A 72089-nucleotide genomic window follows, 5' to 3' on the forward strand; every position below is an offset into this window, starting at 1 on the left:
TTCTCAGACTCACGTAAGCGTAATCCCAGAAAAATTTATCACATCACGATAAAAATGTTATTGTATATAATCATAATGGTTTATGTTAGTTTATGCCACCAATTTTAGGAAAATAATGCATCCAATAAATTTTCGTTCACATACTGTGAAAACTGATAAGTTGATATTAGAAACTTACTATTATAGCTGTTCTTAGAATCAACAAGTGCGCGGCGAGGCAGTGAGGCGGCGCGGTAGGCGCAAGAGTCAACATCGCTATAGACACAAGACTAATTAAACATTCTTTGTCTGTTACTCTGCTTGTGAACTGTCAACCGATAGAATAGTTCACACGCAGACGATACACGGCGTCGTTCTCAGATAAACGACCGCCGATCACTACGGATACGGAACACTATCGAATATTCTAGTGATGTTATCGTCCAATTAGCATTTCTCTGTCTTTCGCCACTGTAATTTGACCATTATCATAATTTCTGATATAAAATAACATGTATATTCTCAGTTTACTGTTCAATGCAGACGTTGAATGGCTTCTAAACTTTCCATTTTTAAGTTGTTTGTATCGCATTCCGTGTTTTTAGAAAATAATCGTTACTGTCAGATGATTTTCTAAAATTTAAATCAGCATGCATTGTAAAATTGCAAAGAATTTTATGTCAACATATATATACATATATATTTTCTAGTGTATATGTATATACTTGAGAAATTAAATAAATTATCATAATTATCAACTGATACAAACATTATTTTTAGCTACTACAAATAATATAAAGTCGATGTTTTAAAATTTTGAGTTAATAGTCTACCGGACTATGTACTTCCCAATATTTTTGTTAAATATTACAAAGGACACTCATTTTTCAAGATATTATATATGAAATGATACATTATTTGTATTATAGTTAAGGTACCTGGCACGTTTAGGGTTTTAGACAGTGTGACCTTAACATGTTGGCTATTTCAATCATATCACGTAGATAGAGACGAAGGTATGTAAGGTATTCACATAAAAAAAAAATATAGGTACTAGTTATTTTCAAAAAGTTCATATTTATGATCTCATTGTTAAAATTTCAAAATAAAAAATGCTCTACATTTCGTAAGCTTTAATCTATGGCACAATACAAACACGGCAGCTCAAAGACAAAGCAGTACGTTTGGTGCGAGCGGCGGCGACTGCGCGGGCGCAGCTTTGTTTGTATCGCGGCACACTGTTACCGGTAATGTGTACAGGAGCGGACACTATCTGGGAACAGATGACACCCGTTAATCAAGCGGACAAACGACAATGGGCGATATGTCAAAATAATCATACCAGCCAGACGCATCGGCACTCGTACCAATAATGTTCCAACTGTGTCAGGTTTACTTGACGCGTGTTTGTATTCTACGTCAATTGGTCACCATCAAACAGCTCCTCTATTTGATTATGACATAGCTATAGTTGTATATAGGTATAATAGTTTATATAGATAATGAATCCAGGACTCACGAGTAAAGTAACATTCTATTACTGATTTTATTCATATCGTCTTCGAATAGCAAACAAGTTTATAATCTTGAGGAAAGGTTGCAACTATCGTCTGTATTGTTCCGTGGGAAAGGAAGGAGTAGCCTATTCTATACCAGGACGGTACAGAATAGGCTACTACTTTCTCGTGGATTTTGTAAGGGAGGGCGAGGGATGGGGAGCAGCGTTCCTTTTAAAACATCTCCAAAGCCTAACTGCAGTTGACAATCCGCCTTCTAAGCGTGGCATCTACTGGAAAAACTCCCCTAGGGGAGGCTTATGTTCATCAGTGGATAGTTAAGGGAAAATAAGATGGCGACGATGATCGCCTGTAGACACGAATAGCACAATAGATGCTATAATAATAAAGTATATTGCCAACTCTGAGAAGTAAGAAGTTATGCCTTCAAATCCACTAATTTCACGGGCACCGCATCTAACTCTTGAAAACGAAACACAGTGATGTAAGAACAGCAGCTAGGTAGAAACAAGCTGAATTGTATTAGAACGATTCTTTAGAATTCTTGCATGGACCTATAAATGGCTGAAACCTTCTTCGCTTATTTCTAAAGCCTAAAAAAATATAAACTTATTGTGGACGACAAAGGAAATCAGGAATGGAATTTGGAAATTATTGTATATTGGCGAAAGGAACTCAGAAGACTAGGGACGTGAAAGGAAGCCAAAGGGAAACAATAGAGATGCGTCTCAATGTCGAATTTGGTAAATAGCAATATAATAAAACTAAAAATAATATATGTGGCCTGTACCAAATCTATATAAGACGAATCATTGCGTAATATGCCAAACAAAATTACTGGTTTGATGATGATAATATTTGAGCAGGATAAAATGGAACTACTCTTAGTTAAAGTGGCACATTCATAAATAGAATGTAAATATGATTAAGGGTACCCTCAGTTGCACATAAAATCGTTTTAACCTAAATTGATTAGAAGTGCGAATAACATGTTTAAATATTGTCACTGGATAAACTGAATTGTAGTAAGACGTACGAAAGGCAAACACTAGTATATCTTATATATCTAGTATACTATCGCTTCGAGAAAAATGTGCTATGTATTGTTGCTTCGGTATATCTTCATTATATCACTCTTTAACTGTCCATTGCTGAACATAAGCCTCCCCCTGGGGGAGGGGGGGTTTGCCAGGGGGGTTGCCAGTAGTAGCCACGCTTGACAGGCGGATTGAAAACCGCAGATAGGCTTTGTAGGGAATACACGGAAATATATATATTCATGTCATTGTCATTATTTACTAAATCGGTTCTTTTTTTGCAATTTAGAATGGCAGCTGTCGGTCAACTTGATAGAAAGTGGAAACCGTCGCCTATAGACATGAGCAGTACCATGGACATAACAGAGCATACTGTTTCGCTCATGATACCCCCCATGCGTTGCCATTCCTGAGGACTCAGGTGTTATTCCTCTGTACCCTGTAAATTCAATGCCATATCCCACTCTTCAAACCGAAACACAGCCATGCAAACATAACTGCTTCACGGTAGAAACATGAATGGGATAGAAGTGCCCAAGCAAACGACTTTTGTACAAAGTCTGGTTCTATTTTATTCGTTAACAAAAATATTCAAAAAGTTCTTAAATTGTTTAATTAGGCGTCGAAATATCTTTATAATTACAGCAAATTGTTAGTTTAAATAAAGAGAACCAGTTATCATTATGACTGTTATCAATAAATATGAACACGCCGACGTATTTTTTTCTTATAAAACAAAAGTGTTGCGACGTATGTCGACGTTTGTATGAATATTTTTGTTTTGTTTCGCCTCTCGTCGGGTTCGAGTTAGCCGCGGAGTTAATCTGATCGTTTCTTACATTCAATCATATTGTAGCTGGACTAATGTGGACATAACATTAAATACTATTTATATTTTCAATAATAAGACCAGAGGGAGACTTTGTACAAAAGTCGATTGCTTGGCTACCTCTTTCCCATTCGTGTTTCTACCGTGAAGCAGTTGCTATTGCATGGCTGTGTTTCAGTTTGAAGGGTGGGATATGGCGTGAACTTACTGGGTACAGAGGTATAACACCAAAGTCCTCAGGAATGGCAACGCATGGGGGGTATCATGGGCGAAACAGTACACTCTATTATGTCCATGGTACTGCTCATGTCTATAGGCGACGGTTACCACTTTCCATCAGGTGGGCCGTCAGCTTGTTTGCCATTCTAAGTTGTATAAAAAAAAGACATTAAATCATTATTATCGAAAATGTCTATTTCTGATTAATTACAGATTTGTGTCAAAAAACGTGAAAGCAATGATCTTCACTGGAAATTATTGTAGTTACTTTCTCGGCATGAGGGCTCAAGTAATTTTACTTCATTCTCGTCCTTTCATGATTCAGTGTATGATCAGCATTTTACCATTTTATTTTGATCCATGAATTTTTTTTTTAATTTTTATTGAGATTGACACCTGGATGACTATGCCAGCTACATAGGGAATGTCTGAATGTTAGGTTCGTTGTGTCAATTCGTCAGATACACCTTTACCTATAGATATAGGTGTTTGGCACTGAGACTGCCAAGTTGATTAAAGATTATATTAATACTATCATTATATGTACCTAGTCATACCTCTCAGAATTTTCTGTCTCAGGTTGCAATTCTGAGCACATTCCACCAGTAAATGTAAAAGGTCTTCTATTTTATTAATTGTAATCAATCAGCATCTTATGGGAGTAAAGTTGTTACCGAATTGTACATAATGTACAATTGGCTAACAGCTAACAGGTAACAGTACAATGGACTCCCATAAGATGATAAAAATTGTTAAATGGAACAGAATTTCGTGTGATGTCCATACTTATTCAACGTGCCACAGATTAACTCATGAAATCGGATAAAGGGTGCGTAATAACCACATAGTACGTGCGTCGCGATAAAGGATATTTATACGCCGCGGCACATCACTGCAGATGTGGACGATCCGAATTACGCGCGCGCTGGGCAATGGAAATACACGTCGCGTTTATTTTTTAGAAGAAAGTAAAATAAATATAACAGCTCTATCTAATTCCAAACTAACTACAGCTTGTAGTTTTAATGTTTAATGTGATCGAAAAATGCTCGACTAGTTTCGGAATCAATTCGTGATCCTTAGTCATGAGCGTCCGTGATACGAGTCGTGTTCGCATCACAGTCGCTCATGACTAAATATCTGTGTAAGGATGACAACTTCTGACTGCGTGCGTCGGCCCGCTGAACGCGAGTTGTAGGAGCTTGCGGTATCGTTACAGATAAGAAAGATGGCGTTCGGAACTCTTCGGGTATGTACAGATGGTCTCCGTAGTGTTCCTCTTCGTCTGGTGTGTTATTGCCGCTAGTTCTGTTGGTAAGCCGTCATGTATATACAGTGCTCAAAGTTTGTAATTTAATATTGGTGCTATACTTTGTACATTATAGCATGGTGACATAAGAGAAAAACTCTAGTGACACTGTCTATATATCATATCACTAAGCCATACTATTATATCACGTCGTCTCAAAACTCTTCCCCCTCTGGGACTTACTCTCATTGAAACTCACTCTCCACCGAAACTTCAACTCATATTAAGCCTCAACATATACCAAACCATCCCCTCCAACTTACCTATACGCTTTTGCATCTAATCATCACATAGCATCACATGCACCACCCAAACCCAGACCGCTACTTCCTCCTACTATCTCTTTTATCTCCAACTATTGTCTATTCTGATACGATATCCGCCTATTAATCCCCCACTACAATTCTTCGGGGGAAAGGGATTGTTAGCAATGGAGTTTGACAGCCTCATTGCTAACAATATGCCCTATTAGGTCGATCTACACGAGGGTCCTCCTGAAAACCAACGTTAACAATTCTTGTTGAATTCGTCACGATGGGCTAACTGATCTACTTCATCCTCACTTATCACCCATCACTGGGGTCACCACTCCATTACTCCAAAAAACAACTCTTCCTAAATCTTATCTCTAGCCGTGAACTAATCTCAGCTATGAACTAATTTACTATTTACCCCTCACCACTCGTTACCGTCGTCGAAGTACATCACCCATAGGTGATGTATCTCAACGACTGCGAGCGTATTTTATTAGCGCATCCCTTTCGTTTTTAGAAAACTCCAACTATCAAAAAAAGAAAAACTAGTAGAACGTAACGATTTTGATTTTACTCCGTATAATATGTAGTAATGTGTAACACTGCAGGCGTTGGTAGGCGGTTTGCCAACCGCAGGAGTTTGATGATGTTTTAAATGGGACGCTGCTGCCCATTCCTCGACCATAAATTCTCTTAGTCGCATCTTGTGACACCCACGGGAATGGACGGTGTGGCCCATTCTATACCGGGACCTACATATGGACAAAGTTGCGGGTATTTACTAGTATTGTTATAGTCATTAGCAATGATTAATCGTGTATCATCTATTTTTCGGTAGGGCTTATTTAGAAAAGGATTTTCCTTCAACAAGGACGTATACACTGCAAGTACGTCTCCGGCATTTCTGCACAAAGCCGAAAGCTCACATACAGAGTGGAGCATCGAATAATTCTAGGGTAGGCACGGCCCACCTGGCCTCCTCCATTAAGTCTATAGTTATAGAAGTGGAGAGCAGTTCGTTAAGGTATATTAGTTCAAACATACCAACATGATGGCAGCAAGTGACTTAGCAGAGAGCATTTCTCGCGGCGACCTTGTGTGCGCACTCGGACTGCGCCAATATTTGCGCACACGCGCATCCGTGTGCCGCTGGTCCGCGCCATTACTCGCTCTGTACACAAACATACAGGTGCAACGAACTACTTACTAGTACTATTAGACATATTCCATTATAAGAAGAAGCAAGAAAATTATATTAGTTTATTATTTTTTGGAGTGGATGAGTCAGAGGTTAGTACATCCGTTACAAGTGGCACAACAAAAAGGAGGCCTAAACCCGGCAGTGCGGTTTTTTTAATGGGTGATAATGGAATGATAATATCACCCGTGCTATCGGTATATACCGGCTTGGCACCAGTGAAGGATGATAGGTGAGGATAAAGCAGGTCAGTTAGCCCATCGTGAGGAATTTAACAAGAATTGTTCACGATGGTGTCTAGGGAGAACCACGTGGGGGTCGACCTGATAGGGTTATATTGCTAGCAATGGGGCTGTCAAACTCCATTACTAACAATCACTTTACCCCCAACAAAGTCCGGCAGTGGGTTGATATGGGCTAATTAGATAGATAGATATTTTATTTTTATTTTTAAAATTAGAATTAACTGACAGCTCATTGAATTAAAAGGGTAACATTGTCTATTGTAAACTTGAACTATATCATAGACTATTTAAAATATAATATGTCGCCAATAGCATTCCTTAAACAATCAATGTTGCCACAATTCATTAAATAAATTTCATATTTCGAACATAGTTTTTTTTAAGTAACTTTCAAGATTTCGAAATCAGTTTCTTCTGAAAAGAAATAATTGATGTAATATAATTATATATACATAGATATATATCTGTCACGTGTAATTATGTGCTCATGAAATAAAATTATTTTCTATCGGTTTTGAATTCTTTCTTCTATTCTTTATTTATTTTTTAAGAAAACAATGACATGACCATTAGCAACTATAAATCTTCTTATTATCAATATAACGTAATATCGTAACACTATAAAATAAAAATTAACGAAGTAAATAAATAGTATTAAATTATATACACTGATTTATGTCCATGGTACTGCTCATGTCTATAGGCAACGGTTACCACTTTCCATCAGGTGGGCCGTCAGCTTGTTTGCCATTCTAAGTTGTATATATATATATATATATATATATATATAAATGCAATAAATAAAGGTTTACGAGTGCAATCTAAAATGTAGTAAAAGTTGCGCCACGCGAACAAAACGTCCATTCAAACGACTATAATTATACTTACTAAGAAAATCGGATGAAAACAAATCGTTGTAATTTTGTGGGTAAATAAATTATGTTCATAGCCACATAATGTCCCCATAACGTGTCTCGGGAAAGATAATAAAACTCTCAAACAAGCAAGTTCACACAGTTGGTTATTTGAGTCCCGCCGAAACTAAGCTGAGACACAGGAAGGTGCGTAGGAGTGACAAGCCAACACTTTGTCTCGGCGACACGGGCTATATGAACAGCGGGCCATATCGCTATAGGATGCCGGAGAACGATGTCCCGTGTTCTCATGTCTTGTATTTTATGGGCACTGAAGTGGCTCTAGAGACAATATTCACAAAATTGAAATATTTACTTGTAAATAGTAACGACCACATTTGTATTTAAAAGTCCGATTCTGATATTGCGTCTGTAATACTTAATTTGTATGATGACGGAGTAAGAACACATGTTACCACGATTTTTCGTCCTTAATGTGTTATAAGAAGTGCTAAGAAAATAAATTGTAATACAAGTAAAACAAAGCAGCAAGAAAAAAAAATAGTATGTTTTTTTTTATACAACTTAGAATGGCAAACAAGCTGACGGCCCACCTGATGGAAAGTGGTAACCGTTGCCTATAGACATGAGCAGTACCATGGACATAACAGAGTATACCGTTTCGCCAATAATACCTCGCATGCGTTGCCATTCCTGAAGACTCCTGAGGCTATACCAAATAGCACAGCTAACGTAGTTTTCGTAGGCTAATATAATCACCACCGGAAAAAGTCCTTTGCTCGGCAGTGGTACGTAAATTAATATTTGTGGGTTAAGTAATTAAACACACTGATAATGTCAGAGAGTACATTTTTCGCACTGTCGGGTAAAAGGAGAGAAATGTGATGGTCAATGAAAGTAAAGCCACTCGAACGATACAACTGCAAAGTGCTCATGGACAAGTAGGCGACAGCGTTTATCTACAGCTTTACAAAACTGCCTGTCTGGACGTCTGCGATAGATTTTGATGTCTCCATTACCGTAGGGACTAATTGGATTTTATAGTTTAATATAAACAGTAGATAGAATAGTTAAATATTTTCACTTATTTATGGAACACAATTTACATCTCTTAATGATTTATACAAGACATGAAGGGCCTAAAATAAATGGTAAACGATTTCATTACTGTATTGCATTCATTGTATATGCTTCAGCATTAGCAAAATCAGACTAATAGATAAAATATTATTATATAAATTAACCTACAGCCAATATAAGACACTGCATGTGTTTTCTCGTACATTTACGATTGCTTCTGGTTAAAGTGAAAACGTATGTTCAGTTTGAATTACTTGCCATGATTATAGGCCGTCATTATAATGATGAGATGATTACAATAATAAAAGTTTTCGACTAGTTTGTTACTTTGAAAATTATTATATACTATTAAACTTAAATTCAATTAAAGTGAAACATGCTTTAAATTCAAAGTACCAAGTTGCACTTGCTCCGTTTAACACTCTTTCTATTTCATATCAAACGTTCGCATCGCACTAATTGATTTAATCTATTTAGATAGCATAAGTGCAGTAGCAAGCTGTGGACAGTTTCTCTGATATATCAGCAACTAGTTTTATGTATTTGAATGGCGGAACTGTAATGTTACGTGACGCTTGTATAATAAAGGGTTGACAATTTGTCGAAAACAATATTTCATCATCGTCATTCATCATATCAGCCTTTCACTGTCTACTGCTGAACATACGCTTCTCCCTTGGGAGGTTTTGCCAGTAGTTGCCACGCTTGGCAGGCGGATTGGCAACTGCAGTCAGGCTTTAGAGATGTTTTAAGAGGGACGCTTCCCTTGCCTATTCCTAGGCCTTCCTGAGTCAGCTTTTACAACACTCACGGGAAAGGAAGAGGTGGCCTATTCTATGCTGAAACCACATCACCAATCTAATATTTGTGACAAACTAAATAAACATTATAACTGTAAATTAGATTATAAACTGCAAAGTGATTAAGAATCTCGAATTTTTGTCCAAGATTGGAGAGCACAAAATTTAACGATTCAGTCTCTCTAGTATTTTATTGAACTAATGACTTTCAGACAATCGACGGCATAAATTAGCTGATCAAGTGATTGCGCTGTTAAAGGTACAACTAGTTCAAATAATAACGGTATCGGTACGTTATACTGAAGGTACGACGTGGCGACTCATGTTTTTGGCACAGGCTAAAAGAAAGTAAACTCAGTTTAAGTGGACAAACATCTCTGACAATACAATACTTGTTCAATACTTAAGTATAGTGAGCGATCGGTATGAGAGAGACACCTGTTTTGTATAGGAATGGCGTGGGTACTTACTGACTATGCTTGATAAGCGTAAAACACAATGAAATATTCTTAACATAAATAACATGTTTGATTTAATTGAATTTTCTATAATTATTATATAAAAAAGTTTTTAATTACTTTAGTTTATATAAGAAAGTACATAGAGTAGTTATTAAGTACATACCAGAGGGAGACTTTATACAAAAGTCGATTGCTTGGTTACCTCTGTCCCATTCGTGTTTCTACCGTAAAGCGGTTGTGTTTGCATGGCTGTGTTTCGGTTAGAAGGGTGGGATATGGCGTGAATTTACAGGGTACAGAGCAATAACACCTGAGTGTTTTTTTATACAATTTAGAATGGCAAACAAGCTGACGGCCTACCTGATGGAACGTGATTACGTTTGATCCATGCTTAAATCTTAAATATGATATATATATACATATATAATAGGTTATGCACACAAAATAATTCAGTCCATATACAAAGTAATAACTTGACAGTTTGGTGTCAGACAGATCAATCGATTTAAATCTAATTATTTCGCTATAATAAACAGCGTTAATTGGCAATCGATAAAACCGCACCCATCGAGTACTATAATATTCCTCTACGAAGTCGAGGGGAGACGTTTAGTTGTCGCTGACTAGACTTGATAGCACTGTCGTTCGAGTAGTGGCCGAGTAGGCGTGTGCCGATCGCTACCATGGATGGGATTATGCATAAATGCCACATGGTTACAGTGGAACTAATTTTTTTTAATGGATGATAATGAAATTGTAACTCTGCATGCTCTAACAGTATACGCTGGCGAGGCATCAATAACGAATGATAGTTGAGAATGAATAGACAGATCTGCTAGACGATCGTGATAAATTTCACAAGAATTAATTAAGATGGTTTCCAGGGGAAACTGCGTGGAGGTCGACTTGATAGGGTACATTGTCAGTATTGGAGCTAATAAATCCCCATTATTAACAATCCCTTTCCCCCACTAGGGGACAGTTTTAAACAGTCGTAATAGTAGAACTATTTAGTAATAGTTCCACTATTACGACTGTTTAAAAGCTGTTAGTTTTACAGATTAAATCGAGTTGCCCTGCAAACTGACACTAAAAGCATACACTAAATAGTCACATGACCTAAACTTGTTAGCTTTGGAAAAGCTTATAATAAGCCTCTAGATCTATAATATAATTTATCTACATGTTAACTTTAGATTGAGAAATAATTGTATAGGACAGATAAAGAAAAGAGTAGGTGTCGTGTTGTATAGGGAGGTAAAAGATATGGCCTGGAATAGAGCTGGTTAGAGGAGTATATCGGAATACGGTTACTTCGATAAGAGGAAATTCTTAAATAAACTAAAAAAATGTAAAAAAAATATATACCTTGGGTTTCATTATTGTAAACTTGGAGATCCATATTCTAATTTTCTTAATATTAATTTAAGCCTATATTAATAATGTAGCTTTTAATAGTTATTTATGTATTCTATAGAAATAATTTTTGAAAGAATTTGAGTAGTTTTTGAGTTTAGTCATTATAAATAAATAAATATACAAAAAATAAAAATTTTCCTTTGTTATAATATTAATATTGGTTACAGAATAATTTATTTTTGCTGGTTCAGTACTGCGTAACGCGCTATTGTCCGGTTGACACTAGGACCAGTATGACGAAACTGCGCGCGGGCATCTATACAGGTTTCTGTTTTTTCTTTACTTTATCTATAAGTAGTAGATATTTACTTGTTTGCGTCATGGCTAAAATTAAGTCGAGCTATCGTGTCCAATACTGTTATAACTTTAAGTAAATGACGGCATTGTTCCACATATAACAAGAATGAAATAAACTCTATCACCTATAAGAGGCATCAACAAAATTAATGTATAAATTAATATAATATATTATTATGTACACCTATCAACATATAAAATAATGCAAATTGAGAATTTTCGAAGTCCCTTTATGAAGTCGCTTCACAACTCGTCATTTAATAAATCTAACACTTAGATATTTTTGTTTTATTTAACATATAATTTCTTTTTGACAACAGAAAGTTAATTAATCATAAAAAAAATATACAATTCTGAGATTAAAAAAGTAAATTGTATAATTATTTATTGTAGGATTTATGTCGGTATGATTGATTAAAAGTGAATACGTAAAAATATGTAAAGATTAATGGAATCATTAATATTGAATTGATTATTTTATTGTATATTTTATTAATTATTCCTACATTTAAAAGACCCTAATTTAAAGGTTTTTTTTTAAAAAAAAAACATATTTTTTTTATATACAAGAGTACAACATATTATCACACGGTCCTGAACAATCAAAGGGAGTATAATCCATGAATGGGATCTACCGAAAATAGGATGCCCTACTTTCAAAGGTTGTCCGCACTATGCGGCTAACTAAATGCTTTTCACGCTACGTTTGAAGGATCCAAGGTTGAACTGAGGGAATATGCCACGGGACTGACCATTCCACATCGTCACGGTACGGCTCGTGTGGGTGTTCGTAAACTGATGTACGCGAGCATGGAAAGATTGCTTACTGAAGATACTGTTATATTTTTATTACATCAGCCGTTAACCGTCCACTGCTGAACATAAGCCTCCCCTATATGGATTTTGTCAGTAGTTGCCACGATTGGCAAGCGGGTTGGCAACCGAAGTTAGGCTTTGGTGATTTTTTTATACCATGTCGTGATGCTTTAAGAGGAACGTTGCTGCCCATCTCTCGACCATAAGATTCCCTTTAATCTTTTAGTCACCTCTTACGACACCCACGGGAATGGAAGGGGATACTGTTATTATTATCCAATGGTAAGCATATGATATAATTATTTGGTGCCTATAGAGTATCTTTCATTCTGTCTTGATTATTTCTTTCATCTAATAAATTTCTGTTTTAACACGTTCAAAATATAATCAAAGGCCAAATTTAAATTTCAATAATAAATGTTTATTTACCGAATTTATCATGGGGAGTGCTCTGAAGAATTGTTCGGATTGATACCTGCTGCTGATTTTCATCACCGTACAACCCGCCATAAACTAAAGTTTCATCCCAACCATCTGGACGAGTGGCGGTCCTCCACCGTGCGTTTTTCAAGACATTTTCTCCCACGAACAACCACTCTTTGGAATCAATTTCCAGCAGCAGTATTTCCGAACCGATACCACAACATAACCTTCAAGAAAAGAGCATATTCCTTTTTAAAAGGCCGGCAGCACACCTGCAATGCCGTAGGTGTTGTGAGTGACCATGGGCGGCGGTAGTCACTTACCATCAGGTGAGCCGCAAGCTCGTTTGCCACCTGGGTTGTAAAAAAAAAAATTTGTATTAAACAAATCAAATAAAAATACATCTTTAGTACGTAAGTACGTAGTAAATACAACTTTAGTACGACGATATAAAATTTGTTTCTTTTTTTTTTGTGAATTAGTATGAGTAGACCGATATAAAAATGATAATGAAATTGAAGGGCCATTCGTAAATTCCTTTACAGTCAGTTTAACAGTACTAATGCGAGTGAACGGTATATTTTATGGCGTGATGGTAGATACGTCACGGTAGTTGGCATTAGGCTGCCACTAACCCTTCAGTTTCCAATGGCCAACTGTGAATTGGAGTCGCGAGCAAGTTTCTTAGCTAGTTTGGCAACTGTGCACCTTAATTAGTACAATTACAACTAATTGAGCTAATTAACTAATTTAGAATTGAAACGTTACATGTTGTAAATATCATATTATTTCTCAGAATATAGCTTTAAAGCATGCGCGTTTATATATATATATATATATATATATATATATATATATATATATATCAAGTATATGGTATACATATTTAATAATAATGTATTTATAATTTACTTTATAAAAAATAGTGCATTCGTGATAAAATTTATGTAGGACCAGTATTGGAATAAACTCAGGTTGAATTGAAATCGTTTTGAAAGCACTTGAAAGTTTTTGAACTATATTTTAATGTAGTAATTAGTTTTTTTTTTTTTATACAACTTAGAATGGCAAACAAGCTGACGGCCCACCTGATGGAAAGTGGCAACCGTCGCCTATAGACATGAGCAGTACCATGGACATAACAGAGTATACTGTTTCGCCCATGATACCCCACATGCGTTGCCATTCCAGAGGACTCAGGTGTGATTCCTCTGTACCAAGTAAATTCACGCCATATCCCACCCTTCAAACCGAAACATAGCCATGCAAACACTGCTTCACGGTTGAAACACGAATGGGACAGAAGTACCCAAGCAATCGACTTTTGTACAAAGTCTCCCTCTGGTAAATTATTTAGTTTATTTAACAAGTTAGTTGTAATTAATTATACTCGTATATTATAAATGGACCAAATTTTGATTAGTTTAGATTTGATCAAAGCTGCCTTTAAAACAGACTGGTTATTTTGTACAAGACCCGTTATAAAAGTTCTTGTACAAGCAGATAGATATAGGACATTTATTCATAACATTCTGGATTTTTTTAATGTCTTTACGTTTTCATGTATAACCATTATTTAGTGTCTCTTCAAAATATTGTGTAAAAAGATGAATGACTGCAGTAAGTTTACTGTAATGTTTGGAGTAATAAATTATAATAATAGATTTTATAAAAAAGTTTCTATTTGCAAAATTTTATTCTGTACGATATAATAAATTGTTATTTCCAAATAATATGCATAATAGGAAGTAGAAGCAACTTAAAATAAGTAAGAATCCTCAAGGCTAGTGAATGTTCTACCATTAATAATAGCTGACAATTCGTTTATAATTAAAAAAAAAAAAACGAATAACGTCTGAAGACAAATTGAAGTGACACTTTCGATTTTTAAATTCGTATTATTTTATTTTTTGTGTCAATATTAACAGATTATCCTCGTCTTGCTTTTCTTTAGTCGTGATACAGAATGTTCTAAGCACCTTAATTGGAATTTGGCCTCCGTATACACGAGTGGGCACTCGACTTCCTTATGTACTTTTGTTTTTTTTCTCTGGCTTCCTTATTGTGTTAAGGCATGATATTTAAGAAGTTAGTACCGATTACATGAATCCATCACCTGTCATACTATTACAAGTTTGGGTATCTACTTAATTGACAATTGTATCTTTCAATTACAGTTATCAACGAGGTTAAACAACTTGCGGTCACGATTATTGAATTAGCTATATATTTTGTTTTGAATCAGTGATATCGATCAGTATAAAGAGGTATGTTGATCTGATCGGAATTAAGTGCTCGATTAAGTTCCTCGATACTTAAAACTGTTAGGGTATCTCTCTATAATTTAGGAATTTACCAGACTTTGTAGTCTTACCTGATTTTACCATTTTTGGCTGTAATTTTATGTAGAAGAAAGAAATGATATATTGATATTACCTTAATAAAGGATCTGAGAAACATCTTAACCAAAACGTGATCTCATATTTTCGAGTATCTTTTTTTTTTATACAACTCAGAATGGCAAACAAGCTGACGGTCCACCTGATGGAAAGTGGTAACCGTCGCCTATAGATATGAGCAGTACCATGGACATAACAGAGTATACTGTTTCGCTCATAATACCCCCATGCGTTGCCATTCCTGAGGACTCAGGTGTTATTCCTCTGTACCCTGTAAATTCACGCCAAAATTCTTCTGTAGAACTAGATTATATTATATATTTATATAAGAACAAAACATTTTGGATGCACTAGTTGAGTTTGTAAACTTTATAACTATAATGAAAGTAACAATTTAGTTTTTTACAAATTCAACTGAAGGTTTGGGTTCTTTCCTTTTTCGGTTTTCCAGTATAAATGCCTGTTCTGCAATTTCAACTTCGAAATCATCGTCGATGATTTTTATATTGTTTACATTACACTGATTAGTGAATTAGTGACATTTGTCTATGATTACTTTATAGTTGAGAAGTGTAATTAATTGAATGTCATACAGTGTATGGTAGATGGACGTAGAGTGTGCGGGGTCGGCGGCCGCTGTCCCACAGCGGCCGCGCGGCGCGGCGCTTCGCCCAAACTAGTGGGATGCGTACGCGCATGTTAGATCAAGATACGAGACGTTAATTACGTTTTCGCCTGTCACGGACACTGGCTTGCTTAATGTTCTTAACTTTATTATTAAAATAAAAAGTCCAGCCGCTACGTAGCGGCCTGTTGCGTATTTTTTCGACGGTGACTTTCTATTTGTTCGTATGTACTCATCTGTGTCTGCTTTGAAAGCAATGCAATATTCTATAGTTGCATTGCTGGTAGAAAACTTTTCATAGTATAAGATTGATACCGTTGTAATGACCAATTAATGCCTCTAAGCATAGGTCATCTTCATATTTATACAAACACTGCTACATACATTTTGTTTTTTTTATATGTTTTAAGTAGTAAGTAGAGGGAGACTTTGTACAAAAGTCGATTGCTTGGGTACCTCTGTCCCATTCGTGTTTCTACCGTGAAGCAGTTGTGTTTGCATGGCTATGTTTCGGTTTGAAGGGTGGGATATGGCGTGAATTTACTGGGTACACCTGAGTCCTCAGGAATGGCAACGCATGTGGGGTATCATGGGCGAAACAATACACTCTGTTATGTCCATGGTACTGCATCATTTCTATAGGCGACGGTTACCATTTTCCATCAGGTGGACCGTCAGCTTGTTTGCCATTCTAAGTTGTATAAAAAAAGTACACTTTTACTTCAAAGATTTTTATTTATTATGATTTGACTGGTTTTGCTGCCTCAGACCATCATTGTGGGGGGACAGGGATTGTTAGTAATGAGATCCAACAGACCTATTATTAGTAATATACCCTAACACGTTGACCGCTACGCGGTTCCCTTTGGAAACCATCGATGGGCCAACTGACCTGCTTCATCTTCACCTATCATCTCTTACTGGTGCCCCGCCAGTGTATCCCAATAGCGCAGACGGGATTACCATTCCATCCAAAAAAAACAATCATTGTACCTTTACAGTCCTAAATTAACTTGAACTTGTTGTAATGATGACATTATAGGAGACTGTAAATCCCAAGAAATAATCTCCAAACAAAATAGCTCAACACATTTCAGTGTTGCCAGTCAATTGCGTCGGCACGTCGCATGCGCATGCATTTGTGTGCACCTACCTTAAGCGGTAGTCTTGCCTGAGGCAAAATTAATTAGAGGTATCACGCACAGACCGCGTAAACTCATAACATATTTTACCAACTGACGCGACGAAGTAAATGGCTGCCCCGTAGGATTGATGGCAATCGCGCGACGGATTTAGAAGCCTGCTCGCTCGTGTAACTGGTTCTATATAGCAATGTAATGATTATGTAATAGGTGTATATTATCGGTTTATGGCTGAGATGAACGCGAGGGTTGCTAGCATTGATAAATGAATTATAATTATTATTGTAAATTACTCTATTTTTCGTTGAGCGTGTTTGAATTCGACACAGCAGACTTATGTTTTACAGATTAATTTAGTTTATTTTAATTTACATTATTGGGGAATTTTTGGTAAATTCAAATTGGTTTTTAGTATTTTTTGTATCTGTCGGATGCAAATTAATTACCTTTGTGGTTTATTAAGTGGGACATAAGGCTTCTATTAATTATCTAATTTATAAAATAGTAATAATACACAGTAGATATATAGTTGTCTTTTTATTTTAATTTTAATGTTGCCATAGACAAAATCAAGTTGAATGATGTATTGGTATTTACTATCCAACCAGTCGCTAGTCTGCCAGTACACAGGGTCCATTTGATACTAATACCCTCTAAGAGTACCACGTTTTGTTAATCAATCTTATCATAATTCTAGTCACGAGCTACAAAAAACAGCAATGTAACTGAACAGTTCAATCCACAGATATCATTTTAAATAGTTTTTTTTTTATACAACTTAGAATGGCAAACTAGCTGACGGCCCACCTGACGGAAAGTGGTAACCGTCGCCTACAGACTTGAGCAGTACCATGGACATAACAGAGTATACAGTTTCGCCCATGATACCCCCCCATGCGTTGCCATTCCTGAGGACTCAGGTGTTATTCCTCTGTACCCTGTAAATTCACGCCATATACCATCCTTCAAACCGAAACACAGCTATGTAAACACAATTGCTTCACGGTTGAAACACGAATGGGACAGAGGTACCCAAGCAATCGACTTTTGTACAAAGTCTCCCTCTGGTGATGGATATCGCGTAATAGATGTCGCATTTATCTGTAATTTGTGTATCAAAATTTGGGATTTTGAGCCTACTTGAATTGTAGGTAAAATTACATCGAAACAATTTAGAGGTTTGATAGGAAATGGAAATATTCATTTTGTTATATTTTTTTACATGGTTTTGGTCGTATTTATGTGCAAATATTAGTATTTTGAGGCCTCAGCTTATTATTTTCTGAGATAGAAAAAAATGCAGGCGTTCATTGGCTTTGATATAACCTCATTAGTGATATAAAAAAATAATTGAAAGGAAAAACTTAGAATGAAATTTGCAATTGACAAATATATTTTGTTACATTACGGCAAGTAATGTAGTAATTAATGATACACTTAGTTTTCATACAGATCGATGTAATTTTTTTTATGTAACTTAGAATGGCAAGTAAGCTCACAGCCCACCCGATGGAAAGTGGTAAAAGTCGTTTATAGAATTATATATAATTACGTTATCCGTATTTATCTATGCCCGTGGTTTAATCATGGTGCAGTGAAACCATATTCGACATGTATAAATCTCGGATAGTTACTCGGTCAAAATTAATTGGGCGTCGCACTCGACCGCAATAAACTCTCTTGAGCGTATCGGGTCTCCAAAACGGTCGTTTCTTCTTCGTTCACGATAAAAAACACCGTGTCCCACGGTGTCTGATACACACCACAGCTCTAATTGACGATTGTCGGACCAACTCGCCGTGTGCGCAGTAGAAAAACGCCAGACACAAACTTTTGACTTTGAGAAATTAATTGGCGTAACGGCGAGTTCTTTAATTACCCGCGTTTCAGTCCAAATGTACTGAGGAACCGGTATACCCTGGTAAATGTTAGAACTGGTAGTTTTTGTGGTTAAACATTGCGGAGGTGCAGGCACTGTTGTTTGCTAGAGCTAGTGGAATCTATTTACCGAAGGAAAGCTAAGGGACGGAGTTGTTGTATTATTTTTAAACGACTTTCAAACCAAGGAGTTATTTAATTTTTTGGAGCTATGTCACTCCATCTATTTCATTACCAAATCTGGAATGAGTTTGATAATCTATTTTAGAGTCGATAGGAATTTCTCTTATGTTGGTTTCATTTTCAATTTGTAATTTTTTTTTGTTCTTTTTTTTTTTATAGAGCAAGGAATTGCTTCTTGCGAAGTCTTCTTGTAGATACACAATTTCTTGTTCTTAATTCGAATATTTTCAATGTAAGATGTCTATTAATATCAATATCATAAATTCATCAGTGTGTGTGTGTGTGTGTACGTGTTTGTAATTGACGTTGTTGTTGTTTGTGAAGCAAAATTCACTTTTTTACTTCAAGCATTGATTTTTTATTTCAAACTAGCGATAAAAGTTAAAGGTACTCTATTATCTATGAAGTCTGTTATCAGAGTTTTATACTGAATCATAAATTGAATATTGAAATTAATATTTTTATACCACATTGATATAATACAAGCTTATGCCATGTTTAATTGCGTAGTCACTGTAAACCAGTGATTGTTGCCGTCTAAAATACATAATAATACGACGAACTGTATTGTTACGTAAATCTTGTCCCATGCGATATCTAAATACTAATAAAAAATAATGATCGAAATTCTTAAACTAGTTCGGTGACATTACTTTTTTTATTAGATTAATATGTAAACAACTTTCAAAAGAAGGGAAAGGAGATAGGTTGGTGAGATTCAAGTACTGATTATTTAACATTCTGCAAATTTAAAATAAGTAATTTGTTTAATTTTTCAAACTCTTTTTTAATTTATTTTCAAAGGAACTCTCGTCTTCGAGGTCTTTCGATTCCAATGGGATGTGATGACGTTGAAATTGAAGAGCGAGATCGTGAATACATGGAGGAAGCCTATCTAAGTCTAGATTATATTTGTAATAATTTTTACCATGTAATAAAAAAAAAATGTGATTCGATTTAAAGAGAAATTACAAGGCATGAAACGTAGTATAGCACTTCAGCATGGTGGCCATGCACGATACAGTATGAAGTTTATGGTGCTCTTCATGCTTATAAGCTATGGTTACCTTTTTCTTAAGTGGACCATCAGCTTGTTTGTCATTTTGAGTTACATAAAAAGATAATAAATTCTACAAAAATAGACATAAATACGTGGAATTATTTGTGATTTTTTATAAAATTTGAATTTGTAATTAATGAATAAATAAAATATTATACACAGGCGATACCTGGACTAATAATTAGTGATTTACACATTTGAGAGATTTTTGTATGAATTATTGGTATTTATAAACGTATTTGTAAATTATCTGATTGTATAAACTCATTTGTTAATTTACGTGTGTCTTAAATGGCTCAAATAGAGTGTTTATCTATCTATCTATCTATGTTATTAAATTTATAATGGAAGAGATTTCTAACGAAGTTACGTGGCAGCCTTTATCATGTCAGAGTAAGGTAGAAGGCTAGCAAGCTAATAAACATACCGCACTGTTTACCATCTGCGACACGTGTGCCATTGTGTACATACTTTATTGTGGCAATTTACATAGCTAAATGACTCCGGAGTCGCAGTGGAACTATTTTTGCGGAAATCCTTTAGTATATTGCTCCTAGTATAGAGTAATATTAATATAGCACGAATCTAATAGTACTTAATCATTAAAATGGATTAATTTTATAAATACAGAGTAAAATAAAAAATAAGAAAAGTATTCAAAGTAATTTAAAGTAGTAATACGTAATAATTAAAATTAATTCATTTTATATTTTAAGACAAAAAATAAATAAAATAAAAAATGAGAATAGTAAATATATTAATCTAGCATTTATCATGTCAGTCAATTATAAAATATAACTGTAAATAAATAAATAAAGCATTTTAAAATTAGAAGAATACTTACTTAAATTTGGCCTTTATAATTTTTAACTACATTAAATTTAATATTTTTATTTTAATAATAATTAGTTTAGTTTATTATTTGTATTGTAATTTTGTGTGTGTACATTTGTATCGTTTTATTTTTATTTTTAAATAAAATAAAATATAATAAATATCTAAATATAAAATTGTTTTATTTATTTAATGTAAACTGCGAATCATTCATGTCGTCCCGTCTGATTCAGGTATCAAGAATTACGCAGTTTGCGTCACGTTTCATCATACTGTGAGATAATCATGATTGTGCTATAAATATTAAAGTTGCACTTGTAAATTATGTATGATTGCTATTAAATGTATATGAGATAGGCGCCGGTGGTCGGTGTTCAGTCACCGAGTCACACGAGGACTTAACTCTGCTGAGTCGAGAACTTGTGCGTTCCTGGATTTGGACGATTAGGCAATCTTCTTGTTTAATATACAACCTCGCCATTCGAGCTTATGGGTATTTAGGAGGTGAGACGTAAATATTATCTAATCCAATTCTGTGTTCACTTTTTTTATGTAAGTAATAAACAATTGACCTTGCTGATTTAGTGATTCAACACATCGCTTTTTCTTCCAATAATCGCGGGTTCCTACCCCGTGTAGTACAAACATTTACATTCATGGATATGTCTTGTATTAGTCTGAGTGTTTACTATGTTTATATGTAAAAAAAATGTCTCTATAGTACAAGTTCTGCTTACTTTAAGATTAGATGATGCTGTCCAGTTTAAATACAATATATTAACTCTGATTTTTCCCCATCTATATGAAGCACTACTAACAACAGTATGTAACACTCTAGACGAGTACCAATTGCGCATTACTAGTCGAGCTATGCTGGTGTTAGGCATGTGGCACGTGGCTACACAGCCACATACAACGTCCTCATACAAGGACACCTACGTCTACGCCCATAGGAAATGTCAAGCTCGAGCCGATAGGTGACAACATTAGAACCGAATCTGATCGCTCAATCGACGATAGAAAAAATACAGATAAAAACGAGCGACACCCGCCAACGGCGATGACTGTTACAATTATAGTTGGCAAGGTATATGCCGTTAATGAATCATATTGAATTGTTGTTAATAAAAAATAAAAAAAAAAAAATTGTAAAATAAGGTAATTAGTTGTAATGGTACGGAACAAGCTTATGTTAATCACATCTTTATCTTACCCTGTGTTCACTAGAATCTATGTCTAGATAAAATGATAGTGTAACTTGTATTAACATATATATGCATATATATGTTGTTGTAACATATATATGCATAGCTATTTGTATTGAAATATTATAATTGTTACTGAAAGAAGAATTACGAAAGAGATTTATCGAGCAAGAATGAATGGAGATGTCGGCAGGGGCCACTCTAGACGGACGTCTACCAAATAGGTTGAAGTAGGGCCAAATTAAAAGGACCCGTAACCGGCGAGCGTGTAAAAGATTGATGAATGTCGAAGAAGCGAAAGAGATTTGTTTGAATCGAAGCATTTGGCGTTCCATTGTTTCTGCCTACCCTAATGGTAGACAGGCGTGACAGATATGTAATAATGTATGTATAATTGTTATTATATATAGACCTTTACTGAATATAGGTTTCCATTATATTTCACTATAAAATAATTTTATTTTGTTTTAAACGCTTTTGATATCGTTACTTTCACACCATTTTGTGGGGTATGTTCCCACACTTACATTGCCTACAAGGAAACGCCATTCTAGAACCTTTCCTCTCCATTGGTTATCAGCAGCTAGAGACATGAGGCCGGTTTATTATCAGCTTCCAGACATTTCATAAGAATCATTCAACATTTGGATTGCAAGATTTGACCTAGTACAATACTAATAAAGACACCATAAAAACTCATAAAATGATAATAATTTTCTTATTCACGAATATGTTATTAATACAAACTCGGCCATTTTTAAAACAAACGAATATTACGTTCATATATAATTAAATTATAAATTCATTCAATAACATTAAACGGATTCACCACAGATTTGCATTTCAAACTATGACGCGCGCGCAGACGCACGCGCCGTCTTCTTTCCGGGTGTACGATATTTTTTTCTGTGTACGCAGTCTCGAGCACGAATTAGTATTGTAATATATGTAAATTTTTGCTAAAGATCTGCCGAGGTTTTTGCTCTCGACTTAATTCTAGGGCAACAGTACTCGGAGCAATGCAATCGAATTATCATAATGGAGAAAAAGTTAAATAATATTCATGACATGTTAATTTGGAGGTTCATAAGTGTTAAAGATATATAATTGAACGTTGTCCACGCCCAAGCGTGGCTGCGTTTGTAGTTTTACTTTTTACGATTGTGTTATGTTTGCTTTTTTGATTACGACGTGTGTACTTTTGGTTTGCGACTGTCTGATTGTTTAATGATGCCAGAGTTTTCTTTACTTATTATCTGGTCATGTCATACTTTAGATTTTGTTGATATAATGTTATGATATAAAAATCACAACTTGAAAAGTCTAATTGGTACATTCTAATATATGTTACTTGTTTAGGCAACTCAAGATATCAAACTAACATATTGCATTTATTTACGATCAGACACTTGACAATTAGTCAATTGTAAGAACTGTATTCAAATATTCTACTTTGGATACTCCCAATTTCTACAGCATACCGGGGTTTTAGGGAAAAAATCATTTGACGCCTATGTTCCTTTCTTCCTTTTATTTACTTGTTCAACGAATGCAGGTGGCTCAAAATTGCTCCCTGTGGTACTCTATGAGATTAGACAATGTACACCAATGGTTTAAAATAATGGTGAAAATATCAGTGATAATATAATAATATTTAAAATTTACATATGGTTATAAAAAATGAATAAACTTTTATCGAGAAATCGGATACTTGTACATAATAGCTAGATAAGAAAGAAGAAAAATGAGGTGCCAAAAGCAGCTCGACAAAAGTAGGCCTAACTACTACAACTAGAAGCTCCTAATGCGTTAACATTCGTGTACCAATTTATTACTGTTACCTATTTCGCTGTAACATACCAATCTCAATAAGGACATACAATTAATTCCACACAGAATTTATTGTCGAGATCTTAGATACAGGTGCTTGGCGAATTCCACCGGCCGTGGGAGGTCGGTTGCTTTGAATGAACGTGTCTATTGATCATGGCTCGCTGCTGACACCTAAAGGGACATTGAGAAATCTTCTGGCCGTATGGCTTGATATCTTTACTATCGCAGTTGAAATAAAATATTAATTATTGCACCATTACGCTATTATATTTCATGCTGATATTAAAAAATGGAATTAACATTAAAAAGATTATAATTATGCCATGTTTCATATCTTCGATTTCATCTCGTACTAACTAATGTATGACTTTTCAAGTAACGAGTGCATAATATTTAATAGCTATAAAAGCTACTATACTTATTTTAATATAATGAAATTCAAATACTGTTAACACATAATTCAAGATGAAGTCTAAGAGCCTTGGTTTATTTACTGTATTGATGACGTATACCAAAGCTAACTGCATATTGTTTTTAGATCCTGTAAATTATTGTGATCACAAATTCGTTTATCACAATTTCTTAATTTTATCTACCTCTGTCCCATTCGTGTTTCTACCGTGAAGTAGTTGTGTTTGCACGGCTGTGTTTCGGTTTGAAGGGTGGGATATGGCGTGAATTTACTGGGTACAGAGGAATAACACCTGAGTCCTCAGGAATGGCAACGCATGGGGGGTATCATGGGCGAAACAGTATACTCTGTTATGTCCACGGTACTGCTCATGTCTATAGGCGACGGTTACCACTTTCCATCAGGTGGACCGTCTGCTCGTTTGCCATTCTAAGTTGTATAAAAAAAAATATCTAGCCGTGACTGCAGTCGACAACACGTCTCTGTCAGTCTCATTTGTCATAACAATCATAAGTATATTTATTTTCTAAAACCACTTCAACCTAGTGATAACTAATGTGAAGGTAATCCTTATTAGTTTTCAAATGTATGCAATTACGAATAAAGTAATTAATACGAAACACGTGATAGTGTTATATATTTTTAATAATTTTATCCCGGGAGATCTTTATACTTTCATCTATGTAAGAACTAGTATTATCTATACAATAAGTTTAGATCTGGTCCGGTGCTGCCGACTCGCTGCAGGGCATGCGATAAAGGCTTCGTGTGCTCCCGAGTTACGTACGGTAATGGTCCCACTTCTAGTAATTTCCACTTCGTTCCAGGCTATTTTATTTATATCGATTATAAGTAGGATTGCCAGCTTTAATGTATTGATTAGGACAGATGATTTTAATTTGTTTGTATTATAGAAATAATTTATGTCAAATCTTTTGCTTCTTGTTATTGTTTGAGTTTGGGGTATCTTTAATTTCATGTACCTTGTCTATTTTAATTTATTTATATCCTAGTTTGGTAGAAATTTTGGTTCTATAATTTTAATCTATTTTTTTTCTTTATTGGGGTGAAGAAATAACATATAAATACGTAATTTTCACACTAATAATAAACTTAAGGACTAAATATATCACATTGTACAAAAAACAGTCTACATGCTTTTGCCTTGAAAACGATTATGATGTTTTGGAAAAATTGACATTAGTAATGATTTACATATCGTAGCTATCTATATTATAGTAAAAGAGGAAATTGAACTGTTCATATGTAATTGTCATATATTGGCTAAAATAAGCAGAAGAAGTCATGTTATGCGCTTGTTTTATTTTCTATTTCCAGGTACTATTTAGCTTTTTTTTATACAACTTAGAATGGCAAACAAGCTGACGGCCCACCTGATGGAAAGTGGTAACCGTCGCCTATAGATATGAGCAGTAGCATGGACATAACAGAGTATACTGTTTCGCCCATGATACCCCCCCATGCGTTGCCATTCCTGAGGACTCAGGTGTTATTCCTCTGTACCCAGTAAATTCACGCCAGCAAATTTATTTCGGTTAACCAATTTTGTGGTCTAAAAATCTACCATTATCTACCGATAAGTTTTTTTTTTACATTAGATTATAAGAGAAAGATCCTGCGCCATTTACAACCATTTATTAACGAGGATTATGAGGTATCAAATTGAAAATATACTATGCATAGCCAACTTTGTGTAGAATAGCGGATACTGCATAATTCAGTTATAAATAGCTGCGTTGGTCACACACCCGCACATGGGGGTCACAGACAGAATGCTAGTTTAAGCATAGTTATGAGCAATAAAAAATAATCAACGATCGCTAAACATTTTTTAATAAGAAATTCATTTATTTAAAATGGAAAACATCAACAGCGTCATAAACAAATATTAACAACAAATTTTTAGTGTGAATCTTAACGGTATCGTATATGTTACAAGAAGTTAGTAATAATGACGCATTTTAATGTACAAATGTTTTTGATGTTTAAATCTATTAATTTTTTTTATACCACTGAGGTGGCAAGCAAGCATACGACCCATCTGATGGTAAGCGGTTACCGTAACTTTTGAACGCCTGCAATACCAGGGATATTACGCACGCATTGCCGACCCTGAACAAACCTCTTCGACTCTTTTTTGAAGAATGCTGCTCATGCTGTAGTCTTATGGAAAAATCTTAACAAGGGAGCTCGTTCCATAAACGTTCGTGAGAGAAAACATTTCAGAGATGTTTTCTCTGCGTTGTACGCGATTATCTAGGCTATAAGGTATGAGGGTGAACTCCCTGTCGATGGCAAACTGTACAATGATAAAAAGTGACTGTGGGTATCATATTGAACAATTGTTCTAAGCACAGTCCTTTGCACAAATATGTAAATATTATACATATTCTTTATTGCACTTGTAAGTTACATATAAAATAATCTATTTATAAATGTTGTGAGCAAGGGTGGACTTATCTCTGACAGAGATCTCTTCCAGTCAACCCAGTACAATAAGAAAGCATTTCGTTAGCGGGCAGGTGAAGTGCTACAACTATTAATACATAAACAAATATACAGTTAAATAAAATATTAAGATACATAATAAAATATTACATAAATACATACACTATAAATACATATAATACCTACCTATTTATATAATAAATGTTAAAATAAATGAATATACTACTTACATTAGAAATATCGTTTAATGATTTTAAGATTTGACAGATCAATTAGAAAAATACAAAATTTAGAGAAAAAAAAAAATGGAATATCCACAAAAACTGTATTGTGTGGCAACACTATTCGTACGCTTAGGCAAGGGCACTGGCTGTGTTGAGTACCGTTTTGTTTCGATATAATATGTGTAATGGACGGTGTGTCTGTCTAGCAGTCACTCTTGCTCAGGATTAAATGTTGATCCGACGTTAGTTCGACACGTGTTAGACCAGTTAGCATGTTTAGATCACTGTTTCGTCGCATACTACTTTTATATCATTTATATTATTATTACTGATATTTCTATACTACTGGCAGGATATAAGGGAGGTTCCGCCAGTAGTTGCCAGTCTTGGCAGGCAAGTTGGCAATCGTAGTTTGGCTTTGATGATGTTTTAAAAGGGATGCTGCTGCCCATTTCTCCACCATAAGCTTCCTTAGTCGCTTATTTTTTTTAATGGATGATAATGGAATGGTAACCCTACCCGCGCTATCGATATATACCAGCGGGGCACCAGTGAAGGATGATACGTGAGGATGAAGAAGGTCAGTTAGCCCATCGTGACGAATTCAACAAGAATTGTTCATGATAGTTTTCAGGGAGAACCACGTGGAGGTCGACCTAATAAGGCATTTTGTTAGCAATGAGGCTGTCAAACTCCATTGCTAACAATTCCTTTCCCCCCATAGTCGCTTATTTGACATCCATGGGAAAGGATGGGTGACCTATTACTATTATTAATATGAAATGCAGGGGGGAAAGGGATTGTTAGTAATGGAGACTGAGAATCCCATTGCTAGCAATATACCCAACCAGGTCGATCTCCTCGCGGTTCTTCCTGGAAACTATCATGGTTAATTCCTGATGAATTCATCATGATGGGCTAACTGGCCTGTTTTCATTCTCATCTATCACCCTTCACTGGTACTCCGGCAGCGTATCCCGTTAGCGCAGGCGGGGCTACCATACCATTTTCACCCAGCAAAAAAAAATATAAAATGCAAAAGTAAGTTTATTTGTTTATTACCTCCTTGTCACTTCTTTAATGACTTAATCAATTGTCATGACATTAAATTACATGTAATATTTAAGAATGATGAAAGAACATTTTTGTTCTGGTTAATCATATTAAGGTGACATATTAAGGTTAATATTAAGGTGACGCGGATGAAGGTGCGGTCACATCTCATTATTTTATTACTTTAGATTCTCTTTATTGCCATTAAAGTTGGAACAGCCACAATTTACTGCCACAACATAACATTTTAAATGGCGTAACACGAATCAAATGTTGAATGTTATAGGTTACTAATTTACATTTTTAACTTCCTCGGCGAAAAATCAATTTCTACGCATCTATCGCGAATTGGCGTTTACGGAGATCCAAGGTCGAGTTTATTCTCGTCCAAATGTCAACTGATATCGTAAGAATTGTGGTTATTGTGGAACCTCATTTGAGATTTAATTTAGATTTTTAACAAAAATATTATCTTATTGCTAATAACCAGAATAACCAGCTAATTTACCTCTGTCCCACTCGTGTTTCAATCTTGAAGCAGTTGTGTTTGCATGGCTGTGTTTCGGTTTGAAGGGTGGGATATGGCGTGAATTTACTGGGTACAGAGGAATAACACCTGAGTCCTAAGGAATGGCAACACATGGGGGATATCATGGGCGAAACAGTATACTCTGTTATGTCCATGATATTGCTCATGTGTATAGGCGACAGTTACCACTTTCCATCAGGTGGACCGTCAGCTTATTTGCCATTCTAAATTGTATAAAAAAAATCTTCTGTCTCTCTTTTCCCATGGGTGCTGTAAGCGGCGACTAAGGGAATTTATTAGTTGAGTGAATTGCATTTGCCAACCTATCTGCCAAAAGTGATAACTATTGGTAACCTCCCCCCCCCCCAAGTAACGCCTATATTCAGTAGTGGACAATTCGGCTGATGCGATGGTTTTGCCTCTCTAGTATCTAGATCATATTTCTATTTTTTGCTCACCTGAATGAATGGGTATGAATGAATTTACAGGGTACAGAGGAATAACGCCTGAGTCCTAAGGAATGGCAACGCATGGGGGGTATCATGGGCGAAACAGTATACTCTGTTATGTCCATGGCACTGCTCATGTCTATAGGCGACGGTTACCACTTTCCATCAGGTGGGCCGTCAGCCCGTTTGCCATACTAAGTTGCGTAAAAAAAAATAAGAAATTGAGATAATTACATAGCAAGGTACTAGCATGAGATTAAGTACGATTTCAATTATACATTATTATAAATTTATGATAGCACTTTATTTAATGCGATCTCCGTAATTAAACATGGGTTACAAGCTGCCTCACACCTCTAATTGCGTCCTATATAAATGTTAATGGTGGACTGTTTTAAAGTTAGTATGCCAGTGTCCTGTGCTATGTCTACTTCGCAGCTGGGCGGCTAGGCCCCCAGGGTTCCTAAAGGCTCCAACCGGGTATATAATAAAAATAATTGTCGGCCATTTTCATTTAGCAACTTTTTTTTGCGGTCGCCATTAACACGGGCGCGTCTCGGTCGGCGGCGCGGGCGCACCTCGGGCTAAATAATTTATTGCCGATTTGAAGGAAAATTGGTGTTGTGTGATAAAATATAATACTCCCGTGTATAGCTTTTAATTTGAAAGAATTTCTGCGTCAATTGCAAAATGCCATATAGAGTGCGGTTATTTACGGGAGACGCGACCGTTTGTGCGTTAAGTTATTCGCAGTGTTGCCAACTTGCTTACAAGTTTTCGAACTTATTTTTAAATGCAAAATATTTTAAAATTGGACTATATTGCTTAATAATATTTAAATATAATTGAGAAGTAACCTGTTAATAGATAATAAATATCTGTATGAAATAAAATAAAGATTTCTGCAATATTTAGTTTTTACAAAATACCTATACGAGAGAGATAGTATATCTTGTTAACTCATATTGTTGATCAACATAAAATAATAGAAAAACAAACAAAAAAAAAAATTAAGAGCATATTAATGTTATATTTAACGGGGCATTGAGGGCTTTTGAGGCATTTTTAGTGTCACCTTTTTAATTAATAACGTTTTCTTTTGTTTCAACAAAAGTAATTTTGAACAACTTTTAGGAAGCTAAATAATGCACAGATGTCTAGATCATTGAATGTGCTAATTTGGCAATACTGATTATACGTCCTTGTCTCGGTCGGGCATTACTTGTAATTATACAAGATCGGTGTAAGGGGCGCGTTTTACATACATATTCAAATCAGCCGGCACGGTATCGGGCCGTCTAGTCGCGCGAGATAATAGAAATTGAAATAAAAACGTAATATTTACGCGCGACGGACGGTTTCTTGTCCGTGGAGGTTCAGTGCGAGTTGTTATTTTGAAGTCCAACCAACGTAAACGGGCATTGGCTCTTGGCCATACCCATATATGGTTGTAAAAAATACCGATCGCCGTGTAAAAACAACTAATTACACATCTTCATTTGAGCGTGATGCGGCATCGGTTTTTGTGTGTTCCGGACCGATGGACACAATACAGCAGGCTGGGAAACTGTAATGGTGGTTATAAATTATTGATATCATTATTGCACCCTTGTGGCTCTGCCTTATATGGGCAGCCTTCAGACACCCTCGGTGAGCCAGGTCAGTGTCCCCCCACATATGGTCACCTCGCTTCGTAGGCAAATATAATAAATGGCTGTTTTTTATGAAGGCACCAGTACTTCATTTTCACTTCGTATACTGTTGTATGCTACCACTTGGCGAAGGCTTCTCTCAGCTGTTTCCTACAACTATTGGGCCAATGTACCAATTTTTTTTGGAACCGTTATTTGTTAATTTAAATATGATTATATCAGAAATTAATAATTTAAAAATTTCCTATCTTAATGATCCTAACTGAGAATTGAACTTGAGATCTCATTTAGACTACGTGATTGTACTACAGAGATATTTGAATTAGTTTTGAATTAAATTAAACAAAATATTTATAATGTGGAAATTATTAAAATTTAAGTTATACATGGTGGCACAGCTTTTTTTCTATGTATTTCGATCTACGCATGAATTGTATTGTAGCTTTAAGTTATCAATTGCATGATAACAAAAAAAAATATTAAAAGTATTATTATTTGCACACCCTGTACAAGCTATGAAGCTAACTACAGTAGGTGTGCGGTGTGAGATTTTCTGCGTGCCAATATATTAACAACGATCGATTCAGGATAAACGTACATACAAAAACACTAATGGTTGCAATAAGACAGGTACGAATTATTGATTGTGTACCGAGATATAAGCCATTGGTATATTTCAAATATGCATTTGTCTCTTATTGTAAATTTTATTATACTTTACCAGAGGGAGACTTTGTACAAAAGTCGTTTCCTTGGGTACCTCTGTCCCATTCGTGTTTCAACCGTAAAGCAGTTGTGTTTGCGTGGCTGTGTTTCGATTTGAAGGGTGGGATATGTCGTGAATTTACAGGGTACAGAGGAATAACATTTGAGTCATCAGGAATGGCAACTCATGGGGGGTATCCTGGGCGAAACAGTATACTTTGTTATGTCCATGGTACTGCTCATGTCTATAGGCGACGGTTACCACGTTCCATCAGGTGGGCCGTCAGTTTGTTTGCTATTCTAAGTTGTATAAAAAAATACTTATTTGCCATTATAAAAAAAAATATATTTAAAAGAAAAAAAATATTACAAGCAAACTTATCCTTTGAAGGTTAGTGCTCGTATTTCTTTCAGTTAATTATATATACTGAATATTATAATGAGATATAATAAATTCATTATAAAATATGCCGTTCTTCATGGATCTGAATGTTGGCTCATGAAGATGATGGATGAAAGACGAATACATGAGGCAGAGATGTGAAACAAGAAAAATTGAAAACTATTTCTTATTATATAGTAACAAATTGATGGTCAACGTGATGGGAGTAGTAATTGTTGTGGCATTGAGTTCATGGTGGTTACCATGATACCTCGTCATACGTTCTCATTTCGAAATAAGTAATTTTCGTTTATAAACTCAAAAAGTCATGAAAGCAGAGTTTCTTGGGATTAGTAAAACGAGTTTGAGATACTTAACTACGCAGTCGACTTTCCCGCGGGAATAGCAGATAGCGAATTTGCGCGGGCCTCGCTGAGAGAAACAGCAAATTTTGATATAAAGATCAAACATTATAGCGGATTTCATTATGTTTTATATCGACGACTAGTTCTTATAATCGGGTGTATATTTTTAGAAATCAGTATGCTCCTCCGTTCTTTATGCTAATGAGTATTTCGATACGACAATATTTTACTGTTATTTCGAAATGTTCACATAAAAACTGTCAAAATTAAGTGGAGAAAGGAGATGCCATTACTCAATGCGGGACTGGTTCGTCTTCAGTTGGCGAATTGTGACCTTAAATTTTGAGAAATATTGCTAGTTTTGTACATAGCACCACCTACATCTGATTGTTCAATATCGATCCTTTAGCGTTACTGTCTTCTGAAATTTAGGAGTTTTTATACTGTACGCTTCCTTTCCCGTGGGTATCGTAAGAGACGACTAAGGGAGGACGAGGGATGGACGGTAGTGTCCCTGTCAAAGTATCTCTAAAAGCCTAACTGCGGTTGTGAAGCGTGGCGATTATTAGCGAAACTCCCCTAATGAGGAAGGTTTATATTCAGCAGTGGACAGTTAAGAGCTGATATGATAATATACTAGTTGTATATCGCGGCTTTATCCGCGTGAATACGTATATATACATAGTATTGTATGTGCCAAGATAGAATAAGATAGATGGTAATTTTAATGCTATTTCTTTTTTTAAATATAATCCCCATGATGAATACCCAAGATCCCGTGATAAAAATATTCATATGTTATTGTTCCATATATAACCGGACATATAATATACAGAGCCACAATTACAAGTCTATGCCAAAAACAGGAGCTGTTGCCTCAACATGATAACGATGCGACGAGCTGGTTGCACAAAATCTTCACATCCACACAAGAAACGTCGGCGTCAGAACCAGTTCAACTTAACCTACTCTAAAGTGGAATTTCACAATTTTTATATCCACCTGGTTATTGGATGCGACCAATAAACACGTCTATGCTATCGCAACGATGATCCTACGCACTAGATACACATCGAACGGTATTGGCTCGCTGCGTTGCACGCCGGCGGCCAGCACGTCGCGTTTGACACGCTTTGCAAATGTCATCGTGTTATGTCTAAGGATTGGCGGTTAAAAAATAAAGAGAGCATTAAGACAATAAAAAAGATAAGATTTAAGTTTAAGATGATTACTAAAGTAACCGTAACTCGCGGCTTTCCAACCATGTATTAACAAAAAGTTTTCTATTTGTTAATGTATGTATATATTTTACTTATGTCTCAAATTTCAAACAAAATCGTTTAAGTCTCATTAAGTGACAAATATCCAAATATTCTATATTAAATAATTATTGTAACATTTATAGGAATGATACGATCATGTATTTGTAAAAAATATTAAAATTTAATAAAAAGTATATTGTTAAATCCAAATTTCAATATCACGAATTAACAATATATGTTTTGATAAAAAAGCATCGTATATGACTGATAAACAAGGTTTATGAAATTAATTCTCCAGTTTGGTTTAGCAGCATTATGAAGTCTATCTAATTTAATGTGTGAAATCATTATCATATCCTCACTGACTTGATTACAGATCGCAACACGTATTCTTTGCTTATAAATACGGAATTTTTCATATAAACCGCCAATGTATTTGCCATTTCTATTGAATTATAAAGAAATATAACATTCTATGTACAAATGCAGAAGTTATTTTTTACATCAATTCAGTTTACGCCATGAGTGTAAATTGAAATAATCATCGTTCTCAAATCATCGTATCGCGTGTGGTGCAGACAAACCGCCGGTGTGTTCAGTGGAACATAATTACCGAGCTATATCGAGAGTCGAATGAAAACCACATCTTTATGTGGTTGTTACGCCGATAAACCTAAAATGTTGAAAGCCCACGACTATTGGCTAACAGATAAAAATGTGATTTAAATATATCTAGTTGCTTTTAGTTACTATTATATGGAACGAGCTGGTGGTACATACGCGAATAATCCAATGATGGTAACAACTGGCCGTAAGCTGTACATTGCATCTCAATTATAAGGTAAATAATGTAATAAAAACCTACTATGTATATAAAAATTTAAATGAAAGTATTTCAAAAAGTATTTATATAGAACTAGATGACGGAAAATTAAATAAAAAAAATTATACATCTAATGGTTTATGATTCTTTATTATGTTTTATTATATATAAAGATTACTATTTCTTGTCTATTGCTCTTGTTTTTTTTTTTTTCAAATATCCCTAAATTTTAAATTCTCTATGAATTTATTGATATTTTTATCACATATATAGATAAATATAGACACTTTGTTCTTGACTTTATAATAGTTTTATAAAATAGAAATTAGATTTAAACGAAAAATATAGCCACACATTGGGACTTACAAGTAAACAATAACATCAGACTTGAGCGATTTTAAAATAAAATCCAATACTTATTATGATATTCGAAATTAAATCCAACGCTTCCTCGACGAGTTAAAAAAGTTTGTTATCAAACATACTTATAGTAACGTAAATGGATCTTGATATAAAAACGGGTCATTAACTGTCAAAACTTATATTATATTTATTGAAATATTCAAAGAAAAAACTTCAGTTTATAATGATGTCTAGAATGAAACATGTTTAAAGTTCTTTTTTTTTAATTTATAGCGAGGACATAATGACTAAAAATATAATTACAGCGAATTAACGACATAGTAATAGCAATATATTATAATGCTGATATTTTTATATTTTGGATATAAATTTGTAAAAATTGTTTGTAAAAATAATAAATAAATCTCTTGACAAATGATAAATTTGCTATTTTATATACATTGAAATCAGAAAATATTGACAGTATTTATTGATTTTTTTTATTTATTTTGTCAGTTATTATTGGTTGTAATTTTTTACCACTAAGATGGCAAACAAGCATACGGCCCATCTGATGGTAAGCGGTTACCGTAGCCTATGAATGCCTGCAATACCAGAGATATTACGAAATCTCTTTATTCTAAACTAAATTATTCTATACTGAAGAAATCTCTTTATTCCTTTTTTGAAGAATCCCACGCTGTAGTAATATTTATTTACAGAGGAATAACACCTGAGTCCTCAGGAATGGCAACGCATGGGGGGGTATCATGGGCGAAACAGCATACTCTGTTATATCCATGGTGCTACTCATGTCTATAGGCGACGGTTACCACTTTCCATCAGATGGGCCGTTAGCTTGTTTACCATTCTAAGTATTATAAAAAAAAATTCCTGTGGGTGATGTAAGAAGTGTAGGTAGGTAGCTACGGTTGCCAACCTGGTTACTGGAAAAATCTCAGTTATGGGGAAGGCCTATGTTCAGCAGTGGACAGTTTATGGCTGATATAATAAATATTAATATAATATTTATAATAATAATCTTTTTTGAAAATATCCACGGTGTATAGGAAGTCTAAAACTGTAGAATTTCGTTCGAGTTTTTTGTGAATTTAAATAGAAGTGCTTCGTTCTACAGCTACTATCAACGTCGGAAGAGACACCTAAAAGTAATTATGGTTTTTTTTTTGGACAACTACTATTATTCTTAGCGTTTGCGTAATACGTTGTCTCGTAAACTGCGCCTATCGGTCGTCGTTATCACCGTTTTTGCACATACCAGCTCTAGTTGAACTTGTTTTAATTGGCTCAAGGAAGCACGCTTCAACAACTCGCGCCGGTGAGATCAACGTGCCCCGTTCCAACTTTGAATGTTGGCGCCTTTTCACAATACCACAGATTATATATGCATTCGAATAAACGTTCGTGTTACTGGCAATTCGGATAGAGGAACTTTTTATAGTTTTTCTGTATTTTTTATTTTAATTTTTTAATAATGTGCACACAAAACGGTATAAAAGAACCCTTATAACGATTTTATCTGTCCTTTCGTATCACTGGTGTCGTCATTTCACTGATTTTCCAAAAAAAAAAATTAAAAAAAGTTGGGCTTAAAATTTCAAAATGATCATACTGGTCTAAGCGAAATGGCTTCATTTTTATATTCTAAAACTATATTTGACTTATTCTTTTTGCTAAATAATTTATATTACCGTTATTTATAAACGGATTTAAAAAAAAATAATTATTTGTCATACGAACTGTCTACTGCTGAACGTAGGCTTCCCCCATAGACAGCCATAAGGAATGGTCCCGAGTAGTATTTATTAACCCCTGCGATGTATTTGAAGTCGTCGCTTCATATAGTGGGGGGTAGCCCTACACTGCTTTTGCATGTATGGGGTCGCCACTCAAGAATCTCTCTTCTCTATCGGTTGTCAGTTCTTCGAGCTATGTGACTAGTCCATAGCCACTTCAGCTTTCTTTTTTTTCGAGCTATGTCGGTCATTTTTGCGAGTACAGTCCACTGCATGGTTGAGTAACTTCAAGTTACAGATTAGTACCACAGAAACTTTATCAAAATCGCTTCATTTATTTAGTTTTTAAATTAAAATATAATTTGTTTTATAGAACACAATCTTGCAAAATGGTTTTTTTTTTGATGGGTGAAAATGGTAACTCCGCCTGCGCTAACGGAATACGCTGGCGGAGCACCAGTGAAGGGTGATAGATGGGAATGAAAACAGGCCAGTTAGCCTATCATGATGAATTCATCAGGAATTAACCATGATAGTTTCCAGGGAGAACCGCGAGGAGGTAGACCTGGTTGGGTATATTGCTAGCAATGGGATTCTCAGTCTCTATTACTAACAATCCATTTCCCCCCCTCATACAAGTAGTTAGACATTATTTATATTGGTGTATCTTATATTATTAATTTAAAAAATCCAAAAATGTTATTTATCTCCATCAAGCCTACTTGTTTTTAATGATTATAATAATTATTAAAAGGGCTTATTAGACGGAGTTCGTGTAACGCTGTAACGGTATATATATATATATATAATTAATTTATTATACATGTGATAATTATCTTTATAATTTATAACTCTGGCCAAAAGTGATTAATGTTCACGATAAAGAGCTTATCATGTAACATACATGCACCAAATCCATAGCACGGATAGCTTGAACTCGAAAGTTATTATTTAATTGATACACCTGTTTATTATACTATGTTATAGTAATATATTGTGTTTTTTTTTTTTATGCAACTTATAATAGTAAACAAGCTGACGGCCCACCTGATGGAAAGTGGTAACCGTCGCCTATAGACATGAGCAGTACCATGGACATAACAGAGTATACTGTTTCGCCCATGATACCCCCCATGCGTTGCCATTCCTGAGGACTCAGATGTTATTCCTCTGTACCTTGTAAACCGAAACACAGCCATGCAAACACGACTGCTTCACGGTAGAAACACGAATGGGACAGAGGTGCCCAAGCAATTGACTTTTATAAATTTCGTGACCATTTATTGCAATTTTGGCGTGAGTTTTAATATTTAGTGAACTAGAAACATCATGTAACCATATTCATTTCTCTGAATTTACAATCGACGCGAGCTGTTCGTGCTACTTACGAAGTTACAACTGTAGAGCATAGGGGGGAAAGGGATTGTTAGTAATGTATCAGCCCCATTGCTAGCAATACCCCCTATCAGGTCGACTTTCACGTTGTTCCCGCTGCAAACGATCGTGCTGAATTTCAGGTGCATTCATCACGGTGGGCTAACTGACCTGCCCTTTCATCCTCACCTATCATCCGTCACTGGTGCCCCTCCAACGTATATTCCATTATCATCCATTGGACAAAAACTACAGAGTACAGCACGCGACTACCGAATACTCATTAATAAGTAATAAGCGAGTTACTTTTAATAACAAATAAGGCTGAGATCCGTCTCATTCAGAGGTGCATTAGCAACCCATAAATTAAGAGGATAAACGAAAAAACGCGACCTGCCTCAAGCCATGAGCGGTATGTATGAATATGTAAAATAATGGAAACAAAGCCGGCCGGTCCTTAACCCGACTATTTGGACGCGTGCACTGCGCTCGAATCATGCTGTCATTATACATTTGTTATAGCCAAATTTGGTAAGTTGTTGTATTTTTTTATGCTATTTAGAAAATGCAAGCAAACTGACGGCCCACCTGATGGTAAGTGGTAACCGTCGCCAGTAAACATAAGCAGTATCATAAACATAACAGAGTATACTGTTTCGCCGATGATACCTCCCATGCGTTGCCATTCCTGAGGACACAGGTGTTATTCCTCTGTACCCTGTAAATTCACTGCCATATTCCACCCTTCAAACCGAAACACAACCTTGCAAACACAACTGCTTCACGGTAAAAACACAAATGGGACAGAGGTGCCCAAGCAAACAACTTTTGTACAAAGTCTCCCTCTGATGTTTTCGTTGTGCCGCGTGGAGTCCGACCTGTACATCATATATTGACATTATTAACAATTTCTTTTCTTCCATGGAATAAGTAGAACTTTATGTCCTTCTTCGTTCTGTACAGTACTTGTCTATAAATTTTCATAAGGATTAGTTAAGTTGCTAAGTAGCAAAAAACAAACAGACAAGCTCAATGTTACATTTATAATATCAGTCAGCATAAACTGTGGCCAGATATTTTTAGCAGTTGCATCTGTTATGCATTTTTATGACAATTTCAAAATATAAACACATTGCCACGGTTCATATAAAATGACGACACAACCGCCAATAATTGACAACCACTAATGACAATATCTCTGAACTCGTGCGCACATCGGTAATGGATCACGTGCGCGGCCGCGCCGCCTATTCAAATAAGTAAAAAATCTCGCGCGTTACAATTATGACAGCTACGCGCCGAGAGCGTAACTTGAAGAATTTATTTGAATTACAAATTGAACGTACAGCAGACAGTTTTAGCGCGGAGCGAATAAATAATTTGATATTATGCAAAGTGATGATACCTCAACCGCCACCGGCGACCTTGACATAGAGCCATAAATAAGAATATCTTAAGCACTCATACATATGGACGGCGGCTCGTACACTCAAATATGGTAAGTGCCGGCTTATGAATAAATTTTATTATTTAAAACTCGGAATGTTCATTACTAAAACAAATACTCGTAAGGCGTAGTAATACAGGCTGATACAGTTTGCGGGCGGCCGCGCGGACGGCCGGACCGTGCCGTACCTCTACGGGCACGGGACGGGACGGGACCAGTGGGATATTGTACGAGTAGGAGCGGGACAGTTCGCTTCGTTGACTATTCATAATAAAAATAACGCCTTATAAATATTAATGAAAATAATTTTACAATACATTCGAAACGAAATGAGAAGTGTTAAATTTGACGTTGTCATCTATTTGCATGCAATATGTTCCAAAACATATCGTTTTCAATTAAAGTTTTTTTTTTAAAGTGAAATGATCGAAAACGGTTTAAGTTAAGCCTGATGATGTTATTCTGCTATTTCAAGTTTCCCATGTTCGTATATTAACGGGAATTAAATAATGTTATTGTAATTTTTTCATATCGGAGTTTTATAAGTTATGTTTTGCGATTTCTCCAAGTAGCAGGTAGGTAGGTATAAAATTTGATCAAAATGAGTTTTTACGTTGATCAGTAGACGATTTAGCGCTAATAAAACGTTCAAGGTGAGCGGCAGTGAGCGACGCCGCGACGCGGGCTGCGCCCACGCTCGACCCGCGCGCCTGACGTCAACACAATAGTCTCTGTACCTATCTGGGATACTTGCAGAACAATGCCTCTTATCTACCTATAGAAATCGCATTACGCAACCACTGACACCTATAACATCTCTATTTTGGTCGCGACTGTTATTTCCTTCAAACTTTGAACAATATTGCTTTAGTTGTTTTAGAACTCGTGCCGTATGTGCAATTCAGAAATTCTGACTAATACGTACGGCGTCATACATTTTGATTTGTCTATTTTGCACGCATACAGTAATCTGTATGAAATTATTATATCTCTACTGTATATAAGTTAAAATCACATAATAATGTTAAGTTTGTTCATTTCCAATGCTTTTGTTATTCGCAGTCTCATATTGGGAATAGAAACGCGAGATTTTGTGTTGTATTAAAATATTTATTATTTTATTATATTTTAAATGAATTAAACTGTGATACGTTACATTTACGCTAAAATGTTGCAATAAATATTTTGTGGCATATGAAACAAAAAGTGAACAGCCTGTATTGAAAAGTTCTCATGACCCGAAGCGAAATCATACAACGATTACATTCTCCACTGACAATAAAAACAAGACAACGATCCAGTGTTTTCATTAAACAAATTCGTGAATACGTAATGCAGCTCAATGTTTCATATTAATATTTATAGGATGGATACCATTTGAATAGATGGCCGATAAGCCTCGTTAGCAAGTGTGAAGTTAACGGCGATTCTATCTCAATTTGTTTCGTCCATTCTTGTTGTTAGCAATTTTCTTATGAGTTGCGTGACGCATATTTTTTTTTATATAATAATTCTAAATTAATTAAGAGTATTCATACCGAAATATGGTAATTTTCGATGACAAATAATTTTTTTTTTTCGATATTTTTGAATGATTTAATAATGATTTGAAATGTCAATCATGCAGTAGGATTTTTGTTGAACTATCATTGAAAGTATGTTAATAGTCGTGACTCGTGATTTTGGGAAAATATTCTTGTAATTTTGTAGAATAAAATTTAATTATATAAGTGTTTTTTTTTTAATAATAGTAACTGAAAGTTTGGACATTGCTGGTAAAAAGTATTTGCAAATAATCAAAATATATATATATTTGTTTATGCTATATATGTTTGTATATGATAATATTTATATAATAGTGCGCCACCTACTCTTTGTCTTTTTCTCAATGTCCTCTACCCGCCGCCTTTTGTATCACTTCTCATTAATATTTACTGTATTTGTTATTTCTCTTTTTACTTGGTGCAATAAAGTGTAAATAAATAAATAAATATACTGGAGTAAATGCAAAATATACCGTCAGATTTACGGACAACTTATAATTGACTATCAGTGCACTTTTTAAATGACCAATCGGTAATATTGAAAATTTCCAATAGTTTTTAAAAATTGACACGTAATTCCGAGTTCGATGTTGCTACATTTCGGTGTGAAGGCTCTTAAATTGAACGCCTCAGGCAGTATCTCGATCTTGTTTGACGCTTGTCAAGTCTCACATTGTAGGAATAGTTCTCGAAAATTTAATTAAAAACTTGCACCTGAATAGAGACAGAGCGCTGTGTGCTTGCGTGTCTGTGTGCGTGTGTGAATGCCCGTGACGTCACACGCACACACGACTGTTTCATTGAGCGTGTGACGCGTATCGCGACTTGATCTACACAGTATAGGCGTAACTCTGAACATGCTTTGTAATAATCGGATTTGATTAATTTTAAGAATTGATTTTAAGTTAAAATTACAGGGTATCGTCTTAATAGATTAGCTTTTCAGCAGTGGCAATGCACGAGGTCAGCTATGGGTGTCACGGTATATTTTGTGAAACCCGTGGTGCTGTTCATATTTACAGGAAACAGTTCACACTTTTAGTCAGTAATCGCTCAATAAAAAAGGTTTAAATTACGAAATATCAGATTCTGATGATTATCTCTTATTCAAACCAGATGAACTCCATCTTGTTATTTTGTGATTAAAGTAATTTGTGTGTATGGGTTTTATAAAACTGGGAATGACAAACAAGCTGACCGAAAATGTTAACCGTCGCCTATAGACATGAACAGTATCGCATTCAGAAGATTAATATTGTTTATGATAAGGCTCTTTTTATTTGTTTGTAATAACAAATTTTGATAACGTGCTCTTTCGTCAGACGGCTTGTATACTCGTATTTTCTATTATTGTAGATAGATAGATAGAAATACAAGGAAGACGAATTAGTTTCGCGACAAGACTTCAACGAATATACTCGTATTTTTTTTTTGTATAATTCTTCGTTTACTGTTTGTAAACGATTCCACATCTCACCTTGGAGGTTTCAATGTCAACACATTTATTAGTCATCGTGTTTTGGATCGTGTTTCGAAATAATTGAGAAATTTATTTTGAATCGAAACCAATGTTTTGTATTACTTGGAATAAACAACCTGACAATATATCTAAAAAAAAAATATCAATAATAATTTAAAACTATTATCGAATATATTTCCTTAAGTGCGTAAATTCATTGGCGCTAAAGTACAATAATTTACACATACGTAGGAATTAGTGAAACAAGCTATGTCGCGTCTATGTCTACGCGATGCAACACAAAAAGTATTTTATAAATCAATTCAGACCATGGTCTATCTCTATACGAAATTTAATCAAAACCATTCAGACGTTTACGAGTGACTTGGCAAAGAGTTAGTAAATATATTTGCTAAATTTTGTAAACGATTAAAACCGGATATTAAATAGTGACTCTAGCCTTGAAAGACCTTATGTTTTTCGATAACAAAACGGCGATATATGGTAAGGCAAGTGATACTAAACTAGTCAGCTAAGATTAATAAAATTTCTAGTTACTATCTGAAACTGTAGTTTTCAATTTATGTATTATATTGCTTCATTATAAATTAATATAGTTTACACTATTGTATTAGATTTTTACCAGAGGGAGACTTTGTACAAAAGTCGATTGCTTGGGTACCTCTGTCCCATTCGTGTTTCAACCGTGAAGCAGTTGTGTTTGCATGGCTGTGTTTCGGTTTGAAGGGTGGGATATGGCGTGAATTTACTGGGTACAGAGGAATTACACCTGAATCCTCAGGAATGGCAACGCATGGGGGGTATTATGGGCGAAACAGTATACTCTGTTATGTCCATGGTTCTGCTCATGTCTATAGGCGACGGTTACCACTTTCCATCAGGTGGGCCGTCAGCTTGTTTGCCATTCTAAGTTGTATAAAAAAAAAAAAAAACGATATCTTTACAAATTTTGAACCGAATCTGATACTTGTACATTACTAAGGACAGTTCCTGTAATCGTGAGTGCATATACTACACTACGATCCTTGTACTGGGTGCAGTTGCAGACATGGTTAACGACAAAAGGAAGGATATGCGTACGTGCCTCACAATGCCGAGAATGATATTATCCCGGTTTTTATAGGGGCCGTATTAGGAGCGACGCCAGGGTCCGCGACGTGTGTAGACTCCACACAAAAAGTCAACTTTGTTTATTGCTTTAGTTGCTGATCAATAGCGACAATGTAAAGGATTGTTGTCGCATTGTTTCATTCCTACGACGTAACACGGTACCTATCTTTTTATTAAATGGGTGTAAATTGAATGGCCACCCCATCTACGCTACGGGTACACTAGTGAAAAGGTGGTAATTGAGAAGTTGACCTATAGTGATGTATTTACTAGAAATCATCATCATCATCTCAGCTTTTATCCGTCTATTCCTAAATATAGGGGAATGAAAGGTTCTTAAGTGGTGGTGGTATGGGCAAATTCAGTGCAGGACAAAAACTATATGGAGTGACGACCTCCAATGCATTGCAAGGAGTCAGTGAATGCAGATGGCTTAGGACCGTTCCTTACGAAAATCTATGGCTCCCTCATGAATGGCCTATGAATATAACCTATTCAATTGTTATTAGAAATAATACATGATAATTTCTAGAAGCGCATGGAGGTCGAATTGGTATATTCCGAGCAATTGAACTACTAGTCATTATTACTAACAATCCCTTCCCTTCATCGTTGTGCTAAGTATACATATATGGCACTTGTGTATTAACTTCAAGTAGTTCTTAGTAACAAAAAAAATTTTTTTGATGATAGTAACATAGTCTAACGCTGAATGCACTCAAGTGTGCTTTAACTAGACAAGTACGGTTCGAACCATAACTACCGCAGTTTATGAACGTTTGCAACAACGGAATATTGCAGGTTACATTTGCGCGTTATTGAGTCTTTTGGAATGACGGTCTTGAGATTCAAGTTCAATATTTTAATTGAGCATTGGACTCCCATCATATTGCAACACAGAATTTACGAATAATTTGTCATTAGCACAACGCTCGAGGTAGTAAATACGAGACAAGATCGCGAAATATAAATCAAAACAATATCAAACGTAATCCTGCCTACGCAGTGACAGGCACAATTCTAAATCCAAAACCTTCAACTTACATAATACAATCAACATCTCGTTTATTTCTAAACGCTGCAGACAAATCCTTCTGTCACATATAAAATTACCAAATTCCATTTACATCACTCGTGAACTTTATGATTGAGACATAGAGTTGATATCGGCTTGTTTCAAGATTTAGATATAAATTTGTGTAGGTACTAAGATCCGATTAGGTCAGGAACGATAATGCTCGAGTCGATTCGTCGACAATACTCGACTTGTATCGCGACACGCATCTCTCTCGACAATGTTCCGTAAATACAGTGGTTTATTGTGGGCCGACCGAGATGAAACCTCACTGGGCGAGATTACAGTGGAGGTGAGAGGATTTGAGCTCGTCACATATCACCCATTCTCGGAACATTTATCGATTCAGTGATTATCGATAGTCGATGAATGAGGTTAAGTAGTATACAATGTATTATGGATAAATTTAGAACTGTCGTTGATAAGGAAGTAAGCTAGTAAACAGGCGTGTACCATGTTGCAATCGCAATCAGAAGCTCCAAGTGACAGGGGACAGAATTTTTAAGTCATTTGTTCTTTAGTATAGGATATGTGTACGCTGAGGATGTTTTAGAATACTTGAATGAGGTATTAGTATTAATTGATATAAATATATACTAAAATTTACATTTTTTTTATGCAACTTAGAATGGCAAACAAGCTGACGGCCCACCTGATGGAAAGTGGTAACCGTCGCCTATAAACATGAGTAGTACCATGGACATAACAGAGTATACTGTTTCACCCATGATACCCCCCATGCGTTGCCATTCCTGAGGACTCAGGTTTTATTCCTCTGTACCCAGTAAATTCACGCCATATCCCACCCTTCAAACCGGAACACAGCCATGCAAACAGAACTGCTTTACGGTTGAAACACCAATAGGACAGAGGTACCCAAGCAATCAACTTTTGTACAAAGTCTCCCCCAAATAATAAATATACTTAAAAATATGTAAGTTGTACTATATTATACACGAAGATGAGACTAATAGATAATATTTACTGCTCGGATAAAGTAGACATCAACTTTTTGTTTTAATGACGGTTTAGACGGAAGTCTTTTGTGCATTGACGAAATAATTAACTGATGAACACAAAAGAAATATCTAAATGCAAGGTACGTAAAACTATCCAACACATAGAAAGAAATCAACTAAGGAAAGTTACTCCTAGTGTTGATATTAAAGAAATTTGAACACAGGAGCAAATAGCTGCAGTGTTCTGTGATATAATTTAAGGATTTAAGTCGTAGCTGTAATATTTGGTTCTAAAGTGGCAGGATTTAATTCAGGTAAATTTCTGTTTTCAGGTAACATAGAATAATTACGAATATTTAATATTTTGCGGAAGTATCACCAGTATTCGGAAATGACAAAAACTGTGAGAAAACAAAAGGTCACGACCCGGTACAAGGTCAAGACATCAGAAATCTAGATAGAGCCGACGTGTCCCAAACCGTGGGAACAGCAGACAATGGCTTTTGTAACACAATCCATAAATTTTCTTACATAATTGTGGCAATTAAAAGTTTTACGTTACATCGGCGGATCCAACTGTACATGATCTCGTAGTAACACGCGTGGATTAATCCTGACATATTTTAGAAGGTATTGTTCCACCTCAATATGTCTATATTAATATTACAAAAAATTGAATATTTGTTTGATGAGTAATGAATTTTACAGTCAATTTACAGGGTACAGATACATAACACCTTGGGCTTCAGGAGTGGCAACGCATGAAGGGTATCACGGGTGAAACAAAACACTCTGTTATGTCCATAGTACTGTTCATGTCTATAAGCGACGGTTTCCACTTCCCTTCAGGTGTGCAGCTTGAAAAATGAACATACTCAAAAATTACTCAACAAATTAAAAAATACTTTCATCCATAGAAAAGAGCAGCGAGTAAAATATATACTTTCTACGTATTACTTTTGAGCAAATTCTATCCATCTTTACGAAGCCTGGTCGTATCGTTATTAATTTATAATGAGAGCAGGTGGCATTGATATTAATCAAATAAATACTACAAAAGTGATAAAATATTATACCAAGATGTATGAATTAAATATTTCTGTCTCAATTGCTTCTGACACTAAGCAGCTGGTTTGGTTTGGTTTGGTTTGGTCATTTGGAGAGGATGGATGAAAGAAGAATTACGAAAGAGATTTATGGAGCAAGACTGAATGGAGATGTCAGTAGGGGCCGCCCTACACGGACGTATGTTGACCAAATAGGCGACGTGCTGAAGAAGAGCCAAATTAAAAGTACCCGTAGCCGGCGAGCGTGTATGAAAAGATTGGTGAATGTGGAAGAAGCGAAAGAGGTTTGTTTGAATCGAAGCATTTGGCGTTCCATTGTTTCTGCTTACCCTAATGGGAGACAGGCGTGACAGATATGTATGTATGTACTAAGCAGGATTCTTTTATTATTATTCTGACCATTTTGGATATCATCTCAATCTCATAATAATAGAATCTTTTTGACCCAAAAGTGAGTAACATGCAAGTGATGCCTTTGACGCTATAAGGGTTTATGGGTCAGTTGTGGATGTACTTTAAAACAGTACTCTCCCTTCTTCGGGTGTTTTTTATTTTTTGATGGGTGAAAATGACATGGTAACCCCGCCTGTGCTAACGGGATACGCTGGCGGAGCACCAGTGAAGGGTGACAGATGAGAATAAAAACAGGCCAGTTAACCCATCATGATGAATTCATCAGAAATTAACCACGATAGCTTCCAGGGAGAACCGCGAGGAGGTCGACCTGGTTGGGTATATTGCTAGCAATAGGATTCTCAGTCTCCATTACTAACAATCCCTTTCCCCCCTCTTCGGGTGTAAGCAACCTTAACTAAATATACAACATTAATAAAAGCAGAAAATAGATTTACAACTCTCAAATAAATTACAAATCTGCCGGAGAATTACTTCAAAGCACACAATAAACTGTAGTTATCACCGGATGTGATCAATTTAGAAATGATAGTCTCATTTTTGTGGCAAGCTCTATCTTCATCGAGGTTTATAACACATATGTTGGCGCGCGGCTACGCTTATCTCCTCACAATATCTGTGCTATTGTTCGAATGTATAATTTCCCACGTGGTGGTGTTCCGTAGTAATGACCTCTGGCGGACACTTCCTCAGATGGTGACGTTAAGATTTGATAGTGGATAATTATTTTTATGTGATATTTACAAACGTCTCGTGTAGTCCCGGCATAGAATAGGCAACCCCTTCCTTTCCTATGGGCGTCGTAAGAGACGGTTAAGGGAGGGTGAGGGATGGGCAGCATTGTTTTTCTTAATACATCTGCAAAGCCTAACTGCGGTTTCCAATCCGCCTGCCAAGCGTAACAACTACTGGCAATGCCCCCTCCCCTCCCATAGGAGGAGGTTTATGTTCAGCAGTGAACAGTAAAAAGCCGATTATTACGACGATTTATAAAGTTATATGTATTAGCAAAATAATCAACTGAGTAGCTGCAACTCTCCCTGTGTAAAGTGTGTTCAAATTTAGCAAAAATGGTTTCCATGATACATATAATGATAAGATGGTAATATTTACTAATAAGTCTATTCCAATTAATAATAATATACTCCGAAATAATATTTACTTAACTCTTTTTTTATTATTAATTTGATAAAACAGACTCTCACGAATTTTTTTTTTGAAAAAATTGAAAAAATCTAATATTTTTTGCAGGGGGAAAGGGATTGTTAGTAATGGAGACTGAGAATCCCATTGCTAGCAATATACCCAACCAGGTCGACCTCCTCGCGGTTCCCCCTGGAAACTATCATGGTTAATTCCTGATGAATTCACCATGATGGGCTAACTGGCCTGTTTTCATTCTCATCTATCAACCTTCACTGGTGCTCCGCCAGCGTATCCCGTTAGTGCAGGCGCGATTACTATACCATTATCACCCATCAAAAAAAAGTTTTGCTATTTGAAATGGCATGTAAGCTGATGTCCAGACGCTCATGGATAGTGGTAACTGTCACTTATAGACCTGTACTATAGACATTACAAAACGCACTATGACTTTGATAGTGCCTCCAATTCTTCTTTTTCATTTTATTTTTATATTTAAAAAAAATTGATTAACCTATCAACTATTGTCTAAGTGCAGTTAATTACAAAACTACATAATTTTCGACTGTTCTATCTGTAAAGTTGTCCGGTCGAGACAGAATAAGGAAGCGGCGCGGCTATCAGTAGCCGCGTATCAGTACACTGTTTTCCTTTGTTATTCATACGTTAAAACCACGTAAAGTGGTTATTGAGGAAACGCCTTGGTGCGGTGCGTCACGACGCGTCTCACAAGGACAGTGTTAAGTAGGTATAAAATTGACAGCTCTGTGTGAACAATAGATATTAATTGTATATTATATTGCTTATAATTATGTATGTTCCGAGATAATTCGATTAGTTAGTTAGCTAATTCATTCTGTCCGAACATGTATGCTTCACGGTTAAATATTTTTTTATGCAGCTTAGAATGGCAAACAAGCTGACGGCCCACCTGATGCAAAGTGGTAACCGTCGCCTATAGACATGAGCAGTACCATGGACACAACAGAGTATACTGTTTCGCCCATGATACCCCACATGCGTTGCCATTCCTAAGGACACAGGTGTTATTCCTCTGTACCCTGTAAATTCACTGCCATATCTCATTCTTCAAACCGAAACACAGTCATAATAAATCGAAACAATTGTCGTTCTTTTAAAACAGTATTTTATCAGTACAAGTAAATATTTGCATTCAAACATGAATCGAAAATGATCTAAAAAATATTGGTATGAGTTTCTCATATCAATAAAATTTGATATGAGGAACACAAAATTATAGTCGTTTTTAGACCCATATCTTATTGAACAAAAAATGTTACATTAGAAAAAACGTTCAAAATAATGATTTTAATTTTAATCTCTATAAAACTGTACTCTTTTTTCTGTGTACGCGATATTTTTACCATTTCTAAACCAATTTACTTTTTAGTGATGAAACGAAAAGGATAAACTACTATTGCAGTTTTATACTAAATTAGACATGATTTTTATTATACCACGATGGTGATAAATGAGCTCATCTTAGGCTACAGTGATCAATATACCATCGTATATTGATCACTGTAGCCTAAGACTGAAGAAAGTTGATTTATTTAATGAACAATCTCATGTGCTAATTTAAAACATAACTTATCCATGTTACACAAGTTTGCGCGTTTTAAAAAAATAAATTACAATCATTTACTTTATACTTCAATCTAGTTATATGTGTTTTTTTTTCCTTATTTTAATTAGCTGCCTCTGTATATTTGTCTGTTTCGTTTTTTGTAGCAATCCTAAGGCCCGGATACAAAATGGTTTGGAATAATGCTCTTGACCTCTGGTCCCGTTGCGTCCGGTTCCTATAGTGGCCAATAGGTCACAAGAGCTATTAACCCACACCTGCCTGAATTTTTGGTATCGTTGCATGTGATCAGATGTAATAAATTTGTTGAGAATTCTATACCATGATAGTCATTATCATACATTTTGTCGCCCATATTCGATATCTATATTATTTTAATTTCAATTTATTTTAAAACTTATCACTACTCTGTTACCTATTCTCTCTGTCAGATTATGTAGACATCTGTAAGTGGTGAAAAACAAATCGACCTCAAATACCCAATTACGGGTACTTAGGTCCCACAATTAGGCTTAGGTCTCATACTAAAGTCAAAAATATTAATCTAATCATCTAATAATGTCATCATGCACAAATTTTTGCTTTATACATCAATGAAAATCAACATATAGAGGACTTTATCCAGTTTAACTATAGGCATGTTCCTCATTTCACTGCATTCTACTATTTATTTTTATAACAGGTTCATCCCAATTATATTATATATTTTACCAGAGGAAGACTTTGTACAAAAGTCGATTGCTTGGGTACCTCTGTCCAATTCGTGTTTCAACCGTGAAGCAGTTGTATTTGCATGGCTGTGTTTCGGTTTGAAGGGTGGGATATGGCGTGAATTTACTGGGAACAGAGGAATAACAACTGAGTCTTCAGGAATGGCAACGCATAGGGGGTATCATGAGCGAAACAGTATACTCTGTTATGTCCATGGTACTGCTCATGTCTATAGGCGATGGTTACCACTTCCCATCAGGTGGGCCGTCAGCTTGTTTGTCATTCTAAGTTGTATAATATATATATATATATATATATATATATATATATATATATATATATATATATATATATAGGAAAAAAAAACTGAGCGTCCAATAACTGTATATTTTCACGACTTTTCTTAGATAGTAGTAATGCAGTGTGCAAAAAAAGTGAGCAAACTTAGAAACGAAATTGCCTTTTTTTCTATACTCCGTCTAGAACAAGACTCCAAATGTTTTTTATCGTGTTAGAATTGTGAATATATGTTTTTGTATTTAATTTTGTGATCGAGACAGACAATTTTATCAATTTCTTTGGCGAATAATGTAAACCTGCTAATGCCTTATTTTATAAAACAGAGATCAAACGAGCATGCGGTCCGCCTGATGATTGTGATTTTGTATTGTATTGATTATGAATTAGCCTCTCAATTACAGGGATCGGGAAGCATTACTTTCTCTCGATTAAAAAGACACAGTATCCAAAGACTGGTAGAAAGATTTACTGACAGAAACTGAGAGCTAGTTAATGGAGTGGCCTCATCATATATTAAGAAGATTTACACCTGACATCCAAACAGCAGATTAGATTATTCTTCTATAAAGAACAGATTGCCAATTAGCAGACTGGAAATAAAAATTGTATTGATATTATTATTTTTTAAATTTATGCGAGCTACAGTTCGCAGTGCAAGATGAGTCGCTGAGACGTAAAGCGCCATACGCCTGAAGAACTTCCAGATGAAATAAAAAAAAATTGTCAGAAACGAAAAATAAATATTCTTTATTTCCACTTGTAAGTTACATATAAAATAATGTATTTATAAATGTTGTGAGCAAGGGTGGATTTATCTCTGACAGAGATCTCTTCCAGGCAACCCAGTACAGTAAGAAAGCATTTCGTCAGCGGGCAGCTGAAGTGCTACAACTATTAATACATAAACAATACAGTAAGTTTATAAAATTCCTGTTGTGCATGTATGCATTGTAATGATATTGAGTGTATTTTTAAGCTATGTTCATTATCATCATCTTTATTCTTTCAGCCATTATCCGTCCACTGCTGGACATAGGCCTTCCCTATAGACTGCCATAAGGAACGGTAAGAAGCCACCTGCATGCATAAGGTGTTCATTATGCATTGAATAATAATCTAAACTTTATTTGTTTACTAATTTTCTTTGAAATTCATTTAGCCATTAAAGTGCAAAAAAATAACCAAATTCGTCTTTATTTTTTTTTTTTACTATATTATTTATTCTTTCTTTTAAATTTATATAAAAAGTTCAAAATTTTTAGTATAGTTATCATAATATTAGTAAAGCTCTTTACTAATATTAAAAATCTAAAAGTGAGTTTGTTTGTTTGTCACCATGTTGCATCTTAACAGTTTAACCGATCACTATTAAATTTGATATACAGACTGTATGGAATAGACCAACCTCAACCTCAACCAAGCCATACAGCTTTATCTTCAAATTCGATCACATTTCTTTATATCGGTCTCAGCTCAAGTGGCTAATATAGTATATGTCATATATGTGTAAGTATATTTGTTATTCATATATATTTATTCGTTTATATAATGTAATTTTAGTATGTATGTATATCAATAATTCCAGTATTCTGACACTTCCCTATGGTTGACTGGGAGAGAATGCTTTTAGCATTAAGTCCGCCATGTACACATATTTGTACTAATGAATAAATAAATAAATGGAAAAGGATCCTTTTTATCCCGGTTAGTAAACATATCCCAGTCACGCAGACGAAGTCGCGTGTAAAAGCTAGTTACAAATAAACTCAAGTAGAAAGGAAAGAAACACCACCTGATAATATTGCTAAAAAGACAATCGTATTTAATAAAGGAAATTACTTTTTTGGTGTTCTTTGCAATTAATTTTTGCACGAATTTATTGCTATGCGATATAAATATCTAACGACGATGTAAGTATACGATACAATCAGATAATGTTAGAGGATCGTAATTAAATATATTTATTAGGCAGTAAAACTTAATTACAGCAGACCAGAGTACTACACGAAAATACGGTCGGATAATTAGATAGAACGTAATCTTTATTAGCCTTATTTGTAGAGATTTGGAGGTATCACTGAATTATTTTTATTGCTATTCATATAAAAAAAAAAATTGGCGTTTTTATTAAATAAAAATGGCTTTAATTAACACAATAATTGTTTTGTCTGTGTTGTCCTTGTTCGCTTAGAATAAAGTAGTTTTTTTTTTATGGAACATAGAATAGCAAACAAGCTGACGGCCTATCCTATGTAAAGTGGTAACCGTCGCCTATAGACATGAGCAGTAGCATGGACATAACAGAGTATACTGTTTCGCCCATGATACCCCCCCATGGATTGCCATTCCTGAGGACTCAGGTGTTATTCCCTTGTACCTTGCCTTTAACACAGATAATGTCATTAATGTTTTTGTTTTTTAATATTATTAAATTGTTTATTATAATAACACTGGCTGAACGGTATATAAAGTTTTATTAACTTCCTTATTAGAAAAATCTAAATTCTGAATATGGAAGATGTCTCCATATATGTATATCAGAGAGAGCATTTGTACAAAGGACATCTACTCGCGTACATCTGTTTCACTCGTGTTTCTGTTAGTTTTTTTTTTTAATGGATGATAATGGAATTGTAACCCCGCCCACGCTACCGGTATACACCGGCGGGGCACCAGTGAAGGATGATAGGTGAGGATGAAGCAGGTCAGTTAGCCCATCGTGACGAATTCCACAAGAATTGTTCACGATGGTTTCCAGGGGGAACCAGGTGGAGGTCGACCTAATAAGGCATATTGCTAGCAATGGGTATGAAAAACTTCATTGCTAACAATCCCTTTTCCCCCGTGTTTCTGTTGTGAAGCAGGTACGCTCGCATAGATGTTTCGATTTCAAAAGTAGGATATGACAGTGAAATTACAGGATACGAAGACATAACTCTTCAGCCTTCAAGAATGATATCATGGGCGTCACAGTATATTCTGTGATGCCCATATGTTTATAGACCATCAACTGATCTGTCAGCTTGTGTGCTATTCCAAGTAGCGTAAATACACATTTTAGCAATACACCACCGATTTTTTTATACTTTTCTAGATCAGCATATTTTTATTGAATTGAAAACCCGCCAAAGCTTTCAGAACGCTATCAAAATTAAATAAGACGTTATCAGTAATCCGGCCATCAATCGTCGGCAGACGTCGCTTACACAATAGCATTACCCTCTTTTTGAGCTTTACCCTACACCGCAATACAATGCCGTCGTGATGTATGAATGTATTGGATGTGGCATATTGAATTAAGTATTCGTAAGATAGTGTCAATTTAGAATAAAGCCGTTTGCTAATTTTTTTATATTAAATTTTGGCTCAAATTGTAAATTTTGATTTTCATCTGTCTTAAGAAAGGTAAGGTAGGTTGTTTGAAGTATATACATAAGTACGTATATATATGTCGATCTGTAGACCTTTAACATAACGTGTAATCTAAACCTAATCATAACCTTCAAGAAAAGAGCATATTCCTTTTTAAAAGGCCGGCAGCACACCTGCAATGCCGCTGGTGTTGTGGGTGATCATGGGCGGCGGTAGTCATTTACCATCAGGTGAGCCGCATGTTAGTTTGCCCCCTGTGTCGTAAAAAAAAATGAGTTGATTAATATTTATAATGTAATATGTTGTCGATTATGGGAGTAATGCAGTCAACATGACGATATATTATATTGATAAATATCTGTAACCAAAATGATGACTATAGACTCTCAAAAACTTACAAATTCAATATTTTGGATTTGATGAGCTTCATTCATTATAAGAAGCAGCAACTCAAGACATAACATGGGACTATTATCTATTGATTGCAGGATTTCTCAAAATTTATTCAGAATTAGCGTAAGTGTCACTTGACCAGAGGGAGACTTTGTACAAAAGTCGATTGCTTGGGTACCTCTGTCCCATTCGTGTTTCAACCGTGAAGCAGTTGTGTTTGCATGGCTGTGTTTCGGTTTGAAGGGTGGGATATGGCGTGAATTTACTGGGTACAGAGGAATAACACATGAGTTCTCAAGAATGGCAACGTATGGGGGGTATCATGAGTGAAACAGTATACTCTGTTATGTCCATGCTCATGTCTATAGGCGACGGTTACCGCTTTTCATCAGGTGGACCGTCAGCTTGTTTGCCATTCTAAGTTGTATAAAAAAAAACATATACAGAAAATACTAGCAAATTTTAATAACCTTCAGACATTGCTTGAGGATAGAAACAATTATTATAAAAAAAAAAATTCGAAATTTGAACGCTAACTACATGCTTGATTCGCACATCCTTGCAAATAATATCGCAAACACCCTTATAAACCTTTAACAATGCGTAACGAGCGATGCGCGTGAGCCCAGCTCTGGCCTGTCATAACAGTGATCGATCAGTGGCTTGATGAATCGATGCCCACGCCTTGCCCACCAGTCGTCACTCGTCACCGGCGACACAGTATTACGGCACTGTATCTCCACTATCACATATCTAATGCTGGAGACACACATTCGTAGTGTGTTTGGAGAATTTGGAGAAGGAATGTTTATTTCTTAATTTCATTTTGTATATTATATGTTTTTTAATGATGGTTAATGACTTATGTATGGCCCTCATTGAGAATTCGATGAAAAATATTTACATTTCGTATCATCTGCTTGGAGGCATGTCATCATAGATCTCAGGAATGGCAATGCATCAGGAGTATCTCAGTGTATTTTGTCATGTCTATAAGCGACAATTGTTAATTTCTTTGAAATGGATCCTGAGCTTTTGTAGTCATTACAAGTAGTATTATTTTATCACACTTTTTGTCGCTAATGTATAAAAAAATTTGGAGTTTTTATGTAGAGATATCGAGTAGTTACAGTATTGCAAGAAGCAAATTACGAGTACCATAATAAGAAATGGTTTGAAGCTGAAAATTATTAAATACTGTAACTTTAGGAAGATAATCAGGTCATATATAAGGTCTCTCCCTGTCCTTAATGATCCTACATGATAATATACAAACAACGTATTAGTGTAAATAGTTATAATATTTTAAGAGATAGTCTTTCTCTATCTTCTTCTTTGTACAGATTTTCGACAGCAGTGTGTGCGCAGCATAATTCCGGCTAATGTAATTAAAAAGTGATAATTCTTCAATAACCTTTGTGTCGTGGGTGTATATTGAGTTATTAGCGCCGATGATGCGGTTAGCTGTCTATCACTGACTATATATGATGGGTGATCAATTAATATTTTAGGATATATACAAGCCATAGTGTAGGAAGTTCTGTGGATTAATTTTGAAATACGACTATATGTATTCTTATATCTAGAGTTTAGATATACGAGTATAATATTGGGTGTTAACGTTTTGATATAAATTCAATTAAGTTTAAAATTTTATAGTTATAAATTATACCGCCTTTGAAAAATGAGATAGAACTCAATTTATACATATAAAAATTAATCATGGTTAGAGAGGGAGACTTTGTACAAAAGTCGTTTGCTTGGGTACCTCTGTCCCATTCGTGTTTCAACCGTGAAGCAGCTGTGTTTGCATGGCTGTGTTTCGGTTTGAAGGGTGGGATATGGCGTGAATTTACAGGGTACAGAGAAATAACACCTGAGTCCTCAGGAATGGCAACGCATGGGGGTTATCATGGGCGAAACAGTATACTCTGTTAAGTCCATGGTACTGCTCATGTCTATAGGCGACGGTTACCACTTTCCATCAGGTGGGCCGTCAGCTTGTTTGCCATTCTAAGTTGTGTAAAAAAAAAGGTAATTGAATATATTTGCATGATATTTAGTACACAAATAGACCATATCTTAGACTAACATTAAGATATTTTTATTCATGCAGGCAAATCCGCGGGTTACCGCTAGTCAATTAAAAACCTAAGTCGTAAAATTACTTATTCCTATACCTAGGTGTAAGTCCTAGATACAAACAGGTTTGGGTGCTTCGTGTTGGAGATTCAATAGATAACATATATTGTGGACATGTAATATTTAATCTGTCTTTTGTATACGACTGCTTGATTCATTTAATACATGACAAATGTAATTTATTTAGCTGCCATTTGCGAAAGTCGACTGTCATTTGTCGAATGGTGCGCTGGACATCGCGCGCACGTGACATTAATGCACAGGACTTGGATGTTGCTCAATATATAGTTGACAGTAAAACAGCTTCAAGTTTTTCAGCAATCATAACCGTAAAAAAATTTAAGTAGTTTGTTTCATTTGTGATTCGGCTAGGTTACAATTCAATTACAATATTTGCGCAGCTTGAGTAAATTATGTAAAGCTAGTACGTAATATAAACAACATACATAAAATGCTATATAAATATATAAAAGATAAAACTATATAAAAAAAATCATATGTTCAATGATTAGATATAATATGTTAATTGAACATTTAAAAAAAATTACTTATTTATTTAACTTCTGCATTCATGATGAATAACACCAAAGGTGTTCTTTATCAGTGTCACGTTTGCTGCAGTGCTAGCAGTTTGTTATATTTCTTTATTTTTTTTAAAAACTAGTTAAGTAAATATAATTGTAAATAATGTAATGCAATTGAATAGCTAATTTAAACCAGAACAGCTAATTTGCCATTTCACAAGGTAATGGTAATAAATCGCATTTGTAACAATTGTATTACAGTATACAGATATAGTATTTTCAAAAATATTGTCAATTTTAAAATGAGAAAAAGCTACGTTGTTTCGGATGTCTGGAAAGAATGTAAGAATAACAAAACAAATTTTACCAGAGGGAGACTTTGTACAAAAGTTGTTTGCTTGGGCACCTCTGTCCCATTCGTGTTTCAACCGTAAAGCAGTTGTGTTTGCATGGCTGTGTTTCGGTTTGAAGGGTGGGATATGGCGTCAATTTACAGGGTACAGAGGAGTAACACCTGAGTCCTCGGGAATGGCAACGCATGGGGAGTATCATGGGCGAAACAGTATACTCTGTTATGTCCATGGTACTGCTCATATCTATAGGCGACGGTTACCACTTTCTATTAGGCGGGCCGTCAGCTTGTTTGCCATTCTAAGTTGTAGTAGTCGTCAATTTTGCCTTCTAAGCCACACAAGTAAAATAAATCTGTTAAAGCATAGTAACTGATTGCTAACTATTTTCATTCTATAGTTCCAGAAACTCGAACTGCTTATGCAATTTCCCTATCGGTAGGTACTTAGCTATAAATATTTACCTGATTATCATGTGCTGTAAGCTACGCCAGGTATTGCGTATCAGCTGCGTCTGGCAAGTACCGCACCTGCGTCAGACCCAGAAGGCACGAGCAAGTAGGACGCGGTCGTGTTATCGCAGCGATCTGTCGCCATTGGGACATTAATCTGGCGCGTGATGACTGCCCAAGGTCGTGGTTAGAAAGGTGATTGTGCCACGAGTTATAGGCCTATGCATTTATTTACGTTAATTAGTGTTGACTTGTCACAAATCTATTGCTGAGATAATGTTTGTTGTCCAGTAAGGAAGAGATAAGGCGGCATTCCTTGTATATTGTATAATTCTCAGACCTATATATAAAACTAGGAAACATTTATAGCGCATTTTTGTTTTAAAATGGAAAATTTAAAAGTACACAGAGTAAATACACAGTATCGGATGTATATCTAATATTCGCCGTTTCTCAAGGCTTAGCACGCGTAAATTCGGATACAATTTCTCGCGTAAATTTGGATACAATTTCTCATTAATATCGAGAGTATCTAGGCCTTCTGAAGTCTCCTAATGTGGCTTATCGAATGATAGTGAATTACGTGCTCCCCGAAACAAGAAGCGATTGCCAAATTTTTTTAAGTGATCCAAAAACAAACATTTGAAAATTCGAAGGTCGAAAGCTGGCAATCATTTTTGGGATTCCCAGACCGCAGTCAAGCGTTCTCCGACTGAGTGGTCACGATTCTAGAATTAAGACAAATATAATGCCAATATAGGATTAAAGTGCATTTGTGTATCTTGTGCATAATACATTCATCATCAGCCTATCCATTATTTAGTAGCTAGAGTTTAGTAGATATTGGTAGAATTTTGATGGATTTCCTTCGTAATATATCACTTTCCACTATTACGCAACACGTCTGGTCTTCCACTACAGATGGGCGATCATGTCGTGCCACAACACTATCAGTACCTCGGATGACAAGTGACACTGCGCAGACGCAGGCGACGATAAATCACTGGCGTGTCGCCATCTCACCTGCAGCGATAGGGAGAGCTGTCTCGCTGCATCGCTAAGCACCTGTTCAGCACTTTCCACGGCGCAACTAAATAACTTAGTTTGATCCTTACTAATATTATAAGCATGAAAGTGTTTGTTTGTTTTGGCTACTTAACCAATTATGAAATTTGGTGTATGTCTGTTGTTTGAAATGAAAATGCCTACATTATATATGATCACAACATGGCCATTATCGGGGAGAAAGGGATTGTTAGTAATGGAGACTAAGAATCCCATCGCTAGCAATATACTCAACCAGGTCGACCTCCACGCGGTTCTCCTTGGAAACTATCATGGTTAATTCCTGATGAATTCATCATGATGGGCTAACTGGCCTGTTTTCATTCTCATCTATCATCCTTCACTGATGCTCCGCCAGCGTATCCCGTTAGCGCAGGCGGGGTTATCATATCATTTTCACCCACCAAAAAAAAAAACATGGCCATTAGCTAATCCTACCATTTAATTTGACAATGAAAATTTGATGAATTTATTTCTTATTTCAGAAGTTTTCTTCAGAGAGAGAGAGAGTACCGTGGTAATGCAATAGGGTCTTGTCTCATTTATTTAAAAAAAAAATTAATTAAGACATTAATAAAAAAAAAACTGTATTTAAATTTGAAGAAGGGGATTAATTAATCGATCAATCTCTTCAACGCCCAAGAAAGATGCAAGTAGAGACCTCGGGACGGACCTCTTTGAAACAAATGGGCTGTTTATTTTATATGTTAAGCTATATAAAAATATAGAACCTTCATTTATATACTTAATTTATACAATAAAATACAGAAGATCCATATATTTTACTTCTGAAAAACACGAGAAGTACTAACTTAAAAAAAAAATACTGCCGTCAAGTGTGGCATTGACTTGTGCGTTATTTTATGTTACACAGAAAAAAGAGAACTAGCCATTTTTTTTATGTTACAAACACTGTAAAATGGATGTGCTTGTTTTGGTTAAAAAAAATACACATGTGCCAATAGCTGGCTAGCTGTTATAGCTAATTTGTTTTACGACTATATAAATGTTACTAGTAAAACAATTTGCAACAAATTGTAAAACGATATTGATAAATATAACGTGTCGAACTCAAAAAGCGAGCATTGTGATCGTGATTGCTGTTAAAGAGCACGTCGACAACGCAGTATATCACGGGAGCTGGTTCCAAGTAAATAAACTAGATATTTATTGTTATAGCTTAATTTATGACAACTGCGTGTGCGCAGCGCCGCGCTGTGCGGAATGACGATTGTTCACTCCCGTACCTAGTAAACAATCGTACAAACTATTGAGGCTAACTCATACGTAGCAGTATTTTGTCAATATTTCTCAATAGTTGACAGTAGTACGCTGTGTAGATTCCGGTATGGAATAGACCACCCCTTCCTTTCCCGTAGGTGTCATAGGAGACGACTTCGGAACTTATGGTGGAGGAATCAGTAGAATATCTGTTAAAACATTACCAAAAGCCAAACTGCGGCCAAAACCCCCTTATGGGGAGGCTGTGTTCAGCATTGTTTTTGATGGGTGAAAATGGTATGGTAACCCCGCCTGCGCTAACGGGATACGCTGGCGGAGCACCAGTGAAGGGTGATAGATGAGAATGAAAACAGGTCAGTTAGCCCATCATGATGAATTCATCAGGAATTAACCATGATAGTTTCAGAACCGCGAGGAGGTCGACCTGGTTGGGTATATTGCTAGCAATGGAATTCTCAGTCCTCATTACTAACAATCCCTTTCCCCTCTGTGTTCAGCATTGGACAGTTAAGCGCTAATACAACAATAGAAGTAGCTTTTGTTAATAATGTAGGTACGTTTTGATCGTAGCTAAAGTCAAGGTCGAGAAGCGATTGACGTATACGTAATATTAGGGATGGAAAAAGACTGTAGGACTAGCCGTGCCTGTGACTTCGCTCATGCAAGTGACACATATTGACTGAACAACGTAAAAAGTCTATGCTCAATTACAAATTAATTTACTTGTTTTTTTATAAAATTGGTAACAATAATAATTGTTGATATCAATCTATATTGTAACAAGTGTGAGTTACACCTCTAGGTCTGCTATCTATAGGTATTTGATAGGTAACGCCGATTGCCTTGACGACCCCACCCGCGGTATATAGGTTGAGAATGTGGTCGCTACACGGACGATTTTAGATGACATCTCGTTATCATTACAAATCGAGTATTAGACGTGTTATCGCATTTCGTTGTGTTATATGAGAGTTCAGGTTTGGTTGTAGTCGCTATATAATAACAATGTAGGTATTTTAGATTGTAAATAAATATGATTAAGTACTATTTTTTAAAATAAGATTTACTTATTTCAACTTAGCATTGACACTTCACTTAACGGTTTGATTTATTTAGAATTATGTCTTTAGCATTTAGGTATATATCCTCACGTCGATATATGTTATATTATTTGCTTACATTAAGATATATCTTCGTGCTATATACTCGTATGTATATATTATAATACCGGGAGTAAGAAATAAATATTACTACAGCATGGAATTCTTCAAAAAATGGATAAGGAGATCTCTTCAGGGTCAGCAACGCACGCCTAATGCTTCTGGTATTGCAGGCGTTCATAGGCTACGGTAACCGCTTACCATCAGGTGGACCGTATGCTTGATTACCACCTCAGTAGTATAAAAAAAATATAGCAGTTTGAATTGTCAATATAAAATATATTTTATTTTTAAATTTGATGATTTTCGGTCACTTTGACAAGTTTTAATAATTCTGAGATACAATTTCAGTGATTAAATTTAAATAACTAAAAAACCGCATAGATAAGTATTGAATAGTAAACACGAATCCGCATATTAATTATTTACGAGTCAATTTTAATATTGATATTCGAATAAAGAATGGAGCACACTAATAAATTGTTTATGATATCAAATAAATAAATTGTAATACATCCACGCTGAGTACGTAACACGAGTTGCGCGCACGCACCGCGCCTCCGCTCGCGGCGTAATGTATTCGTCCATTAGCGATAGATTAGTTTTAATTATATCTCTGGATGCGTATGTTTGTTTTGTACTCCGATAGATTCTTTAGTGTTCCACAATTGTAGGTATACATTTACCAGCGCCGTTTGTCGTCACATTGAGATTTACTGTAATTGGTGTGCGTATAATGCGGATGCAATGTATAGATCCCATCGGCCGATACGCAGCCATAAACTCCATTATCTAAGATTTCTTATCTGTTTTCCACTAAACTAGAATTAAAACTGTAAACGATAACTCACGCGCACCGTTAGCAACCGAAAAAGAGAACGTTTTTGAGGTAATTAAAAGAAGCGTATTAAAAAAAAGGTACAAGATGCAAGAGGCGTGTAAAAAGTTGTGAATGCGAGTGTTATGCGCGTGAGCATCGGGGTCGTATGCGCTTGCGCAGAGTCACAATCGCCTCGTGCAACGTTTATTGTTATTTTCACCTCGGGTTCATAAAAATATATACCTATTTACTTAGAATATCTAATTTACTTTTACTAAATTAAATTACTAACTTTCATGCGTTCAGCAATAATAAAATTCAACCTATCTTGTTAAACCAAGGACCGTGGCGCTCTTTGTAGGTACTTTCTTTGTTTTCATTTTTGCATAAAATATATAATGTTATATTTTCAACGATTTCAAAAAGGTGGTTCCCACTATGTCAGTATTTTTTATATATGTTACACGATAAAAATAAACGACTCTTTCCATTTTGAATCGATTTTGATTCTTTTGAAACCGATATTAGTTGAATTCTTCTAACAAGTATATTATAACAAACTATACCACGACTTAAGTAGCTATTTTCGTGAAGTAAAATTTAGATATATTGAATAAAACATTGGATATTTAATTGAAACTAAAAAAAGATGTGTTAAACGTATCAGATATTCGGCTGAGTTACATTAGGAGAAGTAACAGATGATAGTAACTGCTTGTTACCGTTTACCTAGATCAATGTACAAAATATAATAAAGAACAAATAGTACATAAACGCTTATTTATTATCATCTGTATGGATAAAAGATGTTGAATTATTTATTGAATGACTGATTAATATTAGTACAGAACTGGTAACGTTGAAATTTTGGAAATTTGCACACTCATTCCACAGATTATAGTGTTTTAAAAAACGGTTTTGCAGAACGAGGGATTTTAAGTATTGTGATTTTAATTTATACTTAAATGGTACTTAATACATTATCAAATATGTTTATTAAGATGTTAATATGAAATGGGTAGAAAATTTTTAAACAGATTTGGTGTAGAAATAAATCGTAAATGGTGTACTTAGACCAAGAAAGAGAACACTTATTATAAATTAAATTTTATGTATTTAATTATTGTTATTATAAATTATAATTAGTTACATAATTATATATTATTATATTAATGATATATGTAATATATTGCGTCTGTAGGTGACGGTTACCACTTTCAATTAGGTGAACCGTCTGTTTGTTTGCCATTCTAAGTTGAATACAAGGTACATATTTTTTAAAAAATATACTCTTTTAAAATAAATAAGGAAATTATAAATATCACGCGATTTTATACATTTCACAGTGCAGTGAGTCCCTAAAGATGGTTTAATAATTTGTAAAATTCCACGCTGCCATTTCGAGAGAGCGATACAGTTTTCCTTCGGCCGCCACCAATGAGTATTGTTGAAGCTAATTAAGTTGCGTCGCGCGCGTCGACAGCTACTTGGTCCGTCACATAATTAAGTATAGTTCGTCAATTAAGTGGCTGATTGACGGGCTAATGGGCGCTTAGCGGGCAATTATCGACACAACATGATAATTGTTATCTATACTTCGTTATTACCGCGCTCTTGACGACGATGTGGCTTTCTAACTTGTTACTGTTATCATTCTTGGAGTTTTCGTGTAATGGCCTTCGTAGGCGAGAGACATTTTGTTTGCGGACAATCTTTCCCTTTGTGTCAATCAAATCTCTCTCTCTAATCAAGCTGTTTATAATTGCTCCTCTCCATCCAAAGGTTGCCTGGAAGAGATCGCTTTAGCGATAAGGTTGTTTTCTCAATGTGATTATTCCTTGTAATTGTTTATATCTGAAATAAGTTTACTATATTACTCCATGTTATGGAGCGGGCGTTAATAGCTGCGACACAGTCTCTTTGTGATTAATGCAGTTATTATCGATCCTAAAGGAAAAAACTGTAAATTAAGCTAAGGATCCCAAATATTTTTTTTTTTTTTTTTATTGTAATCTTTTAACGGAAACAATAAAGAATATCTATCTATAACTAACTAACTATTACATACTATTACATAATACAAAATGTATTACATTTTGTATGATGTAATAGTGTTTTATTACAATTGGATTTAATTGTATGACGAGGAATTACAGGTGGAATTTTGAGAGTATCATTATAAATTCGAAATAATGTAAGTTTTTTTTTTATTTATATGTTTAGACATCTGTAGAAACAGATTAACTTGAATAAAATTTGTTGCATAGATAGATCTTTAATATAATTATCTCTTTAATATAATTATGATATTGTGCATTCCAATTTAAGCATGAAAAGTCGCGAGTTATAGCTAGTAAAGGGATAAAATTCCAGGTTGTCTATAAGAGATTGCTTTTAGAGATAAGGCCGCCTTTTGTACATGCACATTCTGTATAAATACTCCTTGTATACATCTCTACTGTGCGCCATAAAGAGTTTATTATTATTATTATAAATTAAGACAGTATTTTTATAGCCGGTCCTGTTGATGGTTTTGGTATTGGATTCTCATCCAATAATTTGAAGCTGTTAGACGGAACTGTACATAAGTTTTCATGTTTCTACTGATAAGCAGATATGTTGCATGGTTGTCTTGGTCTGAAGAGTGGGATGGCATTGAAATTACTGAGTACGAACACCTTTTTATCATTATATTAGTCATTAACTGGTGAACATAGGTCTCCCCCATAAGGGGGGTTTTATAAATAGTTGTCACGCTTGGCAGGCGGGTTGGCAACTACAGTTTGTCTTTGGTGATGTGATGTTTTAAGAAATGGATATGGTTACATTTTCCTTTTAAGGTACAATACCTTTTAATTCAAAAATAGTTGTTGTACCAGCGATTCATTGGATGACTACTGGACGATGATTCCATACCATATATCTATTAGTTGCTTTATCCATCATATTTTGTTGAAGACTCAAACATGTATAGCTCATATGGTGTAACAGTGGAATTCCTTACCTAAAAATCCTTTGTCCCGTATGAGTCGACTTCTGCCGAGTTGGCACTGGTTGCCATATTGGTCAGAAACAATCGCGGGTATTGGCGTGGCGTGACGTCACCGCCACACCATTGTCGCCAGGACATGGCCTGGTGAGGTCATTCACCAGCAATGGCGACGACGTGATCGATGGCCTGTACGTGATCGCCGCGTGTCACGTGACAGTTTGGCAATCCTACAATGGACGCACACACGGGCAACAGTGGACAATGCTATATAGAAAATTAAAATTTGACAAACGCTGACCAGGACTAGAATTTGACGGAATGCCACCTCGGCTCCCCATTCGTATTTCTATCGCCACTAGTGGGGGTAAAGCTGAGGTTTTGTTTGTTAAATACGACAGTGAAATTTCAAGGTATGGAGGTATAATGTACTGTGCGGTTTTAGAAGTTTTCTGGCGAAAGCTCAGTTCTTAAATGAGGTTTTTGCAAAGAAATTCTTAGAAGTTACAGCATGGAGTTACTTAAAAAGGTTTCTTCGGGATTGATAAGGTATATCTCTGCTGTTACAAGTGACAATAAGCTACGGTAAAAGTTTATCATGAGCATAAAAATAATAATAAAATAAGATGTAGCAGAATAAAGATATAAATTGAATGTTGTAAATAATTTCAGAGCAATATGTATTGTATACATTTATGTGTTAATTTTGAAGTCTCCGTGGCTCCACGATAAATTTTTCACTGTGGGCTAACCGATCTAACTTTATCCTCATTAATTACCCTCCCCCCCCCCTGGACGACAAGTGGGGCTAATATTTCATTTTAATTCATAATATAGATAAAATAAATAACATGTAATTCCAAACTGAGCAGAACACGCATACTGTGTATGAAATAATCGATTAAAATTAATTTTTTTATTGTAAATACGTACATATGTTATGGAATGAGCTCCCGAGACTTTCCCAAGATACTACAGTATGGGGTTCTTTAAAAGGGGGGTTTCAGGGTCGGCAATGCGCGCGTAATACGCCTGATATTGCAGGCGTTCATAGGCTACGGTAACTACTTACCATGGGGGGAAAGGAATTGTTAGTGATGGAGATTGAGAATCCTATTGCTAGTAATATACCCGACTAGGTCGACCTCCTCGCGGTTCTCCCTGGAAATTATCATGGTCAATTCCTGATGAATTCATCATGATAGGGTAACTGGCCTGTTTTCATTCTCATCTATCACCCTTCACTGGTGCTCCGCTAGCGTATCCCGTTAGAGCAGGCGGGGTTACCATTCTATTTTCACTCATAAAAAAAAAACTACTTACCATCAGGTAGGCCGTATGGTTGATTGCCACCTCACTGATATAAAAAAACATATCATACATAGATATACTAAATTCTGTACAACATAGTTCACGTTTCACCTACAAACGTGGGAGCTAGGCATGGCACTTAATCACAGCAACTACACTTCATACATCATACGCCGTATCATTCCGCTTCTATCATTCAATGCTTAACGCTCATATTACCTATTATTTTAAACGTAAACAAAAAACGAATTAATTGTTGTTTTATTATTTAATTTTTATAAAATTACTCCTATATGTATATATAAGTAATGACATAAGTCAATGTAGATAGCGCAGCCGCCATTGCAGCTTAATTAAGGCTAATTATTTCTGAACATACCCACAAAATAATTAATGGCAGACATAATTGAGCCGCATATGTGTGAGTGTAGATAACGTGTCGGGGGAACAAAAAGAACCTCAAATCTATCTTATTCTTTGTAGAAAAAAGTCAAATGCGAGTCGGGATTGCGCACTTTGAGTTAGTAATGAGAATTTAGTTTAAAAAAAAGTTATGATAACTTTATTGCTTAACCATGATTGTAATAAAAAATATTATACCTAAATTATATTATTAGTGATATATAACTTACCAGAGGGAGACTGTACAAAAGTCGTTTGCTTAGACACCTCTGTCCCTTCGTGTTTCTACCGTGAAGCAGTTATGTTTGCATGGCTGTGTTTCGGTGTGAAAGATGGGATATGACGTAAATTTACAGGGTACAGAGGAATAACACTTGAGTTCTCAGGAATGACAACGCATGGGGGGTATTATGGGCGAAACAGTATACTCTGTTATGTCCATGGTACTGCTCATGTTTATAGGCGACGGTTACCACTTTTCATCAGGTGGGCCTTCAGCTTGTTTGCCATTCTAAGTTGTATAGAAAAAAAAACTTAATTAATTCATGGAGCAAACATAATAATTGACAATTATAAAAAATATTTATTTATTTATTTGTTTTAATGAGGCACACATAATAAATTATAACCATGTTAGGTTTATATATAGGTAATTATTGTTTTTATACTAGATTACATTTCAAAAACATGTGTACATCATGCATTTCATGAATTCGTTTAAAATATAAAATACTATATTGCAAAAATTTCATAACGCTTGACCGATTAAATGACGCTTAAGCTAGAAGTAACGCGGCAGAAGTACTGTAACCTATATAATTAGTTTTTTCGAGCAGTTCATTAACTGGTGGTGTTCAGTGTCGAGTCCTCCAGGCGTCTCTAATTGACATAGCATTAAAGGTTACCTGTCATATCTGCGGTAGCTGCCTTTGCGAGGAAAAACTAAAGTAATACCCTACTAGCTACTTACTTTTACAATGTTTAGTTCTTTTTTGTTTTGCTCGTGTAATGGCGTAGAATTGTTTGAAGAACATTTTCAACGGGCTTCAAAAAGATGGTTCTCTATTTGGTTTGTATTTTTTTTTGTTTCTCGCCTCAAAACTCCGTCAGTTTTAAACCGATTTGGTAAATTCTTTTTTACCTGACAGAATATACTTGTACATTAGTTTTATAGAAATTTTATAAAACACGGTACAGTAACTTAGTTTTGAATAAAAATAACTTGGTTTGCCACAATTGAAGTGTCTTTTTTTTTTTGGTACACAGTCTGTAATGTGTTTTCTAAATGTAAGATTAGTCAAAAGGTTTGATTTAGACCTTAGATACTTGTTCAATGATATTCTTTGAAATACCATCAAATCGCTCCTAAAAGACACAAATATATTTTGATAAAAAGTATGTTAGCTTTAAATAAATATTCTTATTGTATACTAATTGGTAGCCAAAAAATAAAGAATTATAATGAACTACCTAGAGATATTGATTTTCGAAAAATAACGCCATATTCAGTACAAGTATTATTAATTTATCGACACTTTTACTTTTCGATACACATTTTAGAATTACATGAGTCGAAACGAATTATATGATTTGGCTTCTTAATTTTTGTTTCATTCGCGTGCATCAATAAATAGAGTTGCCAATTGAATAATCGTATAATATATCGATTAAAAATAAAAAAAAAAAAAACATATTTTTGCTATAATATTAATGGTATAAATGTTTTTAATCAAATCGACCGTGATAATCAATTTGAAGTGTGTCAAAGGTCATGCATACAGCTCACCGCTGATTCCTATACGCAGTTATTAGCTCACTATACATACTATACTATTACTAAAATAAATGTTTTATAAGGTTCTGTACTTAAAATGAATTTTTCTCTTAATACTTATGCATAATCTAGCACTGCTAAATTAACAAATATGGGATATGGCAGTGAATTTACAGGGTATAGAGGAATAACACCAGAGTCCTCAGGAATGGCAACACATGGGGGGTATCACGGGCGAAACAGTATACTCTGTTATGTCCGTGGTACTGCTCATGTCTATAGGCGACTGTCACTTTCCATCAGGTGGGCCGTCAGCTTGTTTGCCATTCTAAGTTGTATAAAAAAAATTATTAAATTACTTAGTAAACCAACAATTTCTTTACTGCACTGCATGCATAAACATAGATATGACTCTATAATAATCACTTTTAAAGCTATAGTTTTAGTAGATATATTAAGGAAGTTAGAATTAATATTACGGGTATACTCGTATTGTAATCCGTGACTGCTGCAGACATTTTTCTTTTTTGCTCTTGAACATGTATCGCCTACAATTAATTATTTCGGCTAATTTATTGACCGTTGAATGCCAACTAATAGCTGTATATAAAAAGAATAAGAAGCTTTGATCATAAGAACTAATAGTGGATTTTGTGAGAATACCATTTTTTTATGCGATTTAGAATGGCAAACAAGCTGACGGCCCACCTGATGGAAAGTGGTAACCGTCGCCTATAGACATGAGCAGTACCATGGACATAACAGAGTATACTGTTTCGTCCATGATACCCCCATGCGTTGCCATTCCTGAGGGCTCAGGTGTTATTCCTCTGTACCCAGTAAATTCACGCCATATCCCACCCTTCAAACCGAAACACAGCCATGCAAACACAACTGCTACTATTGGTGTATTATTCTTTCTTCCCTTAGTCCTCTCTTATTAATTATGTAAAAATTTTGTTTATGAAGACGACTGATGACATATGGTATTCTCATTTTCTCGCCTCATAGATATGATATACCTATATTACTGATAAATAATATCTAGTTATTATTGTTTCAAAACGGTCTTGCCTTGAGACCATAGTGTTACCTTTTCACATACACCACACTCTTTCAGACGCAACTCACTTGACATTTTATGTACGCTCTTTTGTATCGTATCACCAGACTAATGTGGCCTGGAGTACGTCGGCGTCACGTCACTATATTACTAAGACGAGACTTATGAACTTAGTATATCACGTGGGGTCAGGTGAGGCTGGCGCGCTGCACGCAGGACACAATACCAGCTGAGACAATGAGAGCGATGAATATGCATGGTGGCATCGCGCCGCTGCAATTTGGCCGGAACAGTCTTGTAATGACAATGTGACAAAAATAACATGTCTGCCACTCACGCGCTGCACATTATATGTGATGTCTGTAGATGCATCAGTTTTGTTTCGTAAATAGGTGAACATATGTGGTTGGAGAACGGTAATGCGGTTATTGATAGTAGTCCACGACACTATGAGGAATCTGTGAAAATAACGGATCTAAAAATTCTAGATTCTTTATTAAAAGAAGATACCACTTACCTGATGGTAAGAGGTTATAGTCATAGATACAGTAATATTAAGGGATACCATTCACATGATTGATTTTTGTGACATAAACATCTAGAATTCCTGTAATTTTACAGTTATAATATTTCGGCAAAAAATGTCTAAAAATTTATCTTTGACTAGTGTACATTGTCAACCTATGAAACTGGAACATGGTCTCACATTATTACTTACACGAGAGCGCTCCAAATCACTCGACGACCAGAGGTGTGTACCAGAGGGAGACTTTGTACAAAAGTCGTTTGCTTGAGTACCTCTGTCCCATTAGTGTTTTAACCGTAAAGCAGTTGTGTCTGCATGGCCGTGTTTCGATACAGAGAAATAACACCTGAGTCCTCAGAAATGGCAACGCATGGGGAGTATCATGGGCTAAACAGTATACTCTGTTATGTCCATGGTAGTACTACTCATGTCTATAGGCGACGGTTATCACTTTCCATCAGTTGGGCCGTCAACTTGTTTGCCATTCTAAGTTGTTGTATTGCACATAGAGGTCCATGAAAGTTGCAGTTCTAAATGTCAACTCTCTTGAACGTATAACGGAAGGTGACAATAAGACGCGAGAGTTATATACAGTCGATGATGTTTAGATGACATAATGTCTGACTAATCGCTTTGCAAGTTCCAACTTATGCACTGTGGTGTGGTGTGAACAATGTGGTCTGGTCTGCGATTGTTAGTCATATACACGCCTAGTTTATAATGATTCATCATCGTCATAAGGATCTGTTAACATCCTTCAGATTTTTTTTTATACAACTTATAATGGCAAACAAGCTGACGGCCCACCTGATGGAAAGTGGTAACCGTCGCCTATAGACATGAGCGGTGCCAAGGACATAATATATATACTGTTTCGCCCATGATACCCCCCCTGTGTTACCACTCCTGAGGACTCAGGTGTTATTCCTCTGTACCCTGTAAATTCACGCCATATCCCATCCTTCAAACCGGAAACACAATCATGCAAACACAACTTTATTTAACATTTATTCTTTTTAAGTTTTCATATTTGCATGCCTATTTATGGCGAAATATGAGGACTTATACTTATTGTAACATCTATACACTTACCATGTCTCTTGTAAATAAATAAATAAATAAAATAAATAAATAAAGTTTTTAGATAAAGAATTAGAAAATTGATTCTATATTGCATTCAACTAGTATGTAATCACGACCTAGTATATACTCCTTATATAAGTAATAGTTCCGAGTCACCTGTACCCATCGTTTCCCAATAGTGCAGGAAAATTATTTCTTCTACTCGACTTTCAACATTCAGGAACAGAGACACTAGTGTGAGTTTAAGACAGATTTATATTGCCAATGTGTTAACATTTTCGTTGGAAAACAACGTGTTGAAATCTTAACTGTGCCTCTAGCAGATGGTTTTGGAAACTTAGATTTCCATACAAACTTATTGGCATAAACATCAATCTATACTAGTCATTTAGACTTGAACTTTTCGTAAAGACTTTGAAAAGGAGTAGAGCCGATATTTTTCCAAATGTTTTATTAATTAACTTCATTTTTTTTTCTCTAAAGAAAACCTCAAAGATCTATTGATCGATACGCGTAGCGCCACCTATCGGTTCACGGTAACACATTGATTTGATTTGTGCCAATATATTTATAAAGTACGCTGGTACCATCTGCCATTACGTTGTTATTTTTTTTTTAAAAGAACGTCATTTAATCATCGATTGTCAGCAGAACGGATGTAACACTACTTTGCAATGCAAATGTTGGATTCCTTCAGTCAAACAAAATGGAGCGCCTAACCCCGGGTTACCACTATATTTACATATAAATAACAAGTGATTTTCGACTATTGATGGAATTAAATGGGTTTTATTTATGGGTTTGTGTATTTGCATATTGTAGGTACGGTTAAACCGCGCGGATAATGTTT

The 72089-nt window shown here is 35.4% G+C and overlaps 1 long non-coding RNA gene across 2 annotated transcripts; it reads left to right on the plus strand.

The window, feature by feature from the left end:
* The first annotated feature begins 39328 nt into the window (after nucleotides 1–39328).
* On the plus strand, nucleotides 39329–51744 carry LOC128201277 (uncharacterized). 2 transcript variants are annotated; one of them, XR_008253148.1, is made up of 5 exons: nucleotides 39329–39741; nucleotides 45663–45960; nucleotides 49707–49854; nucleotides 50973–51484; nucleotides 51581–51744. It is a non-coding gene; the product is annotated as an uncharacterized LOC128201277 (long non-coding RNA). The 2 variants fall into 2 exon arrangements; XR_008253147.1 differs by lacking the exon at nucleotides 49707–49854.
* The last annotated feature ends 20345 nt before the right edge of the window (nucleotides 51745–72089 follow it).

The sequence above is a fragment of the Galleria mellonella genome, unplaced genomic scaffold (assembly GCF_026898425.1).
Source record: "Galleria mellonella isolate WM207_F2 unplaced genomic scaffold, CSIRO_AGI_GalMel_v1 utg117, whole genome shotgun sequence".
NCBI lineage: Eukaryota > Metazoa > Arthropoda > Insecta > Lepidoptera > Pyralidae > Galleria > Galleria mellonella.